This window comes from Aquarana catesbeiana, linkage group LG07 (assembly GCF_042186555.1).
Source record: "Aquarana catesbeiana isolate 2022-GZ linkage group LG07, ASM4218655v1, whole genome shotgun sequence".
In the NCBI taxonomy this organism is placed as follows: domain Eukaryota; kingdom Metazoa; phylum Chordata; class Amphibia; order Anura; family Ranidae; genus Aquarana; species Aquarana catesbeiana.
This window is the reverse complement of record NC_133330.1, coordinates 50,522,281-50,594,369: the sequence shown is the minus strand read 5'-3', so window position 1 is coordinate 50,594,369 and position 72,089 is coordinate 50,522,281.

Here is a 72,089-nt window from a genome sequence, read left to right as displayed (position 1 = left end):
AGGGGGAAGTGGGACTTTAAATGAGGCACCGGAGGTGCCTCCATCCCTGTATTCGAAAAATAATAATAAGAGTTGGGACTTTATATGAGGTCATGGAAGAAATGTAGGTACCAGGGGTAATAATGCAATTTTATTGGTCAAGTGACATGCATAAAAACAATAGAAACCAGGACCACATCATGTAAAGAAAGACATTGTAATAAATATCATTCCAAAATCACAGCACATGTATTTGTGCATAGGCGATCGGCATCAAGGATACACTCAACTTGGCGCCACACAGTGATCTCGTTGAGCGATTAAATACATGTACAGAGATTGCATAAAATATACAAATAACGATACCACAGCACAACAAGAAAGACAATTAAGTAAAAACCATGTAGATTGTTCCTGAGAAGTTGCAATGTAAACATATGTTGGTGTCCCAAATGTCCGACGCGTTTCGTGTGGAGTACACTCATCAGGGGCCAGATGGTCAGGGATTTCTACAAAAATGATGCAACATAAAGTGAGATTAAATGGTAGCGCATACTCACAGCGAAAAAGGGGTTGATTCACCCTAAAACACTTACATGTGAGTATTGCGGTAGGACATGACAAATACAGAGCCAAGACCAACAGGCATCTCTCCCGGGAGCTGAGGTGCAGCGGCATGCGCGCTGGCGAGCCGGATACACAGAGTTCCCCCCGAAGAAACAGCGTGGGACCCCCAGAACCGACATAGATAGGATATCAGAGAGAAGTGCCAATATAGTCTGCCTGGGGAGAAATTGATGGAAACAATGTATCAGATTCAGTGTGGATAAAGGGACCAATACTGTCTCTCTAAGGAGCATGGTGAAATAAGGGAGTCTATGCCAAAAAAGATGAATAAATGTACTAAGGCTGTTACAAGTATCTACATCCAACCATAGTGGACTGTGCTATATGATACAAAAACAGGAAATTAAACAACAAAGGCAAGACCAATTTCAAACAGCCACATGGATGGTAAAAGGTGACAATGTATGAGCTTACATGTATCCCAGGCAGGAGGGAAGGCACTGTGGATGGAAAGTAATGAAGATAAACCATCTCGGAGCAGAGGCACCCACGCTGTGTCGGGGGAGACCAGATATACCCGCCGAACACCACGTGCACGCTGGCCGCGTACACCAGCGTCACCCGAGCACGGCAGAGAAAGGGGAGGGGCTCTGGTCCTGACGATCAATGGCGTCAGTGAACAGCGTCCGCACTCCCCATCTGACTGGCTAACTGGAGGAACTCAAGCACCACGCCGTGACGCCAATAAGGCATCCGACGTGGGGCAGGGGGGGGTGTTTACGCCGATGCGCCGTGGGCGCCCACCCAATCCCCCTAGAGGCAACGAAGTGCACTCCCTCCTGCACACAAAACGGGGCGGGGGGAGGGGGGGCAGGGGGGACACACAGGGCGCATCGCAGCTCCCGAGTATAAGATACAGAGTCAGTAGTGGATGTAATATGGTCACGTCACATCCCAAAGGGAAGACATGTCAAACAGCTGTGCTGCCTGATCTCATGGACACCTGAGGGTGTCAGGGATCAGCAGAACCTGAATATGGAAATCAGCCATTCAGGTGCGAGGATACCAAACATGTGGGCGGCAGGGGAACACTGCCGGAGCCTATCCAAAAACCTCCATCCCTAATTGGAGTCAAGAAAAAAGGGGGAAGGGGGAAGTGGGACTTTAAATGAGGCACCGGAGGTGCCTCCATCCCTGTATTCGAAAAATAATAATAAGAGTTGGGACTTTATATGAGGTCATGGAAGAAATGTAGGTACCAGGGGTAATAATGCAATTTTATTGGTCAAGTGACATGCATAAAAACAATACAAACCAGGACCACATCATGTAAAGAAAGACATTGTAATAAATATCATTCCAAAATCACAGCACATGTATTTGTGCATAGGCGATCGGCATCAAGGATACACTCAACTTGGCGCCACACGGTGATCTCGTTGAGCGATTAAATACATGTACAGAGATTGCATAAAATATACAAATAACGATACCACAGCACAACAAGAAAGACAATTAAGTAAAAACCATGTAGATTGTTCCTGAGAAGTTGCAATGTAAACATATGTTGGTGTCCCAAATGTCCGACGCGTTTCGTGTGGAGTACACTCATCAGGGGCCAGATGGTCAGGGATTTCTACAAAAATGATGCAACATAAAGTGAGATTAAATGGTAGCGCATACTCACAGCGAAAAAGGGGTTGATTCACCCTAAAACACTTACATGTGAGTATTGCGGTAGGACATGACAAATACAGAGCCAAGACCAACAGGCATCTCTCCCGGGAGCTGAGGTGCAGCGGCATGCGCGCTGGCGAGCCGGATACACAGAGTTCCCCCCGAAGAAACAGCGTGGGACCCCCAGAACCGACATAGATAGGATATCAGAGAGAAGTGCCAATATAGTCTGCCTGGGGAGAAATTGATGGAAACAATGTATCAGATTCAGTGTGGATAAAGGGACCAATACTGTCTCTCTAAGGAGCATGGTGAAATAAGGGAGTCTATGCCAAAAGAGATGAATAAATGTACTAAGGCTGTTACAAGTATCTACATCCAGCCATAGTGGACTGTGCTATATGATACAAAAACAGGAAATTAAACAACAAAGGCAAGACCAATTTCAAACAGCCACATGGATGGTAAAAGGTGACAATGTATGAGCTTACATGTATCCCAGGCAGGAGGGAAGGCACTGTGGATGGAAAGTAATGATGATAAACCATCTCGGAGCAGAGGCACCCACGCTGTGTCGGGGGAGACCAGATATACCCGCCGAACACCACGTGCACGCTGGCCGCGTACACCAGCGTCACCCGAGCACGGCAGAGAAAGGGGAGGGGCTCTGGTCCTGACGATCAATGGCGTCAGTGAACAGTGTCCGCACTCCCCATCTGACTGGCTAACTGGAGGAACTCAAGCACCACGCCGTGACGCCAATAAGGCACCATGCTCCTTAGAGAGACAGTATTGGTCCCTTTATCCACACTGAATCTGATACATTGTTTCCATCAATTTCTCCCCAGGCAGACTATATTGGCACTTCTCTCTGATATCCTATCTATGTCGGTTCTGGGGGTCCCACGCTGTTTCTTCGGGGGGAACTCTGTGTATCCAGCTCGCCAGCGCGCATGCCGCTGCACCTCAGCTCCCGGGAGAGATGCCTGTTGGTCTTGGCTCTGTATTTGTCATGTCCTACCGCAATACTCACATGTAAGTGTTTTAGGGTGAATCAACCCCTTTTTCGCTGTGAGTATGCGCTACCATTTAATCTCACTTTATGTTGCATCATTTTTGTAGAAATCCCTTACCATCTGGCCCCTGATGAGTGTACTCCACACGAAACGCGTCGGGAATTTGGGACACCAACATATGTTTACATTGCAACTTCTCAGGAACAATCTACATGGTTTTTACTTAATTGTCTTTCTTGTTGTGCTGTGGTATCGTTATTTGTATATTTTATGCAATCTCTGTACATGTATTTAATCGCTCAACGAGATCACCGTGTGGCGCCAAGTTGAGTGCATCCTTGATGCCGATCGCCTATGCACAAATACATGTGCTGTGATTTTGGAATGATATTTATTACAATGTCTTTCTTTACATGATGTGGTCCTGGTTTGTATTGTTTTTATGCATGTCACTTGACCAATAAAATTGCATTATTACCCCTGGTACCTACATTTCTTCCATGACCTCATATAAAGTCCCAACTCTTATTATTATTTATCTACAAACCCAAGGCACTGCCATGGGGGCATACTTCACCCCAAGCTACGCAAATCTAACGATGGGTTTTTGGGAACTCCACCACATCACACACAACAATCCCTTTGCTGCCAACATAATTTTTTTATGGACGTTACATCGATGATGTAATAATCATCTGGGATGGCACCATGGAGAACCTCACGCAGTTTGTTTCCCATTGTAATCACAACAACTTGGGACTCTCTTTCACCTTTGTAGCGGACCCTGACAAACTGGCCTTCTTGGATCTAGAACTCTACCACAGTGGTACACAAATAGATGTGGCGGCTGGTGCTCAAAATTTTTAGCAAGGCGCAAGCAAACTGAGAAATTTTGAAAAAAAAACATCATTTGCAGCCACTGTGCCCACTAATTGCTGCCACTGTGCCATCAAAAGCCGCCACTGTGCCATCAAATGTCGCCACTGTGCCCACCAAATGCTGCCACTGTGCCTATCAAACTCTGCCGCTGTGCCATCAAATGCCGCCAGTGTGCCCATTAAATGCTGCCACTGTGCCCATCGAAGTCTGCCACCGTGCCATCAGATGCCGCCACTGTGCCATCAAATGCCACCACTGTGCCCATCAAATGCCGCCACTGTGCCCATTAAATGCTGCCAGTGTGCCATCAAATGCTGCAACTGTCCCATCGAATGCTGCCACTGTGAATCCCCCCCACCCGCTCGCTGTCTGCCCAGCACTTACCCTGTCTCAGCAGGTGACGGCCACAAGCGGAGTCCTCCATGCGTCTTCTGCCATTCTCATCTCCCATCCTCTCATCCTGATATGCGTCCAATAGCCGCAGCTATCGTTTCAGCCAATCAGGTGATGGGTAACAGATCCGCACACCTGATTGGTGGAAAGGCAGTTCAGTGTTAGGAAAGTGAATATTAATTCGCTTTTCTAACACACCTGGGAGGACTGTGAGCGCCAAGCATGGTACTTTTGAAGCCTATTAGAGCCTATGGCTCTAATCAGGTGCTTCAAAAACACCCCCCCGCCGCTGTAATTCAGGCGCCCGGTCATAGAGGGAGGGGGTGGCTGGAGAGAGGGGGCGGTGCCTGTGCGCCCTTATGGATGCACTGCCACTGATAAACACATGCACATACATGCACACACACATACATACATGCACACTCACATACATACATGCACACACACACGCATACATACATACATGCACACTCACATACATACATGCACACAAACATACATGCACACTCACATACATACATGCACACACACACACATACATGCACACACACACACACATACATACATGCACACACACACATACATACATGCACACACACATACATGCACACTCACATACATACATACACACACACACACATACATGCACACATATAAGCACACATACAGTAGATAGATAGTCTTATAAAAAAAACGGCAGACCTTCTTTACCTTAGCTCTTCCTGCCGGGTACTGCACTGTAGGGGGAGACAAAGAGCACAGCACGCACTGTGCTTTCACTTTGACAAGCTCCCTGCACAGTCAGTGGCGATCACAGTTTGGCTTACAATCGGGGAGCTCAGTCTCAGCCGCCCCTGCCTTTCCTCCTATCGAAGAGTACAGGGGGCCCTCAAGGGCCCGCTGCAGCAAGGGGCCCGGTGGCCTTGACGATCTCAGCGACCCCTATAATTCCACCACTGCCTTGTATACCAACTAGGGGGAACGCAGCACCAACTTTATCTTTACTGTTCATTATTATTATTAATAATAATTCTTTACACTACAGCCTGTTCCCCCTCCATCACCTCTTCATGATTACATGCATATAACCCCCCTTTTTTTCTATTTTACTTGTTTGGCCCTTCATACATCATCAACCTCTTCAATAGGCTTCTATACATATAGAAGAGAACTATGCTTCAAATATTTCCATGTGTATCCTTTTTTAAAATTGTTTCCTTTTTTTTTTCAATTTTATATAATTCTTTTCTATATACATACATTATTATTATTATTTTTAATTATATATATATATATATATATATATATATATATATATATATATATATATATATATATATATATATATATATATATATATATATATATATATATATATATAATTTATTTTTTGTCAGTCTGAGACTGTTAGCCCCTGCTTCACCTTGCCTCTTGCTATAATTTATTGTTTACTGATTGGTCTGCTGGAAGTTCCAGTTCCACGGCCACACCCACATGCTCTCCATTGTGTATATATAGCTGTCCTCCTCTAGAGGGCAGCAGGCCAATAGAAGGAGCAGTCAGCTCCGAGCGCATAGCCTTTCATCACTGCAGCCCTGATTGACAAGATTCCAGCCCTGCCTAGGTCCAATCAGATGCTGGTGACATCACTTCCCATTCTATGGTCCATGCTGGTCTGTGTGGAGCTGCTTGATTCCTTTGCTCTTGGAGAAACACTGTGATCCATTCCAGCCAGCTTCTCAATCCTTTCCAGCTATCCAGAACAGCAGTGGGAGCCACAGAGCCATGTGGAATGCCAGGACTGCACTTTACTTTGACGAGCATGCATCTTCTATCATCTTGTAAGTCTTTTTAATATTATCCTATTAAAGTCATCATTTTAATACTATACTCAGGTCGGCGCCTCCCCCTCTCTGTTTTTTCCTTACATGTCTTGCAGAGTTCTGGACACACTCTGAAGGATGGCTGCCTTCCTTTTTAACCCTAAATACCCCTGTCTATGGATACATCACCATCCAGCTATTACAGCCACAGACTATACCCCTAAGGATACTCCATCTGGAGCGCCAGATAAACACTGACTATACTGCTATATGGACTAAGACTGGGATGCCGTTAAAATTCATGTGCATGTAAAGCAAGACGTCCCAATACTTTTGACAATTTAGTGTATGTTAAAAAAGTGAAATTGACATCAATATTTACTTTTGGGACAGTTGACTATTACACCTCACTTATTACACCTATAGTGTATAAGCTTGTTGTAGATCCAATTGCAAAACCAGCTATTCATGTGGGGTTGGTCTTCTCTTTATGGCTTTAGGAGCCTACTCTTCTGGGAAGTCTTTCCACAAGATTCTGGAGTGTGTTTGATGGGATTTGTGCCCACTTAGCCATAGAACATTTTGTGGGGCCTACACTCTGACCCTAACTGGAAACAGGTGTATGGGCGCTTCCACCTTCACGCATACCAGTTCTGCCTGTTGCTCAGACTCTGAGGCTGCTGACATCACTATAACACATGGATCACCGGAATGATGATCGGCAGCATTATTAAGGCCTGGTGGCCGAAACGCGTTGGATGCTTTACAGTGATTGTCCATGCATTTTCAATAAAGGAAGATTATTTTTTAGATGCTATAATGAGTGCCGAATTTGGGGGGTGGCAGGGGGTAAGAATTTGTGTGTGTGGGGGGTGCTAGGAGTGAGGATTTAAGGGGATTTGTATTCGGAGAGGGGATGGGAGAAGAGGGTTTGTACTAGAAGAGGTGATCTGAGGGGTATTTGTGCTAGAAGGGGAAATGTGGGGGGAATTTGTGCTAGGAGGGAGGATTGGGGGGTGAATTTGTTGGAGGGGGGATTTGGAGTGGGAGTGGAGAGGATGTGTACTCGGAGGGGACATTTGAGGAGAAGATAATTTGTGCTAGGAGGAGGATTTTTTTGGGGGGGGCATTTGTGCTGGGGATATTTGGGGATTTGGGGGGTGGAGGGGCAAAGATTTGTGCTGGGAGGGGGTTCTCAGCAGGGGATGGATTTGTAGTGGGAGGAGGGGGAACTTATACTTTTTTGGGTGGATTTTTGCTGTCACATAATGCTCATACATCGGGGGGGGGGGCAGTTTGGCATGTTCGCCCTGGGCTTTAGATTACCTTGTCCTGGCATTGGTTGCAGGAAATAAATTTGCTTGTTTCCCCCAACAACATAGACAGTGTTGATGCGGGAATCCCTCCTGCCAAGCCATTGTCTTCTTCCGGTGGGGGAGGGGGGGGTTGAAGACAATGATTATTGCTAGCAATAATCGGAAGAGAATCTGGCAGGCTGGTTCTCTTGGTACATTCAGCTTGCCCATTAACGGTTCGAACCTCGGCTGGTTCCTGCTCAACCAGCGGAGGCCTTATGGCCGGCCTTAGATTCTTACAAATGCGCACTGGTTCTTATTATAGTCAGTGCAGTGAAAGCTGTTGATGTAAAAGCAGAACCAAGCCAATGCAGCAACAGATATATCCTAACCTTTTTTAGCCTTATCCTGATAATTATGTGTGCTGTGTCACAGCAAAAGCCAGCAAAACTTATTTTCAAATGCTTGATTCTTAGTTATTTATATTTGCAATATTTAATTTGATAATTCTATAAAAGGTCCTCAATTTAGCTGATTACACAGCAATTATACCCCCTACTACTTTCAGTACACTGGAGTTTAAACTAAATTACAATCTAATTAAACACTGGGGAACTTTTCGAGTTACTCTTTCTTTCATTTTTTTTTGTGTTAAATTTGGGACACGTTATTTTTGTATATTCTATTTTATCAGAAAGTGCCTGTTACACTGTTTCTGTGTGATAAACTGAACATTGGAGGGTTAATTGCATGACAAGGGTCTAATGACAGTACTTAGCTTATGTTAGCTACCCCTTCATACCCTAAAAAAAGACAATTACTTTGGATCTAATGGCAGCTTCACTAGATAAAACATACAAAATCAAATTTTTAGTGATTAAACATAAAAAAAAAAAAATAAATAAATAAATAAAATGCTGAAAATGTAAAGATAAAACAACACAACTAGAATGTCAACCCATTACCAAAAACTTGTAAACCCATAGGCATGAAGGTATAGAATGCTTAAAGTATTACTAAACCCATCACAGTAAAATCAGTCTGCATATGCAGTAAAGCATGCTTGTTACACTCACGGTGGCACCTAAGAGGTTAATCCTCCCCATTGTGTAAAAACTCAGCTTGATTCTGTCTTCTCTGATCCTCTCCTTCTTTTACTGTCCCCAATGCATTTGCTGATAGTATAGAGCCTTGGGGCCACGCTGCACATGCTCAGTTTGGGAGGGCGCATGTGATCAGCACAGGGCCAATCAGCACTGCCCAGACAGAGGGTCGGGGGTCATGCAGCCTCACAGGATAGACAGAGCAGAATGAAAACCCCTCCTATGGAGTTACTTCCACCACACATACCATCTATGGCCATGGGAGCCATTGAGCACCTATAGTTAGATTGGGAGGGTCCCCACCTGCTTTGCTGGGGTCCTCCTGTTAGGACATAGATAGTCTTTGAGTATGTTTAGTGTAGATGTTTTTTTTTTATGTAGGATTTGTTCATGTGTATTTGCAACAGTATATGTGTAATTTCATTGGGTTTATTTTATATCCCTTGCGACTTACCAGAATTCAGTGGGTACATGTCATTAGATAGTCCCCAGATAGTATTGTAGCACCCATTTTAGGTGCCCTACTTTTCACCATGGCTTTTATTGGTCTATAGACATCTGTTTTAGATTGGAAGACACTCCAGAGATCGCTACTGGGTGGGGTGACCTATTTCGACTCCTCATCACCTATTAGTTGATCTCTGGTTCTCTTTTGTCCCAATTCCCTTAAAATATTTCTTTAACATTTTTTAAATATCCAAAAAATTCTTTTATATGAACACGTAGAATGGGTCGACATGCGTGTGCATATATGTGCACATGTGTTGTGTTCACCTTTCTATTGACAATGATTTTTTATGATATAAATTATTAATGAGAATCACTATGATTTCTATTTTTATTTTTTATTCTATTTTTAATTTCGAATTTCTACATTTTAATTTCATTTTTAATCCTTTGACACTGATATAGATTTTCTATGGTTTTATGCATTTAGCCCTATACCTCCAGATGTATGTACGTGATTTCATGTATATATAGTTTTGTGGACTTAGTTATGTATGTATGTAGATTAGGTTCCCATATGTACATGTCCTTCTGAGAAGGTGTGTATATATATATATATACATATGTACAATTTCCGGATGGGGTTTGTTTAAAGATTCATGATCCACAATGTGGTCCAATACATTTATATGGATTACAATGATTACACCCTTTCCATTATTTTGCACCACCTATTCTATACTGGGGACTTTCTAATGACCAACTTTTATGAGGCTGGTTTCCTCTGTCTGTTGTGTTTTATGGTTTCTGTGTGTCCCTGTCACCTTCCAGTATCAGCCTCCCCACTTTGCCCCCCCCTTCCCTTTAGGTTCCCTCCTTCATTCCATTTTATCTTTTTCTATTACATTTACACTGGGTCAATCCAGGGGACGATTTGCATGTAATATACTTTGTCCTGTACGTGCCCGTCTATTGTGGATGCGTGCGCATCCACACACCCACTGCTCTCAGCGAGCGTTGAAGCTACAGCAGTCGTAGGTAGCGGGTGGAACGCATATCCACCCGCACTTCCGGGCCGTGTCTTTTGCGCACGCGCAAGCGGAGGTGACGTCTGGGCCAGCCGGAATTCGCCAGTGGAGCGCAAATGCTCCCGCACTCCCTGGACAACGAAGCAGCGTGCGTTCCACCGGCGATAGATAGCGGCTGAAGGCCCCCCGATGTCCAAACTGGTATGTACTATCCCCCCCAGCGGCATCTGGAGAGGTGGTACAGATAGTACTCCTGCCTGACTACCTCCGTTTGTCAGCTTATGTAGTTTACACTTGCACACCAGGATATGGCCAGGATAGTACTCCTGCCAGACCACCTCCATTTGTCAGCCTATATAGTCTATACCTGTGCACTAGGATATGGTCATTTATTAACCCTATCCATTTAATTATAGATTTTGGTAGAGTCTAGCCATGGATGTGTGGGGATTCCGGCAGAAAATCACCATGGTGTCACTATGGTGACTGAGTGACACTAGGGAGGGCTTTACCACCTAAGGGGGTTGTGATTCCTGTGTAGGTGGGTGTGGCCTTTGTGGGCTAGTGCTGGTGGTGATTGGGATGCATAGTTACACGCATGCACATATATAGAGGAGCTTTCACTTGTGAGCACTCACTACCCGCTCAGGCTCTGAAGAAAGGGGTTCTCCCCCGAAAAGCATCAGCCATTGCCTCATCCACCTGATGTCTGGTCCCGTTTTTTTTTATGTTTGTTACTGCTCACCTGCAGCTATTGTCCATGCCTGTCATTCATGCTCGTTTGTGAGTATTTATTTGCTGTTTTAACCTTTTTTAATAAATGTTACCAGTGGTAATGCACTAGGTCGGTGCGCCCTCCTTTCTTTGTTTTTTCTGTAGTCCATGAATACCCATTATTTTGAGGAGGGCTGCAAGACGGCGGATACCACTGAAGCATTCGGTCATACCACATATTGAGGAACTAGGTACCCGAGCGCAGGAGAGATTTTTGGTTTTGAAAACCCCTCCTGCAAGCTTTAACCAGTGCTTGGCTGGACACTGATAGAAGTCACAAGACTGCAATATACTGCTGAGGAGAAAAGGTATTTAGCCGTTTATATTTACTAAAATAATTGCGCTTCCAAGTTCTGTGTACTGTGGGAGGCTAGATATAGTGAATGCAGGTTCTGGGTTTAGTAACACTTTAAAGTAGTAGTAAACTGATAACAACCTCCTCCTGATGCTTAATGGAGCAGTGCCCAGTGCTGAAACACTTGTCATTCTGGCACAGGGTGCCCGCTACTACTCTATTGCCCTGGCAACAGGGAGGGGACACCAAAGTTGTCCCCACAAGGCTACCCCCCCACATAAAAACACTGTGTCCTGGACATCTGTCCCACCTTCCCGCCGTTTTGCAAGCTGTGCCTTACTCCATTCTACTCCACTAAGACCCCATCTTTAAGAATCTCATTCCCCATGGTTGAAGGCCAGCAAATCTGGAAAGTAACAAAAAAATGTGGCTGTGCTCCACCCACACGCCAAACCTACTCAGGCCTAAAACATTACCTTTATTTTTTTCCGCAATATACAGCGGGTAAAATAAATATTGAACACGTCACTATTTTTCTAGGTAAATATATTTCTAATGGTGCCATTGACATGAAATTTTCACCATTGGTTAACATTTTCAGCTACAATGATAAATGCTTTGTTAATTGTTAAAGTAAATGTCAAGGCAAAATAAAAAAAATAAACTAAAAACAAATTTAGTACTGACATGGAATTTTATAGATAGGCAACTCATATTCTCATATTGATTAGTATTTCCAAATTAATAAGAACTACTGTAGTAGGGAACAGACACAAAAGATACACTCTGCATCTTTGCAAATAACTGTTCTGCTTTATTATGACGCAATTGAAGGTTTTATGCACGATTACGTAGGTATCACATTAAGATTACAATTGTACGTTTATGGTAGCAAGAGGCGTAACATAGGCAGGCTAATTCTAATCAGGACTCAAAAGAATGCAAACATGTACTGAAAACATTATAAGTGCCGCGTGGACAGTGAGGGCAGTGTGCAATACATACAAAGTAGAATACAATTATATACAGATTTTACAAACTTCCTTTACAATCTGATTCAAAAATAATTGTGATCACATTGTTTACCATTAGATTAATTAACCCGGCACATTTTGTTATTAATGTTTTGTCTAAAAAACAGAAATTGGCACAGTGTCCTTCCAGCTTATCACTGATCTCTTATCCCAGCTACATTCTTTCATGAGACCGCAAAGGAGGGGGTCACATCTGCATACATGACACACACAAGAGATAGAACTAAAGGTTCCAGCATTCACACATACACGAATATCTCTCTAAAATCGCTTACATTTTTCCTATTTGTACACAACACATGCATATCATTCTCTCACTTCCTTTTAACTCTTTAATATTTCCCTACTTAAATTCTGCTTTCCTTATTTTGTTCTGACATCAGGAAAATAGTGTCAGATGGAAACAAAGGACTTGTGTTATCTAGCTAAAACTAGCAACAAGCAATGAGAAATGATAATATTGCCAGGAAAAAGTTGTCTTTTTTGAAACATAAAACTGAAGTTCTTACACAAACAGCATGATAGGAAACAAGCCATTGTAATATATTTATGCAAGCTGGACCCAGTAATGAAGGGTTCACCCCGATATATCAGAGCTGTAGCTTTATGCAAAGGTGCTATTAGACAAAGTTACAGACATTATTTTGGTCAAATATAAAATTTTTAATGGTCCCACATTCTGCGCAGAAAATATACAGCTAACTAAATGTTTGTCTAATGAAAGGTTCAAAATATGAATTAGTTTTGTTTGTTTATGTACAAATCTAACAATGAAAAATGCGTACATCTGAATCCAGCCACCTTATTGCCTCTATTGGAGGAGGCTGGAGACAAAGAAAAAAAAATGTATTCGATTGATGAGGTAGGAATCAGCTGCTGTGAGCCCAGTGCAGGACACACTCTCTGAAGACCTAGATATTTAATTTTTGTGTTGAGTTGATCCCGGTTTTATATTGAGGATGGCAATACCCATAATGAGTATGCAGTTTATCACCCAGAAGGACACTCTGTTTTTCAGAGTCATTGGATCCTTTTGCTCTAGCTCAAGAAGCAGAGCACCATGTTTTAGCAAAGCCTGTGAGCTATAAATAGAGTGTATATATATATATATATATATATATATATATATATATATATATATTTATATTTATATAGATATTAGAGAATTAAAGGGCTTTTGGTTCTATTTCAAGGGTCAGAAGTTTGTTTTTACTTTGGCAGGTAAACCAATCAAGTATGTTAAGTTAATTGATTGGCTGTCTTCAGCCTTCCAGCTTCTTGCTGAGGTAGCCATATTAACTTTAAAACTCACACATGGAAGCAGACCAGGCGACTCTAAGGATGCTGCATTTTCAGCCCCGGACACTTGTTGGGTCTGTGCAATTCACAGATACCACCCTAGTTCTGGCCCAGTATAGCTGGGATTAATAATTCAACTTTAAGCACAGATGATGAGCAGGTGCAAGGAGGGCGGTACCTGATGTGTGAATCAGACATGGGCGGCTGCTGACCCTGAGAGGTCCACATAGCTCCACACTGAATATGGAAATGAGGCTTTGCTCTCACCGTGCCCCGTGACTCCCCTCACCCCGCCGCCAATTGGAAGATCTTCTCTCCTCTCCTCTTTCCAGAGCAAGCTCGCACCAGCACTCCAGCGCTAAGAGGAACCCAGGACCGGACGGCCATACCTGAGGCAGCAGCATGCGCTGCGCAGCGCAGCTCACGCTGCACAGCACCGACAGTGCTGGCCCAGGACTGTCTGTAGGGTGGGAGAAGCGAGAAGTGGCAGCACGACGGATGAAACGAGGGGACGGGCTGTGTACCCCTCCCCACATGCGAAACGGGCTAGCTGAGTCACTCCTGGTACCCCTGGAAACCTGCCAGACAACACAGGCAAAACAATCAGTCTTATAGAGAAACACAGTGAGTATTACATGATGATGATGATTATAGATATAACAAGATGACCTGAAGCTGGAAGACTGAAGTTTGATGACAATAGTGCTGTATTTCACCAGCCAGCTACATGCATGTGGACTGGGTTATACTTGCTATATGGGGCTTCTCCATGTTCCCTGGGTTGTAACGGAAAGAGGTAACGGATAGGACTATACAGTACTGTATGTAACCCGTAGACTCTGTCTGGCTTTGAGTGTCCTGTGTTGCCTTATGAGTTTATGTGAAATCTCCATTAATAGCTGTAAAATATTGTAATTATGAATATATTCAAGGATCTGCATGAAAGGGGGCTGACTTATGGAGTAAGTCCTCCAATCATGATCCAAGCTAGGCCAACCAATGAGACATCAGCCTGGTTTGATATACACAGATTAACAGGGAAGTAAAACTCTCTTTCTGATAGACCAGCAAGCTGAATGGACCTTTGGTAAGGATGGGTAATTATGGGAAAGGAATGCCCTTTTACTTGTAACTAAATATGTGTGTAGATTACGGAATATATTCTGTATTCCTATATGTAAATATTTTATTTCAACCTAATATTTTTCTTCCTTGGTGTAAGGCGATAGATAGATGATTGTGTATTAGCTAGACTTTCAACTGCTTCCTAATAAATGTTATTATATTTGAAGCTTTCACTCTTGGTCGAAAATAACTCTCATTTAAATCACATCATATCTATGAGATATGAAAAATCTTAAATATAGATTTTCTGGGTAACACCTGCCTGTCCCTGCTCCTTTCTCCCATATTGTTTCCCAAGTGAAAAAAAAGACACGCTTATATTGCTCTGAGTTATCAGAGGGAATGTCACGGGCCGGTATCAGGATTCAATAAAAGGTTACACTTTTTGTGCCGCAAAAAAAAAAATAATAATAAACCCTTGGGACTCCCTGACTCAGACTGGGGTATTTATATTAGTAAACGGAGGAAAAAAGCGTAGGTCCCCGGGTAGTGTATTGCTTAAATATAATACAATAAGCGACAAGAATCGCAGGACTGCATGAGTATAAAAACACCGTGAAATATTTTGTTAACCCACCGTTCAGTATGAGGGGTAAACCAGTGAGGGGTGCAGGAGCAAATCCGCCTAAAGTGACCGCTAGCCTGGGAACTATTAAGAAATATATGACACAAGAGGGTACAAAAAACAGCCCAGGAAAACAGTCAGGAGCAAAGAGCAAACTAACAGAGGGCTCTTCAAGAAATGTGTAACGTGGGCAATCCACGCTACCCCCCAGTGAGTACTAATGAAAAAACAAAGTATGAAAATATATATGTAAATATAAATGCAGTAGGTGTTAGTATTAAAGTGACGGTGCTGCAATCTAAAAAAAACTGGAATATTCAGCTTGGAAGTATGGGTAATGTGAGAAAATAGATGCGCAACCCAAACAAAAAAAGTTAATTATGTGCAAAATATAAACACAAAAAGTGCAATGTATGTCCCGTCTGAACAAAACAATCAACTAAGAACATATACCAGCAAACTAAAAAGAATTTTCTGAATTAAACCTATGTTAGGATATGTGTTAAGATAAAAAAGTGAAATAAAAAATAGACTAGTAAAAACAAGGAAATAGGTCCATGGAGTGTTCTATAGTCCAATATAAGGATCAGTAAAAAGAAGATAAGTGGAAAACCCCCCCAATAAGTCCTTTCCAGAATGTAGTCCCACACTATAACAAACAGATGATAAGGAATGCCGGATGGCCGTTTACCAGAACCGTAGGACCTCTGTTACGGAGGTCTAGTGGGCACAGACAAGAGGAAACACTCTGGCGAGGGCGGTAAATTCAAGCGTCTGTCTGGCTCCTCTCCTCCAATGGTGAGACCTGGCTCCGCTATGCTCCGTGGGACCCACATTGGCAAGTAGGAATGGGTGCTTTATCTCTAACAGAGAAGACTTGTTTTCTTCCCAGGCTTCAGATGAAGGCTTCTGTGGGGGTAAAGGGAAACATAAGAAATGTGGAGTGGAGTGGAGTGGACATGGGGGTGCCCCCCATATTGGGGGGGTAGTAGCTTGGTCTGGGGCACAACATAAGATCACCACCTAAGGGGGAGAACCATAGACTTGAAGGAGTAGGAGTGCCTGGAGTTCACTGTTCATGGGGAGACCGATACCCCTGACAAGGGGAATGGGGAAGGAGACGGGTCGGGGGGTGGGGGGTGTGGGGGGAGGTTTAGGGTGAGGGGGACACCTCTCTGATACAACAAAAGCAATGTACTAACCGTGAAGAAACTCAGGGGGATACTAAAATAAGGGGTAGATCGATACCCAGGGTAATTGGCTTTCAATGTCATATACAAACAGGAGAACATTGAATTTTATATTGTACAATGTACGTGAGTTAAACTCTCCTGTAAAGAGACATAACACATTAAGAGAAATTAAAGCATTCTAACGCAGACATAGTCTTTTTACAGGAGACACACATCTCACTGGGCTCAAATTGTAAAATATGGTCAAAAGATTACCCAATATGGTATTATGGAGACTTCTTAATAAATAGAGCAAAGGGAGTTGCCATAGGATTTGCCAGGGATATAAGGTTCGCCTCGTAGGTTAGAGAGGTAGACCCGGAAGGGCGCTACATATTCCCGAGAGGGAAAAGAAATAAAATGGAGTACTCCCTGGCAAATATCTATTGTCCTAATAGAAATTCAATAAAATACTTAATGGGTACTATAGAGAAGTTCTCGGAGTTCAAGAGTGGAAGTGCTATTATGGCGGGGGATTTTAATCCATGCATGGAACCAGGGATAGATAGTACGTCCCATGTACAGTGGACTGGAAATGCACAGACGAAGAGGTTAATCAAGAAATTACATCAATACCAATTAGTGGATGTATGGAGAATACAACACTCTAAAACACGTGATTACACATTCCACTCCACTGTACATGGGACGTACTCAAGAATTGATTTTTGATTGATCGAACACAGGCTGTTGGAATCAATATCTAGTACGAATATTGAAATCCGGTCCTTCTAGGACCATGCCCCAGTGACAATGAGAATAAACAATGAGGTGGTTCAGAGAAGGACTAACATTTGGAGACTAAATGAGGACCTATTACAGGACAAAGCGATAGAAGATAGGATAAAGGAAGAACTAGAGCAGTATTTTAAAAATAATGAAACAGATGATTTACCGGAAGCTACAGTCTGGGAAGCGCATAAAGCTTATATTAGAGGTATCCTGACTGCGATAGGGGCAGAACAGAAAAAAAAGACAAGGGAGAAAATAGCAGAAATAACCAAAAAAATTTCCGAGCTAGAACAACAACACAAAATAATGGGCGAACAAGAAATAAATTTGGCACTTATTAAAAAAGCATGACGCCATCACGCTTCCCATAGCGTTCTTACAGACTTTCAGACCCACCCACCAGCCCTGGAATCCTTGCCTGTAACCCACAAGGCTGTTCGAACTAACCCGGGAACGGAACGAGGGGAGGACTGAACGCACCTGAATGTCCTGCATTACCCACTGCATTCCCTTGGGCCACTCTTGCTGCTTCCCGAACACCATCATTGGGACTGCACTGCTGACTACCCGGAGGAGGATGGAAGACAGCTTAACCAATCAGCTGGAGGTGGCGTGAGCTAGAATCTGGCTTCTCGATGTGAATCGGCCTATCACAGTGCCTACACTGGGTGAGATCTTACCTTTCTGTATCCCAAGTACTGGACTGTTATCTTTATTCGTAAGCTGCATTTCACCCCTCAGCGCCAACGACTCATCAAGCCAGCCACACTGCTCAGCCCGATTCAACCCTCCATGGCTCATCGCCTCTCATACTTAGGAACTCCCCCCTCCCTGCTATCAGCCTCCCTTGGTATTGAATGCTTAGGGTGGACTTCACTGATAAGGACCGTAGTGTCCAGTGCCAAAGCTACAAGGGGGTTTTCATTAGATTCCCTCATCCTCCCCCGCTTCCTCCTGTCCCCACATTCATTAAGGACGTGATTCCCAGGGTGGTCGCACAACCATCCACCCTCCCTCTACCCATTATTAGCTGTTATTCTGTAACTCATCAGGACTATCAGCTCATGACCAGATGAAACATAACAGATATCATCTTGCATTTATTCATAGGAGGTGTGCATGGTACATGTGAGTGGTGGCCATCTGTATCTGTTCATAACAACGTTGTCATTTTAATATTGGTGGTGGTACCTGTTTTAAACAGTATACTTTTCTGATTGGTGTTTATAGTGATTTTTCAATAAATAGTATTTATATATTTTTGACCATTGCTTGTTCCTCATTTATGAATTACCTTTTTCCTTCTTTTTTCTTAAGGGAGGAACTGAAAGACCTATTCGAACAAGAAACCTGATTGGCCTTAAACAGAATCAAGAAAGAGAGGTACCAATGGAGCAATAAGACAGGGAAATATCTGGCCAAAATACTCAAAAAGAAACTATATAAAACTATATAGAAATTCTATAGAGAAAGTACAAACTAGTACTGGAGGAACAGCTTATACAACAACAGAAATTGCAAAGAATTTTCAGGAATACTAGGGTAAATTATACGCGATTAACCAAAAGAACTCACCTGAAAAGGTTAATGAGAGGAAGGAAAAAATGAAAGTATTTTTAGATGAACTAGGATTAAATAAAATCTTGGATGAGAAATTTAAAGCCCTAGAGGACCCTATAACTGAAGATGAGATTAGGAGTAACTTAAAAGATTCACCAGGAGGGAAAAGCCTGAGCCCTGACGGACTGACAACACATTATTAAAAAGAAATTTAAGGATATTTTAATCGCCAAACTGTGCTCCTACATGAATGGAAAAGGGACAAAATGGGAAATGAGAAATGAGGCTCTTGAGGCCACAATTACCATTATTCCTAAAGAAGGGAAAGATGCCTCATTGTGTTCTAGCTATAGACCGATTGCACTGTTAAACGCAGATACAAAGTTATTTGCGAAAGTTCTGGCAGGCAGAATTAAAACTATTATGAACGAATTAGTACATGCAGACCAAGTAGGCTTTATACCCGGAAGGGAATGCCGGGATAACAGAATTAGAACACTTTTGTTGGTGCAGAAAATAAAAGAAAGTGGAACCCCAGCACTGCTTCTGTCAATTAACGCAGAAAAAGCGTTTGACAGAGTAGACTGGTGGTTCATGAGGAGCACAATAGAGGCAATGGGAATAGGTCCAAGAATGATTGACTGGATAAACGCACTATATAAGCACCCAACAGCTAGGGTGAAGGTAAATGGGACAGTTTCAGGACACTTCGAGATGCATAATGATACACGACAGGGGTGTCCCCTTGCTGTTTGTTTTGTTGTTAGAACCGCTGTTGGCGGGGATCAGACGGAATCAAGACATCAAGGGGAATAAGATAGGGGAGGAAGAACATAAGCTTGCGGCTTATGCCGATGATATCCTGTTCTTTCTATCAAACGCTAGGATAGCTCTTCCCAATTTAATGAAATACTTAAACAGTTATGGAGAGATATTACATTTTAAAATGAATACATCCAAGTCAGAGATCCTGAGTATCACCGTACTAAAGCGGGAGGAGCAGGCATATAAAAATGAGTTCCCATTTACTTGGAGGAAAAAAGAGCTAAAATACTTAGGGGTTAAAATAAAAAAATCATCTACAGTGACATTGTACCAATCAAACTTCATCCCGTTACTAAACGACATCAGAATAGAACTTAATAAAATCGCATCAAAACAGGTGTCGTGGATTGGAAGAATTAATGTTTTCAAAATGGTGATCTTACCTAAGATCATGTACAAGATGAAAATGCTTCCAATCTCTCTCCCACGGGCATATTTTAGAACACTACAATCACTACTTCTAAGATTTATTTGGCAGAAGAAGAAACCACGAATCAGCCTGACGGTGCTGACTAGGGATAAGGGACAAGGTGGCCTTGGGGTGCCTGACCTCAAAAACTATTACAACGCTATTTCACTCACACGAGTGTTAGAATGGGTAAAAAACAACATAGAAAAAAAGATGGGTGCAATTAGAAAGTAATATGAGCAAGGTTTCACTAGGGAAAATAATCTGAATACCGGCACAATTTAGAGAATTAAATATGTCCACTCACAGTATAACACAGACAGCACTGGGGATTTGGGAGAGGTTACACAAAACAGAAAAATGGGTATATAATTCACCACTTATTATTTTGCACCTGGGATAGGGATGTTGTTTGGTAACTGGATCAAGAATGAAAATGCACAACGAATAGATGTGATGGCTAAAGGCAAAATATGCACATTACAGGAATTAAAACAAAAAGAGACATTGTGGACATAGATGAGTGGCGGTATTCCCAGCTGAGACATTTTATAGAATCATTACCACAGCCAATTAGACCTAGAGAGAACCTTCTTCCACTAGAGCGACTATGTGTGGCAAGAGGAAAGAGGAGGGGGATCTTGAGGATCTATAAAGTACTGATGGATTTGAAGGGGCTGGAAATGCCGCTATTCATGGGTAAATGGAAAGAAGAATTGGGAATGAGGGTTAATGACACAGAAAAGGGGAAGATATTGAGGAGGGCACACATGACGTCAATAGATTGCAATGCAATGGAAATGAATTACAAATGTTTGGCACAATGGTACATAACCCCAGATAAGGCACATAAAATGCAAAGGGAAAGGTCACAATTTTTTTGGAGGGGATGTAAGGAACTGGGTACCATGACCCACTTATGGTGGACCTGTCCAAAGATAAAAATATATTGGGCGGAGGTACGACAAATAATCGAGGAGATAACTAACATAGAAATACCAGACAACCCGTGGGGGTGTTTGCTCCATCGGGACAAATCCCCAACTAAACAGTACATGAGGTCATTAGTCCCCCAGCTACTAAACGCAGCTAAAAGTTTAATCCCTAAACAGTAGCAAGAAATGGAATGTTCCACCATGAGTAGTTGGGGCAACAAAGTGAATGAAATGTATAAATTAGAATATCTTAGGTATAGTGGTGAGGATGGAATGGAGGGGTTTGACCTGAAATGGAGAGACTGGAAAACATATAAGCAGACAACAAAATATGCAGAAAGTATGGGGGCACAGGAAGGAGAGATAAGAGAGAACAGGAAAAGACAGGAAAAGTAGGTTGTGGGGGGTAGGGGGGGTTGTATTGTTTTTTTTGTTCTTTAATAAAAAAAAAAAAAAAAAACAATTCAACTTTAAGGACCCCAGAACGAGAAGAACAAGTGGCCCACAGGGGGCAACTTCTTTTAAAACAGGACTTTTGAAAAAGGTGATCATTTATGTCCGCCAGCCCCTCTTTTCCCTCCAGCTTGTCATCAGTCACAAGCAGTTATGGCTGCCATAGTAAATGAGCATGGGATAGAGCCAGGGTTCACCGCAGTTGTTTTTTTTATAACATGCCACTTCTTGTTTTACCTATTACCAAAGGTGTTACCAAAAGCTGAACATCCCTTCCAGAGATTACAAAAAGATATATCCAGATGCCCAAATCAGGATCTTACAAGTATGCATTTTGTCTGTATGGACATGTTTTCCTGGATGTCCATCGGCAAGGGCTACTGCAAACGCCACAGTAAAAAGTGTTATCAGATGTAGTTTGTAAGCACAGAGTGCAGAATCTACAGAGAGTAAAAGAGGAAATCATTTTAATAGGAGAGTCCTTACTACAAGTTTTGAAGTTTTATTTTTACACCCCCTACTGTCTACAATGTAGCGGAAAAAGTAAAGTAAGAAACTAGAAAACTATTGCCTGAATGTTTTCTTATATTTTATAAAGCCCCTAAGGGGGTATTAGACTCTCTCCCTATGAGATTTGGTTTGGGAGTGTGTTACTCACTGGCTTATATTTTGCCTCAGCAGCTGAAGTCCTCCATTCAGATCTCACAGAGAATGTTGCTGATCTTTTAAGGTTTTTGAAAAACTCATTCATGTGTTTTTTCCACAATTCCATATCCTAACAGTTTGGAAGGATCTAAAATTAAAGCCAGGTGACTTGTGGATTGTTAAGAGACATATATATAAGGAAATGTTTGGAGACTCAATACAGCATCTATTACATGTACAGTTTTGCAAAACTTGAAGGAAAAATCCCCTGGATCCACACCAGGCACTGCAAAAATGACTAAATTAAAGAAATCTCTGTTTGATTTGTTTCCCTCTTGCGATCGCAGTCTAGGGTACTATTTATTCAACTACTTTAATTGTAAGGGATATATCTATATATAATGTGATTTGAAAAGTAGTTTATCCATGTTGAAGTCATATTTGTCTTTTGTACATCTTCCATTCTATGTAGAATTGTCTGTTTACATATGCTGATAAGTCAGCATGCCAAAAATTAAGCTGGAAGGTCATTCTGGCCACAGGAGTGTACAGCCAATACTCTGTAAATATGTCTTATCAATCATTTGTTTTTCACAATGAAAAGTCATTTTGTAATGAAAAAGCTGCTCAGCTATTATATTCTCCACAATGGAGTTTTTGCCTCTTTGGCCAGGACTACTTCCACCTAAACATGGGGTGGTTCCAGGTTAAAGGTGATAGCAGGTATGGTTAGTGATCAAATATTGATCAAATGAGAGGAGATTGTAAAGGAAATTTGTAAGTTCTGTACATAATTATATTCTATTTTGTATACATTGCACACTGCCCTCACTGTGCACACGGCAGTAATAATGTTTTCATTACATTTTTGCATTCTTTCGAGTCCTGATTAGAATGGGTCTGTCTATGTTACGCCCCTTGTTACTATAAATGTACAATTGTAATATTAATGTGATACCTATGTAATCATGTGTATAAAAACCTTCAATTGCATCATAATAAAGCAGAACAGTTATTTGGAAAGATGCTGAGTGTATCTTTTGTGTCTGTTCCCCACTGCAGTAGTTATTATTAATTTGGAACCACTAATCAATATGAGGATAGGAGTTGCCTATCTATAAAATTCCATGTCAGTACATCTCCAGTTTTAATTCTTTAAACATGCTGCAAAAATAACTGTGCCAGAAACTGAATATGCTCCCACTGTCCTCTTTGACAAATTCCTAAGCACTTGGTGTCAGCCCTGCCACCTTAATTTCTAATAGATGACAAAGAACACAGCCCTCTCCTCATTTCCATAACCCCTCCTTGTGCGTAGGCGGAGAGCCCAGGAAGTCATCAGCTTACAAGATTTCTTGCAAGCCCAACACTTTCACTGCTATATTTAATAGAAATATAGGGAGCAAATAAAACAGCTTCATTGTAAGGGCTCTTTCACATGAGCTGTGTGAAAAATGATCCATGCTGGATTACTTTTTAGAAGGCTGTAAAGCAGCAGCTGGCTGCTTTTTTTTTATCCTAAAGCCCCGTACAAACAATTGGACTTTCTGACGGGAAATGTTGGATGTCAGGCTGTTGGCGGAAAATCCGACTATGTGTATGCTCCATTGGACAATTGTTGTTGGACTGGCACGTCTTCAAATTTTCTGCCAACATATGTGTGTTGTCAGATTTTCCGATCGTGTGTACAGAAATCCGTCGGACAAAAATCCAAAGTACAAACACGCATGCTCGGAAGCAGAATCGGTCGGTCTTGTAAACTAGCGTTTGTAATGGAGAATTAACATTCGTGACGTGGCAAATTATGAAATCTCGAAATGCAGCATACAAGTCTCTTCTTCTTTAATGGGATAATAATGAAGCTGCTTTGCTAGTGATACTGATGGAGTTATTGCAAACTGATTTTCAAAGGCTTTTTTTTGCCTAGTGATATCAAGAATAATATTATTATGCATTTTTTTTTTTATTTGGGCAAGTTACCACAACACCATTATCCTGTCGTTTTTAAGATCAAAGATACATGTTGGTGTACCTTGTCAATTTTACATTGTATTTTTTTAAATGTAACTGCCTACTCTCAAACTGTCATTTGAAGTAAAACACATAGCCAAGTATTATTCTACACAATTTTTTTATTTGAGCATTAAAAAAAGAAAACAAATAAAATTAGACATGTTATCTGCCAATAGAACTTAACCAAAATGTGCATTATATACATCCAAAAATAAAGAAAATATAACAAATCAAATCATTCTGTCAAATTTTCAGATTTACGAATTTTCAAATTTACGAATTACAATCATAACGAATGACCCCAAAAACAAAAAAAACAAAAACAAAAATAACTACGATAAAACAAAAATTAACTCATTTTTCAGCAGTGCACATGTCTATAAAATACCACCCCCACAGCCTTGAGCCAAGCATGTGGCCCACAGTTGTGATGTTCTCCTATTGACCTTGACTCGGTTAAATTGATGATAGGCAACTCCTATCCTCATATTGATTAGTGGTTCCAAATTAATAATAACTACTGCAGTAGGGAACAGACACAAAAGATACACTCAGCATCTTTCCAAATAACTGTTCTGCTTTATTATGACGCAATTGAAGGTTTTTATGCACATGATTACGTAGGTATCACATTAATATTACAATTGTACGTTTATGGTAACAAGGGGCGTTACATAGGCAGGCTAATTCTAATCAGGACTCGAAAGAATGTAAACATTTACTGAAAACATTATTAGTGCCGTGTGCACAGTGAGGGCAATGTGCAATGCATACAAAATACAATACAATTATATACAGAACTTACACATTTCCATTACAGTCTCCCCTCTTTTGATCAATATTTTGATCACTAACCATACCTGCTATCACCTTTAACCTGGAACCTCCACACACTTAGGTAGCGGTAGTCCTGGCCAAAGAAGCAAAAAACTCCATTGTGGAGAAAATAATAGCTGAGCAACTTTTTTTCATTACCAAATGACTTTTCATTGTGAAAAACAGATGATTGATAAGACATATTTACAGAGTACTGGCTGTACACTCCTGTGGCCAGAATGGCGTTCTAGCTGAATTGTGGACATGCTGACTTATTAGCATATGTAAACACAGACAATTCTACATAAAATAGAAGACAAACAAAAGACAAATATGACTTCAACATGGTTGAACTACTTTTCAAATATATATATATATATATATCCCTTACAATTAAAGTAATTGAATCAAAAAGTACCCTAGACTGTGATCACAAGAGGGAAACAAATCAAACACAGAGATTTCTTTAATTTAGTCATTTTTGCAGTGTCTGGTGTGGATCCTGGTGACTTTTTCTTCATGTTTTGCAAAAACTGTACATGAAATAGATGCTGTATTGAGTCTCCAAACATTTCCTTATATATAAATGTCTCTTAACAATCCACAAGTCACCTGGCTTTAGTTTTAGATCCTTCCAAACTTTTAGGATCTGGAATTGGGGAGAAAACACATAAATGAGTTTGTCAAAACCCTTAAAAGATCAGCAACGTTCTCTGTGAGATCCGAATGGAGGACTTCAGCTGCTGAGACAAAATATAAGCCAGTGAGTAACACACTCCCAAACCAAATCCCATAGGGAGAGAGTCCAACATCCCCCTTAGGGGCTTGATAAAATATAAGAAAACGTTCATGCAAAAGTTTTCTAGTTTCTTACTCTACTTTGTCCGCTACATTGTAGACAGTAAGGGGTGTAAAAATAAAACCTCAAAACTTCTATTAAGGACTCTACTATAAAAAATGATTTCCTCTGTTACTCTCTGTACTTTCTGGCACTCTGTACTTACAAACTACTTCTGATAACACTTTTTACTGTGGCCTTTGCAGTAGCATTTGCCACTGGACATCCAAAAAACATGTCCATACAGACAAAATGCATACTCGTAAGATCCTAACTTGGGCATCTGGATATATCTTTTTTGTAATCTCTGGGAGGGATGTTCAGCTTTTGGTAACACCTTTGGTAACAGGTAAAACAAGAAGTGGTATGTTATAAAAACAACTGTGGAGAACCCTGGCTCTATCCCACGCTCATTTACTAAGGCAGCCATAGCTTCTTGTGACTGATGACACGGTCCATGTGTCAAGCTGGAGGGAAAAGAGTAGCTGGCAGACATAAATGATCACCTTTTCCAAAGTCCTGTTTCATAAGAAGTTGCCCCCTGTGGACCACTTGTTCTTCTCATTCTGGGGTCCTTAAAGTTGAATTATTAATCCCAGCTATACTGGGCCAGAACTAGGGTGGAATCTGTGAGTTGCACAGACCCATCAAGTGTCCGGGGCTGTAAATGCAGCATCCTTAGTCACCTGGTCTGCTTCCATGTGTGAAAGTTAATATGGCTACCTCAGCAAGAACCTGGAAGGCTGAAAACAGCCAATCAAATTAACTTGGCATGCTTTATTGGTTTACCTGCCGAAGTAAAAACAAACTTCTGGCCCTTTAAATGGAACCAAAAGCTCTCTATATCTCGACTATCTATATAAATATACACTCTTTTTATAGCTCACAGGCTTTGCTAAAACATGGAGCTCTGCTTCTTGAGCTGGGAAAAAAGGATCCAATGACTTTGAATACAGAGTATCCTTCTGGGTGATAAACTGCATACTCAAATCTACAAAAAATGTAATATCTGGGTCTTCAGGGAGTGTGTCCTGCACTGGGCTCACAGCAGCTGATTCCTACACCATCAATTTAACACACGTGTCTTCCTTTGTCTCCAGCCTCCTCCAATAGAGGCAATAAGGTGGCTGGATTCAAATGTACACATTTTTCATTGTTAGATTTGTACATAAACAAACTCATATTTTAAACCTTTCATTAGACAAACATTTAGTTAGCTGTATATTTGCTGCGCAGAATGTCGGACCATTAAAAATTAAATGTTTGACCAAAACAATATCTAACTTTGTCTAATAGCACCTTTGCATAAAAGCTGCAGCTCTGATATATCGGGGTGAACCCTTCATTACTGGGTCCAGCTTCCATAAATATATTACAATGGCTTGTTTTCTATCATGCTGTTTGTGTAAGAACTCCAGTTTCATGTTTCAAAAGACAACTTTTTCCTGGCAATATTATAACAAATGATAACAATACCCTGCGGTCATGGAGAGATGCCCATAAATCCAAAATATTCTTCTGCTTATACCACTGTACTTACAAGGAAAAGGGGCACATCATTTCACAATCCACACATTCTGCTTTGGATTTCAAAAATAAAAATAAATAAAAACAAAAGGATCAAAAATCTGTATGATGGACCAGAAAGCATCAAAAACTATAAAACAACTGGCTGCAGGTGGCATCTATCCTAGCAGGGTGTGTGGACTTGATGTGATGGGTCTGTTATATTTAAATTTTATTTATTATTACTCTCACATCATGGACCGCACATCAAGTTATTATCAAAAACCTTAAAATTTCATTTTTGTAGAAGAACTTCTTATGTATTCCATCCATCTTGGCTTTGTTAAATATTATGGCAGCTTTATTCAAAATAACAACCTCATCTTAATCTTTTTTTTCTCTCAATAAGGGCTTATTCTATAAATGTAAAATTACAAAATTGTTATCTTAATCTAAACTAATCTCATTCATTACAAATTTCCCCAATAACCTGGACTTCATTTCCAACCAAAGGTTGTCTAAACCAGTTTCAATATATCTATATTATTAATAAAATTGTTAAACTCATATTAGAAATGAATATTCATTATTACTTAATTTCCCTTTTTAAATCCACTATCAAAGGATATATAATGTGTGCAATACATGGTTAAATGTAACCTTCATTTTACTATGTTTGGAAAACAGATTCAAAATAATTGTGATCACATTGTTTACCATTAGATTCGTTAACCCGGCACATTTTGTCTAAAAAACTGGAATTGGCATGGTGTCCTTCCAGCTTATCATTGACCACATTCTTTCAGGAGAGCACAAAGGAGGGGGTCACATCTGCGTACATGACACACACAAGCAATAGAACTAAAGGTCCCAGCATTCGCACACACACCAATATCTCTCTAAAATCGCTTACATTTTTCCTATTTGTGCACAACACATGCATATCATTCTCTCACTTTCTTTTAACTCTATTATTTCCCTGCCTTAAATTCTGCATTCCTTATTTTGTTCAGATATCCTTTATATCTAGCTTCTATGATCAGACGGTCAGCCAGAGTGCTCATCCCATCTTCCCTCTCTGACAACATATAAAGTATTCTGTTTTAATTCTCATTTCTCTGTTTCTGACTTTTACTAGTTGTAGTGCCTGACCCCAAATTCATCCCACAACTTAACATGAAAATCTCCCTATCTGTCTAGTGTTAATGTCACCCTTGATCCATCCTGCTCACATAGATAGCTGTTTCTCTAGCTGTTTACTCTGCATGATTCTTAGTCCCTATGGCCTTTGGTAACCCAGTTACCCATTGTGGATCCATGTCCACTCTAACCATTAATCTAGGGGCTCAGTATAGGCGGAACCGCACCTTTGGTTCATATATAGCGCTCCTCTTGCGCTGGGCATTTTTGAGGGTCTCTTACCCTTCATTCCCTTACTTAATTCAAAGCCCATAATGACTGGCCAGTCTTCTCTCTTCTCTACGTGTGCCTATACCCTCTTGCCTCTAAACTACTTTATCTAGCAGATGTACTACATATACCTGTGAACAGCACTATTCTTCCCTTTCTTATCTATAGCACTCCAATGGACAATAGACAGGGACAACATAACATATAACCACCAATCAATACAGTTCGATTAAGGGGAGAAAAATAGGTACCCTTTGTCCCGAAAATGCCTTACCGATCAAGAAAGTCTGATAACTCAAATGTAAGCAAAAGGCTTACCTCAGCCGGCTGATTATCAGAAATTCCCGGATCGTCTCAAGCTCCTCGTTTCGGATACTCAGGGTCACCTGGAATCCCCTCCTAAGGCAAAGCTCGCCATGCTGACTCGGTTGAATTGATGATAGGCAACTCCTATCCTCATATTGATTAGTGGTTCCAAATTAATAATAACTACTGCAGTAGGGAACAGACACAAAAGATACACTCAGCATCTTTCCAAATAACTGTTCTGCTTTATTATGACGCAATTGAAGGTTTTTATGCACATGATTACGTAGGTATCACATTAATATTACAATTGTACGTTTATGGTAACAAGGGGCGTTACATAGGCAGGCTAATTCTAATCAGGACTCGAAAGAATGTAAACATTTACTGAAAACATTATTAGTGCCGTGTGCACAGTGAGGACAATGTGCAATACATACAAAATACAATACAATTATATACAGAACTTACACATTTCCATTACAACCTCAATGGGTGAGTTTGGCAGGCTGTGCTATCTGTCAAACTCTGCAGAAGTTAAAATTGTCACAGCCATGCGGCAACACACTTTAGGTTATATCATAGAGTCTGAAGCCAGGAGTTTTGGTGGGCTGTAGTAACACCTATAGTTTGCTAAAATAATGATTGACTGTCAGCATGAATTAAAGAGAAATGAAAAAAAAAATCCTAGCCCACCGGTATACAAAGTGCAACTGTGTCCTGATATTAGTGTATGCATATCAACTCTACAGAAGATCGAGACTCTATCCAATTGGTCATCGGCACAAAGCTTACAGTAGAGTTCAAGGGAGAGGGGAGAAGAGCGCTTAAAATTGTTTGGGAATTCCAGGAACGGTGACATCACCCATAGGCCCCCATGTCTCAGCCATTGATGACAATCTCTTATCTCCCCTGCAGCCACTGCTGGCTGACACAGGTAAGCCGAATAACATAACCAGACTGGAACGAACTGAAAAAATGTAAGAATATATATCTTTTTTTTTTTTTTACACAGGTTAGTCAGCATAAGTGTTAAAAGGTTGAGGGAACATTTTTAAGACTAGATAAATTGTCACTAAACCCACATGTGACAGCTGTACAGTATATCACATAGGAAAAAGGTACTTAGATTTTTTTTTTAATTATAATAATTACAGTGCCACCATTCACATACAGAAATAGAAGGTACAATGTAAATTAAACAGTATGTGTTTAGTATCACTTTAATTTTAGGTTGGACATCTACTTTAGATTTAGAGCATAAGAAATTACCGTATTTATCGGCGTATAACACGCACTTTTTTCCCCTTAAAATCAGGGGAAAATCGCAGGTGCGTGTTATACGCCGATCCCCTGTGATCCTGAGCTGTTACAACTTCAAAATCGCCAACCGCGATTTGAAAATGGCGCCGCCGGCGCCGAAATACAAAGAGCCGGTCCTCGGCTCTTCTCGGCGGCTCTCGTTCACTTTTGGCTCCACTCGTAGTCCCGAGCGGAGCTATCCGAACCTACTCGGCTAGGTTTGGATAGCTCCGTCGGGACTACGAGTGGAGCCGAAAGTGGAGGAGAGCCGCCGGAAAGAGCCGAGGACCGGCTCTGTGTATTTCGGCGCCGGCGGCGCCATTTTCAAATCGCGGTCGGCGATTTTGAAGCCCAGGACAGAGGATCGAAGGCTGCACTGGGGAAGGCTGCACTGGGGAAGGCTGCACTGGGGAAGGCTGCACTGACAAGGCTGCATTGGGGAAGGCTGCACTGTGGAAGGCTGCACTGACAAGGCTGCACTGGGGAAGGCTGCACTGACAAGGCTGCACTGACAAGGCTGCACTGACATGGCTGCACTGAGAAGGCTGCACTGACATGGCTGCACTGGGGAAGGCTGTACTGACAAGGCTGCACTGACATGGCTGCACTGGGGCAAGGCTGCACTGAGAAGGCTGCAATGATGGGCATTTAAATGTAAGTTTTTTTCCCTTCAACTTCCCTCCTAAAAGTTTTTTTTTCCTTAAAATTCCCTCCTAAATTGGGGTGCGTGTTATACGCCGGTGCGTGTTATACGCCGATAAATACGGTATATTCTATTATTGTGTACAGGGCCTGTGCTACCACTAGGCAAACTAGGCAGTCGCCTAGGGTGCACTGCTGCCCTGGAGTGCCAGGCCATTGGTGTTCCTACTCTCTTCTCTCTGCAGCAAACAACTAAGTCTCAGCATCAGCAGGCAGCCGCCGCTCCACTCACATATAGTGTCAGAGGCGCAGAGGTGGCGGAGGACTGTGTCTGTGTCCCGACTCCCTAATGAATAGAAGCAAGCAAACATTCATTGATGGGCACTGGTAGGCTGCATTGATGGACGCTAGTGAGGCTGCATTTAATGGGCACTGGTGAGGCTGCATTTAATGCGCACTGGTGAGGCTGCATTGATGGGCGCTGGTGAGGCTGCATTTAATGAACACTGGTGAGGCTGCATTGATGGACGCTAGTGAGGCTGCATTTAATGAGCACTGGTGAGGCTGCATTGATGGGCACTGAAGAGGCTGCATTTAGTGGGCACTGGTGAGGCTGCATTTGATGGGCACTGGTGGGGCTGCATTTGATGGGCGCTGGTGAGGCTGCATTTGATGGGCGCTGGTGGGCTGCATTTGATGGGCACTGGTGGGGCTGCATTTGATGGGCGCTGGTGGGCTGCATTTGATGGGCACTTCATTAAAAAGGTGGGGTATACATGGGCGGGGCAAAGAGGGTGGAGTCAGGGTGGAGCCAATTGGGGGGCTGCAAAATGGGGTTTCGCCTAGGGTGTCAAAAATCCTTGCATCAGCCCTGATTGTGTGCCTGTTACTGGATTCATACATTATAACTAGTCTACTTTATGAAGCTAGATCATAATTTCCCTATGCAGCTTATATTGGAAGATTTTCATATATTGTAAAGGAAGAAAGTCCATCAAACCTTTATGCAAAGTATATCTGCCTTCTTATAATATTGCACATTTGCCAACTGATGGATGGTCCTCCCTTTCTCTTATCATATTTCAGTAAATTGGGCCCCAAAGGCCCCTGACCTATGACATTTGGCAAACCACACACCACAAGCTAATATATAAAGGGTGGTTAGACCACACCAAAGGCTCTGTAACACAAGGAGGGGTTTCCCCAGCATGTAGTAGAATGTTGAAAGAAATAAAGGAAAAGGCTCTTTTTGCCTCTTCTGTGTGTTTCTTTTTTTTAGCAGAATAAGTTATTGAACATATTTTTAAAAACACAGTACGCAATACATAGTTAAACAGTTAAACTTTAGAATGATGGTTGAGTTCCATGTTAAATGTATTAGCAAATTTAGAGCCACTAACAAATTCCATCTCACACTTTACAATCTGTTACAGCAACAGTTTTTTTCCTTAAAGCTGGATACACACTATACAATTTTCTGTAGATTTTTTTCCTTTAGATTTACCAAAACCATATAATATGAGGTCAAACCCTAAGGGATTGATTTATTAAAGGCAAATCCACTTTGCCCTACAAGTGAACTGCAAGCGCACTTGAAAATGCACTTGGAAGTGCAGTCGCTGTAGATCTGAGGGGAAGATCTGAAATCAGGGGAAGCTCTGCTGATTTTATCATCCAATCATGCTTTTTATTTTCCTTGCATTGTCCCCCTCAGATCTACAGCGACTGCACTTCTGAGTGAATTTGCGGTGCATTTGTAGTGCACAGTGGATTTGCCTTTAGTAAATAAACCCCTAAAAGTTTCAATTTGTATGCAGGCAGGCCCTTGCACTACATGGTTTTGGTAAATCTAAAGGAAATCAGACAACAAAAGTTGTATAGTGTGTATGGGGTCTTAGGGAAGGAGAGTTTGAGCTTGTGGAAAAACAACAGAATTACTGGCCAGATCACCAGATGAAAATAGAAGAAAGAAAGCCTAAAAAAGAAACAAATGCAGCCATCACATCTAAGAATTGGTAAGCTGCAGTATAATAATGTTTGCTTTTGGCTTTAATCTTGCTATAATGCATTGTGTGCATTAAGGTAAATAATATTTTATAAATCGCTCTTAGCCAACCCCCCTAAATATTTATCTAATCCCAATCTCAATCCAGCCCTGAGCCCTCTCTGTCTCCTTACAGGACTCAGAGGCAGCCATTAGCTCCTGCTGCTGTCAATCAAATTTAGTGAGAAGGGAGCAAGGGGCCTATAGACACACAGAGTCCAGCTCGGGAATTAGCCCACAATGTCTGCCCCCATAGCAAATGGTTTGCTATAGGGGCAAGCAAGGAAGAGGAGATCACTAGTGAGGAACACCAAAAAAATATGTTCGGGGCTGCTTTGTTCAATACAGAGCAAAAAAGCTGTTTTGTTGTGAGCATCTTCGCAGCCGGTGTAATACGATTTCTCCTAACCCCTTAAGTGCCACTTGAGCTAGACTGCTTGATATCTACAGAAAGTGGAAAACCAATGGATCTACTGGCAGGTGCCAACTGCCAGTTCTGGTATGAGATTTTTTTACAAGTATCCTTAAAGGCTAAGTTTACTTTTTTTTTTTCTTCTAAATTCCAGCTCCCCTATGCACCAATATAACATTCATGTACTTTTTTTGCAAAAAATATCAAAGCTTTCCATAAAATCTACAGACACGTACCTTACTGTTCTCCATCCATGATTCCAAACGTATCTATTGCTTCTGTCTTACGTCCTCACAGACTATAGGTTATGACACAGGAAGGAGTTGACCACCTGACCTCTTTAGCACACACCCTGCATCATCCACCCTCCCATTCCCAGGTGCACGTTTTTTAAATTAAATGCAATCAATCAGTGATCACCCTTCTCACAAAATACACAATATACAATCAGATTGCATAGTGTATGGCCATCTTTCTACAAGTACATAGAAGGGAGTGCACAGAAACACTCAGCTGTCAAGCCCCTTTCACAACTCTGCATAGTGGGAACTCGCAGATGGCTCTGTTGGCTACTTTTTACATGTTTGCTAGTTCCTCCTTACTTTGTGTTGTAAAAAAAAAAAAGGCACACCTGCTGGAAACCAAAAATGCAGTTGGCAGATGTTTTCTTTTAAGACAAAAGTTTGGATGTAACGCTGTGTATGCCAAATGAACCCTTGGATGTATACGTACCTGCCTTGTCAAGTGCTGGAACTACTGAAGCTGAAACATGATAGTATCATTCCAAGGCGGCACTGCGATGACATCTCAGCTGTGGGAGATTCTGATTTGTTGTAGGAACTGCTCTGGGCTCAGATGTATATTTTACAAGTACACTATATTCCAGAAAGAAGCAAATACAATAGTTGCACTGAACAGTAATACAGTTGTGCTCATAAGTTTACCCTGGCAGAATTTATGATTTCTTGGCCATTTTTCTGAGAATATGAATAACACAAAAACATTTCTTTCACTCGTGGTTAGTGTTTGGCCATTTATTATCAATCAACTGAGTTTACTTTTTTAAATCATAATGACAACAAAAACTACCCAAATGACCCTGATCAAAAGTTTACATACCCTGGTGATTTTGGCCTGATAACATGCACACAAGTTGGGGTTTGAATGGCTATTAAAGGTAATAATCCTCACCTGTGATCTGTTTGCTTGTAATTAGTGTGTGTGTATAAAAGGTCTATGAGTTTCTGGACTCCTGACAGACCCTTGCATCTTTCATCCGGTGCTGCACTGATGTTTCTGGATTCTGAGTCATGGGGAAAGCAAAAAAATTGTCAAAGGATCTGAGGGAAAAGGTAGCTGAACTGTATAAAGCAGGAAAGGGATATAAAAAGATATCCAAGGAACTGAGAATGCCAATCAGCAGTGTTCAAACTCTAATCAAGAAGTGGAAAATGAAGGGTTCTGTTGAAACCAAACCACGGTCAGGTAGACCAACTAAAATTTCAGCCACAACTGAAAGGAAAATTGTTTGGGATGCAAAGACAAACCCACATATAACTTCAGGTGAAATACAGGACTCTCTGAAAACATGTGGTGTGGCTGTTTCAAGATGTACAGTAAGGAGGCACTTGAAGAAAGATGGGCTGCATAGTCGAGTCAATAGAAGAAAGCCATTACTACACAAATGACATAAAGTATCCCGCTTACAATACACCAAACAGCACAGGGACAAGCCTCAAACCTTCTGGCACAAAGTCATTTGGAGTGATGAGACCAATATTGAGCTTTTCGGCCACAACCATAAACTCTACTTTTGGAGAGGAGTCAACAAAGCCTATGATGAAAGGTACACCATTCCTACTGCAAAACACGGAGGTGGATCGCTGATGTTTTGGGGATGTGTGAGCTACAGCAGCACAGAAAATTTGGTCAAAATTGATGGCAAGATGAATGCAGTATGTTATCAAAAAATACTGGAGGAACATTTGCATTCATCAGCCAGTAAGCTGCGCATGGGACGTGCTTGGACATTCCGACATGACAATGATCCAAAACACAAGGCCAAGTCGACCTGTCATTGGCTACAGCAGACTAAAGTGAAGGTTCTGGAATGGCCATCTCAGTCTCCTGACCTCAATATCAATGAACCACTCAGGGGAGATCTCAAACGTGCAGTTCATGCAAGACAGCCAAAGAATTTACAGGAACTGGAGACTTTTTGCCAAGAGGAATGGGCAGCTTTACTATCTGAAAAGATAAAGAGCTTCATCCACAAATACCACAAAAGACTTCAAGCTGTCATTGATGTTAAAGGGGGCAATACACAGTATTAAGAACTGGGGTATGTAAACTTTTGATGAGGGTCATTTGGGTAGTTTTTTTTGTCATTATGATTTGAAAAGAGTAAACACAGTTGATTGATAATGGCTTCAGCCAAACACTAACCATGAGTGAAAGAAAAGTTTTTGTGTTTTGTGTTCATATTCTCTGAAAAATGGCCAAGAAATCATACATTCTGCCAGGGTATGTAAACTTATGAGCACAACTGTATATTCCTACAAATTAGCTGATATAAGAAACCATGCAGGAGTTTCCTTTAATAAAAAAAGTTTTGGGCCCCTAAGTGTTAATCACACATTTATTTCAGCAGAAATCTAACATAAAAGTGTTTTATTACATTCATTAGTGTGAGGCCTTCTTGAGCTCCCACTTTGCATATAATCCACCAGGGGAGAATGTGGCTTAGATGGATTAGCATTATTGTTCATGCACTTGCATGGCTGGCTCGTTCCCCTCCCTTATAAAATAGGCAACGATTATAATCAGATTAAACCTTGCTTTTTATTAACGCTGCAAAACTACACATTAAGGAGCAACTCTGGGCAACAAGTTCATTGAAATGCTGTTCAAGGCATGCTGCAACTGTGTTGAAGTCATAATGTACATTTAATTTACCATAAACTAAGTTTAATATTAAGTTTATGTATAATATGTAGAATTATTTATAACATATCCTATGTATTGAAAATGTCCTCAGCAGGGATTTAAAAAGGATCTGTACTGCTGAAGTTGTACCCCAAAAAAGACTAACGGAGAAAGGAACCAATCTCCAGCATTGGCTGCGGTCTCCCTGCAGCTGACTTACTGTGCACTGTTTGCACAGTGTTTCTATGTGGAGGTGGTCATCTTGGTAGAAGCAGGGCTTTGCTTCCTCATGTCAGAGCCTCCAGCAAGGAGAACAGTGAATGGGACATCAGTGACATCCCCAAATCTCACTTCAACATTGTAAGACTAGCAGTCAAAGACATCAGTACCTTGGATGATCTCACGCTGCAGATATACTGCACATTTATGAGGCTGTAGGTGTGTTGCAACGTGGCGCAGAGTGAATAATTCACACAGGCTGGTGCAAAAGGAGACATGTATTGAAGTAATGCAGTAACAGTTCACAAATGACCCTATACCAGGAAGTGTGCATTTACAGTTTCCAGCCATGAGAGGGAATCCAGTTAGACTGACAGTGTCTGTTGAGAGGGGACAGAACGTGGCCTGGCTGTCTAGTGCCCAATCGGGAAGGTGTCCAGGAGAGATGCGACCCTACGCTTTCCGTTCTCATCAGCAACCTCTTCCTAATGCTAATACTGTCCCTAACAGACGGGGTGCCTTTCCCTACTCTGCTAACTCACAAGATGTGCTCCAAGCCTGAGAGCCAGGGCCTTAAATAGGCTCTGCCTGACCTGAGATGGCTGCATGAGTCACATGGGGTGGAAGCATCCAATTGGATCACTTCCCCAGTGGCCAAGGAAACCACAGAGGAACCATGTTCTTCCTGTCTTCCTCTCTGTGGGAACTGCGCCACCTGCAGGGGAGAAAGTACACTGCACCTGCCTACAAGGTTACAGAACAGGAATGCCTAGGAACACTAACATACCAGGAAGTGCACTGATATTTTTCATTGAGGAACTGAAGACAAAACAATTTAATTATACTGCTCAGGCAAAACTGATATGTCAAAATGTTTCCTATAATATAGCAGTCAGTGGACTGATGGAAGAAAACTGAACGGATTCTGTCACACAAACAAGCGAGGTGGATGCAGGAATCCCCATTATATTTTAATAGTGGGGATTCCTCCGCTGTCATAATATATTGATCAGTGCTGCAGCCAATTGGCTGCAGCTGCTGATCACATGGAAATTTTCCAACAGTCCTGTTCATCAGAAGTTGATCAGGAACATCCATAGATGGATCGAAATTTGACCAGCCCCTACTGAACTAAATAGATGGCCAGCTTTAGGGTGCTTCTGGTGGGGACTGCAGTCTCTTGCTAATCATAGAGATGTGCCCCTTCCCTTCTTCAGATCTACATCTCTTTATCTTACCGTAGAAATCAGAGAATAGTTGGCGGTGAAAAAAGAAGATGTCATTAGGTCCTTTTAGACTTAACAAAAGCTCAAGTGCCCCAGCTGCTAAAAAGCAATTCCATGCAATAGCTACTAATGTCATCCACTGAAGAGGAAAATATCTCAGGAGGAAGAAGTGGGCTAATTATGATCAATATTACAAGTACCGTTAATTTCTTGCAGGGCAAAGTTAAAGGGTCACTTAACCCCCTGTTCAGTAATTGGGTCTGGATAATGAAAGCTCTGTGTAAGCTTCAGGACCAACCTGTGGGACCTTTTCAAAAAAGACTGGAGTAGCATTGTGATTTGAATCCTTTCTGCGTCTCACGTTACTTTCAGTGGCTGAATGGAGCTTCACGGGTGCAAGGAGAGGTGAGTGGGTGCTTCTAGGGAGGTTGGGATTTAGAGTGGAACTTTAATCATAAAATAAAAATTTAAAAAAATGGCAAACTTGTAGGTTTCTACAGCAGAAGAGACATCAGATCAGTTATCAATTTCGGCAATGCTGAGATAAATAAACTCCGGCACAAGGACGGAAGTGACATCATATTGGCCAGGCCCCCATGAAAATGGCCAAAGATCAGTACCTGGAAGCCAATCTGGCTGAAGATGATAATGGCTGGTGGAGAGCTCAGGGGTACCACAGCATTGGAGAGAAGGTGAGTATAGTTTTCCTTTATTGAATCCTTTGCCCTAAAAGAAACATACTATGCAAATAATATGTAGGCTGCCAATCCTGACATCCTTCTAAAAATGCTAACTGCCTGGCTGTCCTTGGCTTTAATACTTTATGAACTACAGACCCATCCTTGCAGACCCATCCTTGGCTTTAATACTTTATGAACCACAGACCAAGAGAAAACAGAACTGATCTGCATATATGTTCAATGTCACAAACATGAATGGTACTAAAGCCAAAGACAACCATGAAGCTTGTATTTTCAGGAGATCAGCAATGTCTGCTGCTGTTTATTAACACTTTTAGCACTTGCCTCCACCCTGTGACTGGTCAATGAAAGGAGAAGTAGCAGACTAATGGGATCAATTCTCCACCACTCTGCTCTCTCATCCTACGAGCATGCTTCTTGCACTGTGGCACAACCGATTGACTACTTGTCTTGCTTTTCCCTCTTCCCATCGAAGCTCTTCTTTACAAGGGGTTGCAAGAAGGTATTTGACACTACATTAAAATACATAAAAAATACATTTAAGAATATATTCATTTGTGTTGTTTTTATCTGCTTGGAGTTCCACTTTAAGTATTAACATTTAACGTTAAACCCCGTTTGTGACTCGTTGTCTTTAAGTACATTAAAGCAATGCCAGGGGTGTGCAATCCTGAACAGTGTGCTGCATTTCTTCTCTATAGGACATTCACATAATGCTGAAGTTAATTAGCATTCTTGTGCACCGGGACATTGCAGACTTTCGACAGAGTTCACATCTTTGGTGCAGACGGATTGAAGCTTGATTTGAATATTTAATGGAAAATGGTTCTTGCAGGTTACCCACTGACATCTGGGGTGAAGCAGAGGCCATGGGGCAACCGAATCAAACACAGGAACCCTAATGAACATCCCCAGTTGGATCGTTTTTCCTTAATTAGTGGCCCATCAATTATTCTTTTCATGACCTGCACTGCAGCTTTATTGATGTGGCAGAGTTTTACTAAGGTATCACAAATCATTAATGTGTGTATAAAGTGAGGCAGGCCAACAATGTTTTTTATTATCAATAATTAACATTTACCTTTTCGTTGTTGATGGGTCATCTAACGGAAAATTGGTGGGTTAAAGTAGCCATTGAAGCCAGATTAACCACTTCATGACTGCTCACATCAAGTCTACATCATAAAAAATCGCGATTGTATCTGGCTGGGTGTGTATTCGTCATTTATTGTTAGGTGTGTACTTCTCAGTGTACGACTCTGGATTACAGCCACTATTTTTGTCAAAGTTGGCAAGATTCTGTGGGACAATTTTGGGATTTTGGACACTGTCCTTCAGTGTTTGCATCTGTGAGGCTATCCTACAGCATTGTTTCTCAACTCCAGTCCTCAAGGCGCCCCAACAGTTCATGTTTTCAGGATTTCCCTAAGATGAAACGGCTGTGGTAATTACTAAGGCAGTGCAACTGACCAAATCACCTATGCAAAATAATGGAAATCCTGAAAACATGACCTGTTGGGGTGCCTTGAGGACTGGAGTTGAGAAACACTGTCCTACAGGATCCAGGACATGGTGCAGAGTGATAGCAAGGTGCCACATGCTGGAACACGCACCGCAAATATAGTAGTTATAGTGCTTCTCCTGCCCAAAAGTGACAGAATAGTTTGAGTATGATAAAGAGGAGAGGAGCAGCATGTAAGCAGGTAATCAAGTACAGTGAGTAACCACTGAACAGCAATGAAAACATAGGAATTGGTAAGGAAATACCGCTGCTCTACCCAAACGCTAAAGTAAAAAACAAAACTATAGTGTTCAAAGTAAATCAATAAATAGCTGTGCTAATATTTGAAGACGAGCTGCTGCAGCCACCCACTGTGTTCCCACAAGTATGAGCAGTATATTGTGTAAAGGCTGGTGTTGCACAAGCTCTACCATGTATAAGTGTATCAACAAATTATAATGTAATTATAATTATAACGTATGATGTCCTGTGATATACTGTATACAATTGAAAACATATATAGTACATATATATTAACATAAACATATAAAGTGCATCACACAGTTCAGTCCATTGCAGAAGTGTATAAAGATATTAAAGTATAAAACAGTTCATTCTCCAGCGGTGATGTGACAACTAAAATCACTCATTTCCAAATACGGTGCTTCTTGTGTGCATATATAAAAAAAAATCTGTGTGCTTTCACCATCTTGTGTCACCTCTATGCTCCCAGAACTCTCACCTTAAAAGGCAATCAAATAAGCCTTATAGTTGTAATATTTGGGCTGATGCTCCATCAATGCTAGCCTGGTTCCAGGTGTTTCAGAAGTATCCAGGTAAGCCTTAGTGGTGGTCCCTTTAAAACTCCATCTCCCACACTCAATCGACATATTAAGGTAAAAGAAAGTAATCACCCATGGGGTAGTATTTAAAAGCAATACGTTTATTAAAAAATAGTACCTCTTACATTAAAAAATGCTCGGTTGTGTTTAAGTATACACTGACTTGCCAGTCTCCTACATCACTTCCGGTCCATGATGCCCAAAGGGTATTGGCAGGTTGGAAGTAATCATAAATATTTTTTAGCTCTAGTACATTTTCATGCATTCCCCTTCTTTATAGCCAGGCTCCACTGGATGCAGTTCAATACAGTTGCCAACATTATTGTAAAAATTTGGAGAACACATTACAGTGATAGAACAGTTTGTCATTGTACTTCATGTCCTACCTGATGCAACAACTTGCACTGCCCCCTTCATGGTAGAACATTTTGTTAGATATCAGCTGTGAGGGGGTCATGGGCTAAATTGTTGAACAGGAGAACTGTCTTGCAGAAGGAGGCATCTAAGGTGTTGGTGGATTGGACATCCTGTCATTTTTAAAGTGGAACTTGAGTCAAGGTATAAACATTTTTAGCAGAATTAACCATGGTTCTCAGAGACCAAGATGGTTCCCGGACCACACCTAACCATAACCCCCTATATGTCCCTTAATTGGCCCACATTGTGTAGTGATATGTTGCTTTATCTTGCTTTGCTGTTACTTTCTGTATGTTTTGTTGCTCAGGGCTGCGTCCCTACTTCATCGTTGAGTTACTACCCTACCATTACCTCCCCTCATCCAGGGGGAAGATGTATTTCAGGTGTATTCTGTTTAAACTTCTTGTTTTTACCTTCAATAAAAAATTTGAACAAGAAAAAACATTTTTAGCAGTCGGAGTAAAATGGGAGAAAAAACTGTCTCTTCTGCCATTTTCCCTTCCTGTTAACATTTTTTAATTTATTGAAAGCTGACTGCCAGACAAGTGCTGCACACAATCCTGGTATTTGTAAGAATGGGGTGGACAATGTAGCTCCCATTCATGACTGTCCAATGGCTGAATACAGAAGACTTTAGACCAGGAAGAAGAAAGGAAGAGGATGGTAGTGGTGGCAATGGAGTAACGAGGAAGAGGACAAACCTCACATTTTGCTTCCTCGTGTTAGAGCCTCCAGCAAGCAGAGCTGTGAGCAGCACAGTAGCGACATCTCTGAATCTCACTCCAAAACTCACCAAACTTTCTAAAGAAAGGGCCAGTTTACTTCGAATTTTAGGGGGGCTGGACTGTGCCTATTCGGAGTAAACAATACCCGATCTTTGGTATTAGGGGGTGAAATAGTTGGTGCCAGTGGGAGCAACAGTGCCCTATTTTTATTGTCAGTGGAAGGAATTATGCCTCATTGTATTTGTCAGTGGAAGGAATGGTGTTCCATTGTTAGTGTCAGGGAAAGGAATTATGCCCCTTTGTTAGTGTCAGGGTAAGGAATTATGTCTTAAGGGCCAGATATAGGCAAGCAAAGGGCTGTAGTTTGGAGACCACTGCTGTAGACAAAGGAGTGTCTAGTCACACTCACATTCCAGGAAGAACACTACTCATTTTCAGGAAGAATTCCAGACAAAAGGTACATTTACAAGGTACTGCTTAGGCACAATGAACTTATCTAGATGTTCCCTATAGCAAACCTTCACTTTTTGAGTTCAGTTCCACTTTAATAACAAAGGTGGCTCCAAAAAATGTTGAAATGGCATTACACAAATAGGAAAAGTTAAGACTACATTGCCATATGTAAAACAGATAAAATGCTGTTCTCCACCATTTTTACTTTTAAAAATGAGATAAAACAAACATAAAAAGAGTAAATATAAAGCGGTATTAGGGCAGTGTTCCTAAAATGTCTAACTTGTTTCCACTTCAAAAGATTTAATTAACAAAAGCACACAGCAAAATTCAAAAGCAGCACAAAAATATTCTGCGGCTACCAAACACATAGAATGAAAGTGCTGAGTCGGAATGCTGTAATAACATTTGAACACAGGAACTCCTGGTAGTAGTGCTAGCCTAGGGTTATCCTCCGTTAGTTGATAGCATGAAAAATTGGATGCATTTTGAACCTTGATAGAAGCTTTCTGGTCCAATTCTGTAACTTTTTCATTGTGTACAGAAACAGCTGAAAGTTACAGGCGTTGTTGAAAACGTAAGTTGAACACATTAGTGCAGAAGGAGAACAGCTGACACCTGCTTATTTTATTAAATGAAAAATACTTTCAGCCCTATTAAGTGTAAGCATCCATTTCAAAAGAAATATAACACGGGTTATCCATCAAACATGGAAAAGTAACTGACTTTGGTGACCCTCTTTTTATCACTAATAGAGATGGATGGATATTAGTTATTCAAGTGTGGAAAGAAAATATTCCATCACCACCTAGCTAGAACTTCATTATGTGTAATTATAGATATTATTTTTAAATACTTTTAAAGAGATATTTTTACAATTACACTATATGGTTATAAGTATGTGGACACCACTCTAAATGATTGAGGTCAGCTCTTTCCGGCTAAGATTACTATTAATGCTACAGCAACAGTCTTAGGAAGATCCTTTTCTGTTCCAACGTGACTGTGCCCCTGTGCACAAAACCATGGCCCTAAAGACATGGATTCATGAGTTTGGTGTAGAGGAACTTAGGTGACCTGTACAGAGCCCTGACCTCAACCCTATTAAACGCCTGAGGGATGAACTGGAACACTGATTGCCAGCCAGGTCTACTCATCCAACATGAGACCTCTAGAATGAGTTGACTGAATAGGCAAAAATTCCTACAAACACGCTCTAAAAATTTGTGGAAACACTTTTGGAGGCTATGATAGCGGCAAAAGAAGGGCGCAATTCAATGTTGATGGTCATGGTTTAAAAATATGATGCCCAAGCTCATATAGGATCGATGATCAGGTTTTTTGGTTAGTGTTCAAATAACTAAACGTGTATATGAATTCATGCCTAGCTTTGCAACCCCCCCCACCAGGCAACATAGACTTGGCAACAGGTTAGGTGACCACCCGGGACTCTATACAAATACATACATACATAAGGGACAGCTGGTGGTCAGGTTCACTGCCTAGCAACTAGATATTGTTCTTTGAGAAATCTTGCATGATACATAGATTTTTTTAGCAATAATGATACATTTATTATTTTTCTCAGTGGGAGATGCTGAGAACATTAATTGCATTTAATTAGGATTTTCAATGAATTTTAAATTACAATTGTGAACTTAAGCCATAGTTCAGCATGTTGGCCTGGTGGTTAGCACTACTGTCTTGCAGCACAAGGGTCCTTGATACAAAAAATAAAAAATGTTGACGCGCTAAACATAGATATTGAATAAACAAGTGTCCATAAAGTGTGAACAACTGGTGTTGTTCTAAATAGGGAAGATGAATTCCTTGATGAACACTTAGTACAACAATGAATATAATTGATGTGCGTTTTGATCACCCAAGTGCACCTCCACCGATATTGATATAAAATGCCTCCTTACCAGAGGTCTAGACTCAAAATTATAAGAGTCTAGACAAGCGTGATATGCAAGTATAGAAGATCTAATCAGCTTCCTCTATTATATTGCAGGTGGTGGTACTGTCATGGCTGATGGTAAAGTTTGCTACATAGTAGGGCCCATGAAGGAAAGATAAAACAGCCACATAGTGTAACAGTTTATTAAAATGAATCAGTGCTAAACCATTACAGAAATCCGGTATAAAACAAGAATTAATAGATCCAAGACATCCTAGAAGTTGATCGACCAGTATACAGGATAGACTTGCGTGGTACCTCACGGACATGGACTCCACCTGACATGTTTCATTAGAATTAACGTCATCTGGGGCATGCACAATAATTATTATTATTTTTTCCTTGATACAAATCCCAGCCAGGGCCCTATCTGCATTGAGTTTGCATGTTCTCCCTGTGCTTGTGTGGGCTTCTTCCTGATACTTCTTCCTCCTACACACTAAACAGGCTGGCAGGTTAATTGGCTCCTGTCTAAAACTGGCCCAGGTAAGATATTTTACTGACCAAGCCCAAGATGCCATCTTACTATCTACCCCAATAGCAGATAAAGGTCTTTGAGCCCCCAGGGAGAAAAGTGCTACATAGGTTAATAATACATTATAGTTCTTGGCTGGAGTAAAAACAGATGTTCATCTGATATCAGTTTGTCTTCCAGTAGGGAGAATGAATGTTCTATGTAATTGGAGACACAGATGTGCAGACATGGGATCTCCAGTCCAGAGATCTCCTCAGGAGTCCCCAATACAGACTGTTTACAGTCATTTTCTATCTGTTCTAACCAGTTTTCCATCACAAATATGATTTTTATGATGAGTCTCCAAACAAGATTTTATCTGGCTCACTGCAAGGGTCAGTGTAGTATCCTCAGGGCCTACTGTGCTCTCACACAGGCCTACTGTATTGTGCTCCCACTTCCGGTGTGTTTCTATCCCCCCCAGTTTCCAACGTAGGTTCCTCCTACTGCCTTTTCATCCTCCCTGTCATTGGTTGCTGGGACTGCCAGTGTGCAGCAGCCAATTTTGTGCTTGACCCAGTATTCACAGAAGGACGGAACTCTGATGTTGAATCTGATATTAGGAGGACTCTGAAGTAAATGTGGAATCTGATATAAGGGAGACTCTGATAGGGACCCTGATGTAAGGGGAACTCTGATGGGACCCTGATGTATGGGGGGACGCCAATGTGGTCTCTAATGTAAGAGGGACTCTGATAGGGACCCTGATTTATAGAGGAATTCTCATGGGGACTCTGATGTACAGTAAGACCTGTTTCACACAGACTTTGCTTGTATAGGAGCAGTGTGAAAAGCAAGCTTTGACAAAGCATTTGCAGAGCTTTCAGTAAGTTTTGCTGGACCTTTTAAAGTGGTTGTACATCCTGTACAACCACTTTTACCTACAGGTAAGTCTATATTAAGGCTAGGTGCTGTAGGTGCTTGAAATATCTCCTAAACCTCCACGGTTTAGGAGATATTTACTAAAAACGCAATGTCATCGGCGCCTGAGCCTTTTAGAAAGGGCACATCGTGCCCTTTCTAATAGGGGTCATGCCATGACTGGCGGCTCCCGCGCACATGTGTGGGAGTGACATTACGCGACTCCGGCCAGTCGCAGAGCCAGAGTTCGCAGCCCCGGAAGGAAGAGGGGCGAAGATGGACACTCCCTGCTAGTGGGGACAATGGTTTCAAGTAAGTGACACATAATGGGCTACTATGCGATGCATAGTAGCCCATTATGCTTTACCTTTGCAGGGAAATAAAGAGAAAGTAAAACCCACCAGGGTTTACGTCCTCTTTAAAGTACCATTCAGCTCCAGTTTAAAAATGCTGAACACAGATATTAATGGGAGTGTTGATTGGCACTTTAACCACTTCAATACCAGGCACTTAGACACCTTCCCGCCCAGCCCAATTTTCACCTTTCAGCGCTGTTGCAATTTGAATGACAATTGCGCGGTCATGCTACACTGTACCCAAACAAATTTTTTATCATTTTGTTCCCACAAATAGAGCTTTCTTTTGGTGGTATTTGATCACCTCTGCGGTTTTTATTTTTTGCGCAACAAATAAAAAAAGACCGAAAATTTCGAAAAAAAACGAGTTTTTCTTTGTTTCTGTTAAATTTTTTTGTAAATAACTACGCTTTCTCCTTCAATAATAGGCACTGATACGGCGGCACAGATGGGCACTGATACGGCGGCACTGATGGGCACCGATGAGGTGGCACCAATGAGGTGGCACTGATGAGGTGGCACTAACGGGCACTGATGATGGGCACTGATAGGCGGCACTGATGGGCACTGATAGGTGGCACTGATGGGCACTGATAGGTGGCACTGGTATGCGGCACTGATGGGCACTCATAGGTGGCACCGATGGGCACACATAGGCGGCACTGATGGGCACTCGTAGGTGGCATTGATTGGTATATATGGGTGGTACTGATGGGTACGTATGTGTGGCACTGATGGGCACTGATAGGTGGGCACTGATGGGCACAGATGGGCACTGATGGGCACTGACAGGTGGCACTGATGGGCAATGACAGGTGGCACAGATGGGCAATGACAGGTGGCACAGATGGGCAATGACAGGTGGCACTGATAGAGCATTGCTGGGCAGATCTGGGCATATCATGGACATAATAGTGCCAATCAGTGCCCATTTGTGGGCACTGATTGGCACAGATTGGGCACATGTGGATGGCCATGAGGTACATACCTGGCCATCCACGTTGCCCCTTCCCTGGTGGTCCTAGTGGCATCCCTGGTAGTCCAGTGGGGTGATCTGAGGGGGGGCTGCGCTGATAAACAATCAGCGCAGACCCCCCCTGCCAGGAGAGCCGCCGATCGGCTCTCCTCTACTTGCGTCTGTCAGACGCGAGTGAGGAAGAGCCGATCAATGGCTCTTCCTATTGACAGCGTGATCAGCCGTGATTGGACACGGCTGATCACGTGGTAAAGAGCCTCCGCCGGAGGCTTTTTACCAAGATCAGTGTAGCGGTGTGTCAGACTGACACACCGCTCCACCGATCGCCGCGATGCGCGCCCCCGGGGGCGCGCTGTGGCATGTTATCCTGCTGGACGTCATATGACGTCCAGTCAGGATAACGCAACCACTTCCCGGACGTCAATCCGCTATAGGGCGGGCGGGAAGTGGTTAAACAAGCTGCTATCAGGCATCAGCACTTCTTGAAGCTTGTCGAAAGCCTGCTAAAGCCTGCTTGCAACTTGCTTGAAATGGCAATTAGTACACCCCTACTAGGTTTTGTGTTCAACTTTACAAACTGGAGTTGAATGGTACTTTAAAAGCTTCAACAAAGCTTGCTAAAAGCTCTGTGAATGCTTTGTCAAAGCTTTCTGTTCTCACTGCTCTTATACAAGCTGAAGCCCATGTGAAACAGGCCTAAGAGGGGGATTCTGATGGGGACTCTGATATAAGGGGGGATTATGATGTAAAGGGGACTTGAGAATGGTGCAATAGCCCACAATCAGCCAACTCTAGGTCAAAGGAGGGCAAAACTAAGCACACTCCTGTGACCCACCATCGAAAAATGGCTGAAATCTTCGGCCTAACTTTTATTTTGAAGATTTCATAAAGGAAACAAGCTTAAAAAATGAGTTTTATCCACAGCTCTGTTCCCTAGTAGTGTACTGACTATGCTGACAGCATTCCCGCTATCTGCCTCCAATATAGACATACTTTATTTTTAAATCAAGGGCATGTATTACCCCAGATGATACTGCCAGGCACCACAAAGAGAGGTTGCTCAGGGGGCCCCATCAATCCACAGAGGCCAAGCACCACCATGGGCTGCTATTAACACATCCACGTTGTGCTGGAATCCTCGTGAGCACTGTGAAGAGGAGGATTTACAGAGCACAGTTCGGTCTTTACAAGGCAAATGTGACGGTAACTTAGAGCAATGCATTAACATCTAAGTAGCAGTGTAACCTTGTATAAGAGCTTGATTGCTAACTCCTACAGAAAATGTATTTTTAAAACAAGACCGAGGATACTTTTTTTTTTTTTTTTTTAATTACATGCATGAATGATTGAAGTCGCAACTTAAAATGAAGCTCCTTTTGCTTTCTCTGTGCCATTTGCATGAGCAGACTTTATGTGGGAACAGAGGTTTGCTAAGTTAAAGGAAATACACAAATGCCAAGTGACTGGAGCAAGAAGGATGCATTGTAGAAAATAATGCAAAATTACCTCACCACAGGAAAAAAAGAGTGTAAGTTTAACGAAAGAAATTACTTTACCTTCATGCTGATAAATTTAAATAAGTTAACAGACTGAAATAATTGAAAATTGTAATTTAATTACAACAGAGCTTAGAAAGGTCTTCTTAAACGGTAGCAATAACTGCGCAGATATGATTCCCATTGATATTGTAACATTACCTTAAATTAAAATGGCCAGTTAAGTGAAACAGCTGTGAGTAAGCACATAAATAATGGTATTTTTCACATTTCAGACCCGGTGAAATCTAAGACATATGGGGGCAGAAATATCATAATTAGTATGGAAGATATAAACAATACGCCCAGTGGTCTCTTTAGGAGATAATTGGGCTACTCTAAGTGGTTATGACCACAGGAAGTCTTGTTGGCTCGCCTGTAACTGGCTTTGAAGGACGTCTATCAAATTAAGTTGTTTTATGTAGTATTCATTATAGGGTCATATCTTGGAAATTGTTGTAAAATGTCTAAAAAAACGAAATGCAGCCTACTTGCTTTATGAAGTTTTGGTGAAATTCACAGCAATGGTGTCATCCTGTCCACCTTTAAACTATCTAAATACCTTCCTCTTCTTCTCATCAGTTTACAGAGCAAGCTCTCATACCGTAAGCCCAATTTTAGCTTTCAGCAGATTAATCTAAAGACAAATTTCAGAAAATATTTAAAGCCCACCTTCATCTTTAACCACTTGCGGACCACCCCCCCGCCTGCAATGAACTGCGAACGGGTGGCCCGTGCAGGCAAAGTGAAGTACCCGAACGTTGCTGCCTGCTTCCGGGTTTAGGGCGTAATTATGTGCGCCCCCCATGACATCCGCTGTGATCGTACACAGTTGGATTCTGTCAGCAAGTCCCAGCCAATGATTCATGTCTGGGACCTGCTGATCAGCTGTGTCCAATCACAGCCCAGAGCCCTATGCAGACAATCAACACAGGGCTCTGTACAGAGGGATCACTCTCTCTGTTTCTTATTCCCGCAAAACAGGAATAAGAAACAAAGAGACATTTAGAAAAAATCTGCACATATTACACATTGTTAGGCACACCTTTAACCCCTTGATCACCCTAGATGTTAACCCCTTCCCAGCCAGTGTTAATAGTACAGTGTCAATGTATAGTATTATCACTGATCACCGTATTAGTGTCACTGGTTTACCACCACACTATCACAGTCCCATTATAAGTGGCTGATCACTGCCCTTAGTAGTATAAAAAAAAAATTTCAATATATAACATCGTTTTTAGACGCTATAACTTTCACGAAAACCAAGCAATATACACTTATTGGGAATTTGTTTACCGAAGACATGTAGAAGAATATATTTTGGGCAAAATTTAAGAAGAAGTTTTATTTTTTTATTGGATATGTTTTATAGCAGAAAGTAAAAAGTACTCATTTTTTTTTCAAAATTTTTGGTGTTTTCTTATTTATATCACAAAAAAGTAAAAAACCCAGTGGTGATCAAATACCTGCAAAAGCAATCTCTAATTGTGTTAAAAAAATTATATAAATTTTGTTTGGGTACAATGTTGCATGACCACGCAATTACCAGTTAAAATAGCGCAATGCTAAATAGCAAAAAATGGCCTAGTTGTAAAAGGGGTAAAACCGTCCAGAACTGAAGTGGTTAAAGCTGAAGGCTGAAGGTTCTTTTCAGAAGAACTGATTGTCTTCTTGTGATGCTTCTGCATCTCACACTGCAGTTCTGCTGTCAAAAGACTTCAAGAAATCTCGAAATACAGAACACAATTCTCTTCTTCTTTAATGGGATAATAATGAAGCTGCTTTGCTGGTGATACTGATGGAGTTATTGCAAACAAATTTTCAAAGGCGTTTTTTTTCTAGTGATATCAAGAATAATATTATTATGCTTTTTTTAAATTTCTTTGGGCAAGTTACCACAATACCATTATCCCGTAGTTTTTAGGATCAACGATACAACTATGTTGGTGTCCCTTGTCAATTTTACATTGTATTTTTTTAAATGTAACTGCCTACTCCCAAACTGTCAACCGTGTGTATGCAAGACAAGTTTAGGCCAGCGCCCTTGGGACAAAGTTCCACGGTTTTGTTGGCCAACAATCTGATCGTGTGTACGAGGCTTTACTCTCTTAATTACCCTCCTGGTAGAACAATTTCTACAGCATTTTCAACTCTAGGCTGCAGCAGTCTAAGGCAGTGTTTCTCAACTCCAGTCCTCAAGGCGCCCCAACAGGTCATGTTTTCTGGCTTTCCATTATTTTGCACAGGTGATTTGATCAGTTTCACTGCCTTAGTAATTACCACAGCCTTTTCATCTGAGTGAAATCCTGAAAACATGACCTGTTGGGGCGCCTTGAGTGAGAAATGTCGATGCAGGAATCCCTCCTGCCAGGCCATTGTCTTCTCCCGGCGGGGGGCTGGGGAAGCCGTCCCCGCTGGTAGAAAGCAGTAATTATAATGGCAAGTGAATATGGCAGGCTGGTTGTACCCAAGTTGATCAGCTTGGCACATTCAGCCTGCCCATTAACAGTTCGAATCTCGGTCGGTTCCTGCTGAAGCGGTGAATTTGGAGAGATTTCCTCTAATTTCCTGTTGAGTCTCTGGGACAGGAAGAAATTTCTCTAACAGACACAACCAGAAATAACCTGATGTGGGGTTTCCTCTCCTTCCTACTCTATCTAAAAAAAAAAAAAAAAAAAAAAAAGCTATACATACTAAGCTATACATACTAAGTGTATACTCTCTCCCACTCTATCCAAAACAAAAAACGGGCTGAAATTAGGCTGTAAAAATCAAAAAGGAATGCATCTGGGACATTGGATTTGACTGCAGCAGAATTGTTCAAAGGACAAAACAATTAATGTATAATCCATAGTTTAAATAAAATATATAATTGTACATGATTTCATCAGGCAAAGTATGTTCTTTCTTCCAGCATGCCAGTCTTAACGCTGTGAGGCATATTTTCAGAACACAGCATCTCTGCAAACTGCTCAGGATTTTTATTTTTTACAGATGTCATATTTCAACTGCTACATTGGTGTTGGGCAAATCTGGCGCTGAAATTAGGGAATCCGACTGTGATCGGATGAACATTATTGGAAGACATTAGCTTGACAACCCAAACACTCAGCAGTCATAACCAACCTTGAAACAGGGGGGGATTTTCTACCAGCCAAGGCAAACAGGTGCACCATGTCTTCACCAACGCGTGATTCCTGCTGGTGCAGGTGCTCTCTTCTCTTTGGCAACCACCCAAATATTGGCCAGGTTTGTAGCAATTTCAGCCACTCACAGCCTGCTTGTAAAGAAGGATGATTAAACCAATTGAGCCAACAACAACAGTTTACATTGTTTTAGAAAAACTGGTATTAGTGGGCTGCCTTAATCTATTTAGTTGTTTTTGTGTTCATAGGCTGGTTGAATTTGCTTGAGAAATGCCATATGTAGACCACCCTAAATGGCCGGCCTAAATAAATACATCACCCATCATCACTCAATCTTTTTATTCTGGGCTTGGGAAGATCTGCTTAATAGCTGCACAACTTGTATCATTAGAGAGAACCCCAACTTGCCCCTGTAAAATTGGGCATTTTGATTGCTTTGATTGCTTGTAGGCAGGTGCAGTCTGTACTCCCCACTGTAGGTGGTGCTCAACCTAATTGGCAATGCAGTAGGGGAATGAAGTCATAAGGAACTTGGTTCCTCTATGACAGGGGTCTCCAAACTTTCTAGAAGAAAGGGCCTGCTTACTGTCCTTCAGACTTTAGGGGGGTTGGACTGTGCCCAGCGGGAGTAAACAAAGCCCAGTCTTTAGTATTAGGGGGAGAAATAGTTGGTGTCAGTGGGAGGAATAGTGCCCCATATTTGTTGTCATTGGAAGGAATTATGCTTCATCATTGGAGTCAGTGGAAGGACTAGTGCCCCATTGTTGGTGTCAGTGGCCCCAGTTTGCAGACCACTGCTCAATGATTTCTAGCAGTCACTTGGGAGATAGTTGTCCAATTGGATGCTGGCACCTCACGTGACCTCAGCGTCCAACCTGGGTCAGGACAGAGTCTATTGAAGACTCTGGCTCTCGGGTTTGCCACGCTTTTAAGTGGTTAGTGAAGGGACAGGTTCTCTGCCTGGGAGGGACAGTGCATAGCCACAGGGAAAGGTTCCTGAGGAGTAAGGAAAGTTCAGGGACTATGCTATCTCCACTTAGGAAGCCTCCCGTTTGAGTGTGGACCAGCCAGGCCGCATTCCTGCTCCTTGCTGCAGAAGCCATCGGCATAATTTCAAGATCACGATCCTTTGCTACTGGTTGTAAGAGGCTTCTGTGGGCTGTGTCCACTCGCTGGACCTGATTGTACACTGATGTAATTCTCTTAAAGTGGAAGTAAACCCTCCTATCATTTTCATCCAAGGAAGCTGCCATCTTGGCCTCTGTTTAATCTTTAACTGCCATGATGCTGCACATGTGATCAGTCATGACACCAGCCATTGGATGGTTTGACAGTTTGGTTGAGAGAACAAGCAATGTGACAGTTACATTCCCAGCACGTGCCGGAAATTAGACTATTTTTTAAAACTGTTAAATAGATGGGTTTACTTCCGCTTTAATGTACTGTTCTCGTCCATCTTGGCCTCTGAGTGTTATCTTTGCTGCTGGTGCACCACATCTGCACCCTTCCTACATGCTAGCTTTGCATAGCTTATGTTGATGACCAAATGCAGATTGCCTTCAGGTATATTCTGCTTGCATTTGAGATCAGTTTGAGATCCTTCTGAGATCCTTTTTAGGTTCATTGACAGGTGCATTTGACCCGTGGTTGACCTCCTCTCGACCTACATTTGACTTGCTTTCTGACGCTTTTGCATTCCCATTGACTTGTATTGGCAGATCAATAGTTCTTCTGCAAGCTGAGTTCACAGGCCCTTATTGAAACAAACTCATCCTAGCCTGAACAGTACGATGGCAAACACAAATGTGAATCAGTGGTAAATATCATATCGTATAGAGATACGAACCCTTTGCACATTACAGTAATGCCTCTGTTGCTGTGACGCACAGAACATTTGGCATGATGTTAGCTTCAGGGCATGTTATGAGCCTCGTATTCAAAAACCTATGACTGTACTCCTGTCTTTGGTAGATAAAAAAATGAATTCATTGTAACATGCTTTCCTAGCAACAAAATTGAAAGAATATTAATATATAGGACAGGTCCATAGCCACCAAGACATGAACGATGAAAATGAGAAGGCCGATAGTGTTTGAGTTATACTGTGGTGATATTGGAACTCAATGCATTTTAAGCCGGCAGACAACACTCCAAGTACACCGCGATTTTTTCTCCTCCATAAATGATTTTTTTGTGTTATATATTTCGAATACATCTCTGTTTAGAAACATTTCATCATGTAAATGAGTATTTGAATAGCATTCATTGTGTCAAAGTTGAAACTTCTCTTCATTGAAAGGAAGCTGAATGGGAACTCATCATGTTTACTTGTGTTACATTCAATCCGTGGCCTCTCTGGGGACCTCGCAGCAAATTGAATAACCTTTCCTGTGACATTCACAATGGGAGAGGTAAGAGTGAGAATTTTAGATCATGAACTTATGGAGAAAAGAGATCTGGGTGCACAGTGGTGATGATAATGATGCTACTCTGTTGGATGACCAGGGCCCCGAGTTCTACAATCACACATGCCAAACTGTAAGAATGAAAAATGTGGCTGTATTTTCAAAGCAACTTCATTGCTTCGAAACCCATACAGCAAAAAGTAACTATTTTGTAAGCTTCACTGGCTTTCTTAAACAAAATTGCAGACTGTATGTTATGATGAATATTTTAGGATTATATACGTAAATGGGAACAACCATTCAGGCTCGATATGTATACAGTCTATGTCCAAAAATTAGGAACTAAAAAATTCCATTAGTTGAAATCAAGGCACCGTACAGTTATAGACAGCAAAGACACAATTAAGAAGATTAAAAATCAACAACATTTATTAGTCACAATTTATAAATGACATCATTAAAACCATACAAAATTAGTTTCCATATGCTCCAACTGATAGCAATTTACAATAGTAAATTCAACACTTTGACACTCAGCAAAGTCCATACACAGTCTATAATGTAAACTTATATTGTTGCAATACTTGGAAAATCCTTTCTCGACGCATTTCGCAGTCAAGACCACTGCTTCTTCGGTGGAAATAGCAGAAGTGTCACAAACATAAGAACAAAGAAAAACATTAGGCATGTTCAGGGCACCAAGTCACCACCTAGGTGTCTGTGGCAGGGGCAGCTCCAAAACACTGGACCATACAGGGAGGAGACCGAAAATAATAACAATTTTTTTTTCCCAAATAGTCAAAAATGAAAAACGCCTGTAAACGAAATGCAGCTAAATATGAGTTACCGCGTTTAGCTGCGTTTAGAAGCGTTTGGAGCATGAAATGCCTCTAAACTCAGCTTCTGAACCCTTTTTTTGCATTTCAAAAAAAGCCTCTAAACTCAACTGCCTAGAAACAACTATAAACGACCCTGTGTACATGTACTGATAAGATAACACAGAGGAGAGTACCTGGGTGAGTGGGAACGTTCACTTTTACTTTGTGATGATCTGATCCCATTCACCACACATGTGGTGTCATGGTTCAGATACATCAATGACATTTTGATGATATGAGATGGTACACCCGAGACTTTGCACACTTTTGTTTGTATCATGAATGACAATACTTCCAACTTACATTTTACCAGGAATTTTAGTGACAAATTTGTCAACTTTCTAGATATTACCATTTCCAAACTGCAGGATGGGTCTCTTTCCACCGGCTTGTATTGCAAGCCGACTGCTGGAAACACCGTCCTGCATGCGTCCAGCTCAAATCCGCAGTCACTGATAATGTCAATTCCTTACAGCCAATATTTGCGGCTAAGAAGGAATTGCTCCACTGATGAGGAATTCTGCCGTGAGGCAAACTCACTTAGAAACAGATTATTGGAGCGAAGGCTGCTCTCCAACATGTCTGAAAAAGGCTTTTCGCCGTGCTCGTGGCCATTCACGGCAGGATCTGCTGTTTTCCCATAAAAAACTTAACACAGTTACACCAATTATTCGCCTAATTACTACAGATAACAAACAAAATAAGGCCTTCAGAAAAATAATTGAGAAGCATTGGCATCTGTTACAGATTGACCCCTCTCTGAAGCTACATATACCTAATAGTCCAGCTATTACATATAGAAGAACTCGTTCCTTGAAAGACCAACTTGTTAAAAGTGAATACGTAGGTACCTTCAGATCTGATCCATGCAAAAGACTGGGCACCTTCACTTGTGGAGGTTACTCATTCTGTAGATATATGAATACACAACCCAATGTAACCTTACCTAATGGAAAATTTCATAAACCTAAGCATTATGCAAATTGTAAAACCACAGGGGTTATTTATTTGTTAACATGTCAATGCCAAAGTTTTTACATAGGGAAAACCAAACTTGAATTTTGGAGAAGGGCTGCTAGACATATAAGTAGTATGTCTGGTGCCAACCCTGACCTCCCTTTAGGAAGTCATGTTAGAGACTGCCATCAAGGCCAACCTCCCCCTGTACTTTTCACTATCCTAGATCGGGTACATCCTGATAATAGAGGTGGCGATTGGAACAAGCCCCTACTCCAACGCGAAGTTCGTTGGATTTTTGAGCTAAATGCCACCTCCCCTCCAGGCCTCAACACTCAATTGAGCTATCGCCCTTTTCTAGAAGGCTTTGCCTCAGGGGGTTGTGAGAAAGAATAAATTAATTCAGTGACATATTCTCTCTTAAACCTGGAACTCAACAAAGTCCTTCTTCCTTCTTTGCCATATGGTATGCTTTGTTATTCGCACCTGATACTTGTAATTACAAATCCTCTTTTAAATGTTGTTCTTTATCTTGGATTCTTTGTATCAGCATACCAGCTAGTATTTAATATTGTATTTTTTGCATTTATAGTCTGCCTGCCTGATTTGATCATCACATGTAAATCGAACATGTATACATCTTGGTGTTTTTTTTGTGCAACCCTAAGACTTTATTTTTGGTAACTATTTTGGCAATCCAGGTTTTTCTCTTTTTTCTAGAGGTAGGACAAAAAATCTTTTCGATCCTTCCTTTTCCTCGACTCGTCAGCTCCCCACCCGGCACACGAAAGCCCCTCCCTCCTTTTTTTCTGGGTTGGGCTTCTGATTTGTGGGGTACTGCGGGTGATTTGGGGTCGGTCCCAGTATTGATTGGTACTGTCCTCTGCGTTTTTTAACCTCCCTTTTTTAAATTTTTTTTTGCGCCTGTGAGCCCGATTTGCATGACGCTCCCCCAGCCCCCCGTCTTTCAGTCGGGTGTTCTGGGGTCAACGCCATGTAGACTCCGCTCTGAGATTCCCCCTGTTTGTCCTCTGCAAACTTCTTATAACAACTTTTTGGTAATTGTCGTCTCTTCTAACTCTTCACCCCTGCTTTCTTTTCCTTCTAAATAATATGACCAATATGTTTACGGATAGGGTTAATGTGGTGGCTTTGTCAACTTAATTGCATCACCCTTTCCTTCCAATCCGGTACATAGTGCCGTTAAGCTTTTTCGTATTAACATCTAGACGTCTCTGTCATGTTATTGACGCACGTCACGTTTTTGGCGCGATGACGCGGTATGTCATTGCTTCCTGTACTGCGCATGCGTCGGTGTCCCTATATAGTCCCAGATGGCACATCTGCTCCATGCAGATGCTGCCTACTGGGGTTCTGTGTGAGACAAACGCCGCCATTTCTCCACTAAGGCGTTTACCAGCAGCAGTGTACATGAGGCCTAAGGGGATTATTTATGACAGAAAGCAGATATTTCTGTCGGCTCTCTATTATACACAGCAGAGCTATAAGTACATTACAGCCTGCATTTTACTGCTAATTTATAAAATGTAGGCCATGGTTTGGAGCCAACAAAGCAGAGTTACTTCTGCTTAGTGCAACAGAGAGAGCTACTGTATGTGATTAGCAGAGAGCAGGTCATTTGGCTTGAGCAGGCCACGTGAACAGAACTTTCCTGCTAGATTTTCTTTTTCTTCCATGAAATTCCAATAATTTTAGATTGAGCTCTGCTAGCTTTAGCAATGTGCTTTATAAATGTGTTGCCCTGGTTTTTTTTTGTTTTTTTTAAGCATGGTAATATGACTATATTAACATGGGGCCACTAGGTGAAGCACTTTAAAGGAAAACCTTAGGGACTGATTTAAAAACAATTACGGTATATACATTGTACAGCAAGGGTGGACAGGCCAAGGGAAGATGAGAAGCAAGTGAAATTCTTCATGATGCCCCGGCCATGTTCCTGGTTTTCTGGCCCAAAAATATTTCTTGCACAAGGGCCCATTTGTGACCTTGACCACCACTGTTAACAGTGAAGGTGAAGTTATACGACTTTATGAGGGAGTAGAAGATGGAGTAGAATGAGCAGGAAGTAATAAAAGTTTGCTAAAAAAAGAAGAATAAAGTCAGTTTTATAATATATATATTTTCAGAAATTAATGCCCATCTTGCTTTGTAGTTTTATAGCATAACTTCCATTCATATTTGTTTTTCAATTCTAAATCAAGTCCCATTCTGCAGAAATCATATGTTGCCACAAATAGAGCTTTCTTTTGGTGGTATTTGATCATCTCTGAGGTTTTTATTTTTTGCGCTATAAACAAAAAAGAGCGACAATTTTGAAAAAAAAAAAATATTTTTTGCTTATCCCCAAAAATTAAAAAAAAATTCTTCATCAGTTTAGGCCAATATATATTCTTCTACATATTTTTGGTAAAAAAAATCGCAATAAGCGTGTATTGATTGGTTTGCGCAAAAGTTATAGCGTCTGCGAATTATGGGAACGATTTATGGCATTTTTATTTATGTTTTTACTACTAATGGCGGTGATCTGCATTTTTTAGCGGTACTGCAACATTGCGACGGACAGATCACATGCCCTCTGGTGGCTGGAAAAGGGTAGGAGACTTGGTGGTACTATAGTGTGATCAGGGCTCCCAAAACATTACTGACATATGATTTGCACAAGTTATGTGGTTGATAAAATGTATATAGGTTTTTACTTTTTATATTTACTTTTTTTTTTCTTTGTTATCAAGACCAAGAATAATTTTTAGAAAATGATGTAAAAATATATATTTTGGTATCTAAATAAATACTGCATATTTTATATTTTTTTCCAGACAACGTGTGGAGTTTAAGGCAATTTTAACTATGTTTGTTAAACTAGTCTTACCTGCTTGGCTGAAAAATGCTTGTTATTTACAAAGCTTGTTAACTCATGCCCAGGTTACATACAACTGAGTTAGGGTGCCCCCTTCCCCTCTTCTTTGCTTCTTTCTTTGCTATTCTTTTCAGATTATTTCACAGAGAGATAGCCTGAAGGAAAACAGCTTCTGATCACTTTAGAAAGCTCAAATTTCTCTTTCAAGGGTGCAACCTGCAATAAATAATCTGGTCATGCAGTGATTGAAATAGCTCAATGGGTGGCCCTCTAGGCACTCCCTCCCAACATTCTTTTATTAAAACAGAAGCAGCCAGGTGGAAAATTGTCAGCTAAACAGCGACTGCATATGAAGCTGTTTGGGTATTCGTCTATCTGTGCTGTAGTGTATAGCATGGATGGTGGAGTATGTTAGATTTTTTTTTTTTCGTTCAGCCTGAAATTAATCTATAAGTATATGGCTAGCCATATTTATTTGTAAAACAAAAGTTTTAAATAAAACCCAGAAAAATAGTTAAAAGCATTAGCTTATAAGCATATAAAATATGACTGACTAAAAACCATAGGCTAGTAGAAAAGGCCCCAGCATCAATCGTTAGTGTGAGTAAACAATGGTCAATGGAAATAACAAAATGTCAGTGCCGGTGCGGGAACACAGAGTGTGTTGAAGCACCCATCACCATTCTGCCACTCTGAAAAGTACCCACAGATGCCCAACAAGTGGTGGACGCCACCCAGGATACAGAGGGCCACAGACAGAAAGCAAAAAAGCCACATGGGACCAATGGCTGCTTGTTTGGCCCCAGAGGTTTAGATACACAGGCATCAAAAATCCTGATAGACCACGTGAAAATTATGGACTTTGGCCCTGCATCCCTTATGACTTTTGTGTTGAACACTGGCCTGTAAGACTAATCTATATCAGTTCATTTTTTCATCTCTTTTAAAAATATACCAACTCTTTCTGGCTTATTTGGTAATTCAACGATCAGTATGCAAAATTCACTCAGAAAATGTTTCACTATTATTACTCCAGTACACTAAAATGTGATCAGTTGCATTGGATTGCTGCACATTGCACATCATTACTGCTCATTGTATCACTTTAGTAAGTAGGTCCTCCTGACTTGCATTCATATTATTACATTAAATTCAAATGAAGTATTGTCACTGCTAATTTTGGCTGTAATGTAAGAATGATTGACCTATTCTGTCTCTCATCTTCCAGATCATGAAATGAGGATTATTTAGCCCCTGCAGACCAATTGTCTTTGGGAATTATTCTGTACTTGATGGTTAATGGAGGTTTATCATTCCAGACAGTAAACAGACATTGCCATGTGGAGAATACGAGGAATGTCACATTATCAGGGGCAGATTGGCCTGGGGGGTATGTTGGCCCTGAATGGATATACTTTGCTATTCAGACACTGATAAGAGTGGAACCTGCAGTCACTGACACATGGTATTATATAGTTACCTGCTCCATGTGCAGACCTGCGATTACAGCACCTGGCAGAGAGAGGTCTTCTGGCACTGGCTTCCTTTAACATATGCCAAGTATATGGGAAGTGTCAAGCGCTACGAATAAAGCTGATGCTGGAAGATGTATAAGTGTGTGTTACAATAAACCACATCTTTTAGAATCACCCAACTTTCACCATGACCATATCTGCAGCACCATGGCAAGCTTTACATGATACACTTTTGTTAGCCTACAGAAATCAATTATGAGAGGGCCACTTGGTTGAAGTTGTCCCAAAGAATTTGTTGGCACACGGAAATCTACTATGAGAGGGCCACTGGGTTAAAGTTGTCCCAAATAATTTGTTGCCTCACAGAAATCTATGATGAAAAGGCCACTTGGTTGAAGTTGTCCCAAAGAATTTGTTGCCCCACAGAAATCTATGATGAAAGGGCAACTAAGTTGAAGTTATCCCACAGAAATCTATGATGAGAGAGACACTTCTTTAAAGTTGTTCCAAATAATTTGTTGTCCCACAGAAATCTATGATGAGAGGGCCACTTGGTTGAAGTTGTCTCAAAGAATTTGTTGGTGCACAGAAATCTACAATGAGAGGGCCACTTGGTTGAAGTTGTCCCAATGAATTTGTTGGTGCACAGAAATCTACAATGAGAGGGCCACTTGGTTGAAGTTGTCCCAAAGAATTTGTTGGTGCACAGAAATCTACAATGAGAGGGCCACTTGGTTGAAGTTGTCCCAAAGAATTTGTTGGTGCACAGAAATCTACAATGAGAGGGCTACTTGGTTGAACTTGTCCCAAAGAATTTGCTGGCCCAAACAAATCTACTATGAGAGGGTCACTTGTTCGAAATTGTCCCAAAGAATCATAGTTTTCCCCTGCACGTGCTCTTACTTTTCATTATAGTATAAGGAGCCTGAATATTATTACTGATGTGGGTGTATGAAATGAAAAGAAATCTGCACAGTATGGAATATCTATCAAACATCTTTCATCCAACACACATTGAGATGGAACATAATACAGGGACTGTTTTTACGGCTCTTTTCTTTAAGTACCTACTGTATGCCTTGGAATGATAGGCGACACAAGAAGTTTTGTTTTTTTTCAGGAGCTTGACTGGACAGAGCTAGTGAAATTGTAAATGTGGCATGGCGATCCTGCTACCTCTTGAATGCCTGTTTTTATGTTTGTTTCTTGTTGAACGGGAATTTACAATGGGACTAATGAGTTACAAGCATTTGGCTTGCTGTTAAAACACGAACCTATTGCTTTGAATGGCCAAGTGTGACAGGCAGTGCTGCCTGTCAACTTGACACACTGCTTTAAATTTACTGCAGCCTATGAAAAAGCCCATCCAACTGTATTTTAGACTTTAGGCGGGCAGTCAGGGGGAAGGAGTTGGAGGGAAACTGCGGCTTAACCGCCTGATTGGAAGAGGGAGCAGGAGGGAGTGAAGTAAATGAGCTCATTAGTCAACTTCTTTTATTTTTGCTGTTCAGTCTAACAGTGGGGGTGGGGAGGAGACCTGTACGTGTTATTGAACTGCAGCAGAAAAGTGTTGCAGAGCTGCATGAAGCTCAGAACTGAATTGACAAAAAAACTCTTACAGTATATGTATTTCATCTGTGTATTTAGTTGTTTACATGGTGTTCAGCTTTAAAATAAAATACTTGTTTTCCACCTTTGTTACATCATGGTGCTGCTAATCTTCTGCATTATCTGCACAGCCATTCCAGCAATGATTGTATGGAATGTCCCAGGAAGGGTCTACTGATGGTGATATCAGTGGGTCATGCCTGTGTAATGTATGTAGAAATAGCCCTTTTACTCGCCATCAGAAATACATATAACAAAGGCATATACTGTATATGGACTAAGCGGATGTTTCTATCTACTTGGGGCACTCTTTTACTAAAACTACAAAATGTTTGCTTCAGCATTCGTTAGAAAATGAATTCTAAAGAGAACACATTGGGCCAATTGATTGGGCTTGAACCTATTCACCTTAAAACTCTGAAATGATTTGTGACACAAAAACGTATTTTTTTTATAATTATAAGGCCACTGTGCGTCCTTAATCCTCAGTCTGTCACCTCGGCTTCAACAAGGGAACAAAGTGACAGCATGTACCTCTGCCAGCCTTTCCACTGTTTTTTTTATGTCCCCACTGTCAAATTACTATTATCAGCAGGTCATACTTTCATTTCTCCACGCGGACGCGAACATCACAGTCCATTAATTCATGAAAGGGTACACAACTCTGGTCGTCCTGATCATACATTGTGGTCGAGGACCTGTCATTGCAACAAAGAAATGACATCCTAATGCTTTTGCAATAGAGAAGACGCATTTTGCTCTCATTAGCCTGGTTTGCAGGTTCGAACATTTTATGGATCCAAAAACTATTACAATACTAGATGATGTGATTGCTAAATAGATTAGGCTGAAAACTAAAGTTATAATATTAACAGCTCTGGAGAAAATGTATTCTGTAGAGGTTAAATTGCTGCCTTTAAAGCTCAAATGAAGTCTCATAAATTTTACATTTCTTTACCACTCAGTACCCCGACCTTGTAACAGATTTTTGCCATGAAATGCCTTAAATTACCTTTTTCTATAAGTAAAAATACAGCTTCCTGCTCCCACACTTCAGTGCCCTGTGCTGGCATAGCTGATTGACAGCCACACCCCTTATTACAATTATCCTCTCCCAGACTTGGGGAAAGAGATGGGAGTGTCTGGGGGAGAGGGTGTGTCTGATCAGTTCTGTTACTGAGTGCTGAATACTGAAAGCACTAGGTCTAACCCTGGTACCTACTGAACTCTATGGTTTTATTTAGACACCCTGTGCAATTGCAGGTAAGTGGAGATATGAAAATTAAGGTTACTGCAATATTTATTTGTTTACCCTCATTTGCATCATACACACAATTGTCAACAATTACATAAGTGAACTTTTTGGGGATTTTTTTTACTTCCAGACAGACTCACTGGTAGTCATTAAAGGGGTTGTAAAGGTAAATTTTTTTTTTTTTTAAAATAACAAACATGTTATACTTACCTTCACTGTGCAGCTTGTTCTGCACAGAGTGGCCCCGAACCTGGTCTTCTGGGGTCCCTCGGCGGCTGTTTCAGCTCCTCCCCGCAAGCATTAACCACCTTAATGCGAGCTCCCTCGCATGGTGGTTAGTGCTTGCGGGCGCGCTCCCGTGATACAGGCGGCGGCTATAGCCGCTCACTGTATCACTCGGCCCCGCCCCCCAGCGCGCCGCGTCATTGGATGTGATTGACAGCAGCACGAGCCAATGGCTGCGCTGCTTCCAATCCATCCACTGTAGCCAATCAGCGGCCAGGGTGAGCGGAGGAATAGATGTCGGGAACGAGAAGCTGACTTTCGAGGCGTCAGGTAAGTAAAACGGGGGAGCTGGGGGCGGCGGTATTGTCAGAAGTTTTTTCACCTTAATGCATAGAATGCATTAAGGTGAAAAAAATTTTACCTTTACAACCCCTTTAACTGACAAAATATACTTAATTTATGGTTTGAAGAGCCACCTAAAATCTAACACAATGCTGAAGCAATTCTATAGACCTTAACGTATAAACCGATTGCTTATGCACATCTAATAAATATGGTTAAACAGAGGTGCCCATATAAAACAATTAAAAAAAATATGGAGCACAGAGGGTCATATCTGGGGGAGATGTGATTGTACACGATCTCCTTGTAAAACAGCCCATTCAGTTTAAAATAGAAATGAAAGGCAAAACATTTTTATACAGATATAAAAAAACATTATAAATACATTTGTTTCCCTTTTTATAAGTGATCAAATTCCCTCTGTGCTCAGCTGCATAAGAGCTTGGGGGAGGAGGAGAAGCAGCAGCACACTGAGCTTTCCAGTGAATGGCTGTGCAGTAGGGGTGTGTCAGGACAGGTCTGATCATTGCAATACAAAGAGAATGGATCTGTATACAGGTATACAGCGCATATAGGCACAAGAAGGGGAAAACAAACTTTCCTGGAGCCCGAATGTGGAGCTTTGGAGGGGATAAAGTATCCATTCTTTGGTCCACATCTTACCTGTTAGTCAGACTTCATTATTAGTTTTAGCCATCCACAGGACTATATGTGAGCTGATGCTCATCGCTGTCTCTTGCTCTCTTTGCTGTGAGAAATTGTTGCTGAGTGAAAAGGGTGAGTGCAGACTGAACACTAAAAAAGTTCTAGAGCTGCCTGCTTGTTTTAAGCAACCCGTTAGGTGGCCTGCAGTTTGACCAAAAAATTCTATACATGTATGACCAGCTTTGCTGCCAAAATAATTCAATTGCTACCAATGGTGAGGTTTTGAAACTTGTGGCATTCATTCCCTTTAGCATTGTTATGTGCAACAAGATCACTGTAATCCCATTATTGGGTAGATTTCATCTCCCAATCCTTTGGGGGGATAAGCAGAGCAAGATAATCTATAAGGAAATCCAAGCAGTAGCCTAGGACCTGATGAATTTCTGTAGGGATCAACTACAACCTTCATTCTACTGCAGTAATCCAATGGAGTAATCCAATTAGTCAACGCTTAGTACCTGGTTGTCTCTTCACATGGGAGGATGGACTTACAGGAAGTTGTATGAAGCCATATAAGTAATGCATGCCCATTGCTGCCAATAACCCATTAATGGCCATAATGCATGCTCATTAAAAAGATGAGGGTGATCCATAATAATCCATAATAATCCATAATAAGTCTCTGGCAGGATGAACTTGGTAAATCTCCCCAGTGGGGGCCCATTCTACAACAAAATATGCTTTTAAGTAAAAGAGGAAGGGTTAGAGCAGGTTATTAATAACCACTGGGTCTTACCATCCCACTGTCACCAGCTTCTCTCCTTTTATACTCTTCTGTCAGAAGGACAGAAAATGAGGTTGAGTCTACCCAATGGGGTCATAGACAAAAAGACAAAACAAAAAAAAGGTTTTGGGCTATGTTGGGCTTCAAAGAAACCCCATGCGGAGGGAAACACATAGATGGTCCCATTAGACCTTCTCTTAAAAATGTTTTCTCTCTAGATTCAATATTTTTTTAAAGCACCCTCCAGGAACAAGCATACAACTAACAAACTCAGATCTCTGTATCCGCATACTTGTTCTCGATGAGTGACTTGAATGAAAATTGAACTTTCTACTGAAACTACGGAATCACCTGGGTTGCCTGACAGCCAAGAATTAACCGTTTCCCATGGGAAAGATTAGCTATTTTAAGTCTAGGTATTTCCTTTTGTACAGATTAAAGTGATTCTAAAGTCATACTGTTTTTTACCTCATGCATCAGCATAAAAAAAACCTTTCAGTGCCTGAGTCCTGTATCTATCCAGTGTGTGCTTGTCTGCAGGTCTTCTCTCCTCTCTCATAGGCCTGGCTGAGAGCAGCAGGAGCCATTGGCGTCCGCCTTTGTCAGTTAAATCCAGTGAGCAGAGAGCGGGGGGCAAACCAAGCTGTCTGTGTCAATGGATGTGCACAGCCTGGCTTGAGATCAAGCCTGCATGTGTGCTTCCATTGGGAGCAGCTTCCTAAGGTGGCACGTGCAAAAAAGATAGAGCGCCCATAGGCGGGACTAGTTGATAGGTACCTGAGATGGTGTAAAGCAGGGATATGCAATTAGCGGACCTCCAGCTGTTGCAAAACTACAAGTCCCATCATGCCTCTGCCTCTGGGTGTCTTGCTTGTGGCTGTCAGAGTCTTGCTATGTCTCATGGGACTTGTAGTTCTGCAACAGCTGGGGGTCTGCTAATTGCATATCCCTGGTGTAAAGGTACACAGAGACCAGGAAAGAAGGAACAGTTCAGAAGTAGGAGTAAGAAATGAACACATCGAAGATAGTGACAAAGAGCTCACTTACAATTCCAAACACTATGGCAATGGAGCCTCAATATTATTGGCAACTCAGTATATCAGCTCTTAACAACACTTGCGGTACTTTGAAAGACACGTTGGTAGGTTACTTTACTGGAACAGCATCTGATGAAGGGGGTGGCTGACAGGCAGTACAGTGCAGGTGCCTTAAATACCCAGGTCGGCAGGTCCTCGTCACAACTCTCTAGGGTTTCCAGATGGGCGAGCCAGGCATAGTGTCCCTACACTTTCCCTCTTTGTGCCCTGTCCCTAGCCAGCAGGGATCCTGTTCCTACACAATCCCCTTCATAAATGCATGCCAACTGCAGTGGGACAGTGCTATTTGTTTAGCAGAGGCCTCACTAAAGATGGGTGCAGAGACTGCTGCTCCCCTGTTGACACCTACAGAGCCTTCAGAGGAACAAGGCTCCTTTCAACCTTCATTCCCCTCTGCACAGCGGCCAGTTGAATAGCGCCTCCTTCAACGCGAAGGATAAACTGCATCAGCCTACACGCCGGCGGGGGATCTCATTAGAAAAGGTTCCGGCTGCTGCTCTGTGCAATATCATTGCACAGAGCGGGTAAGTATAATATGTTTTTTTTTAGAAAACAAAATAACTTTAAAACCACTTTAACTATCTTTAATTATGTTGCAATTAAAATTGAATTAATAAATCACCATTACAGCACCATTTAGTATATTCAGTAACCCGAATCTTTACTGGTTAGCAACATTCAATCATAGTGAATAATAATACCATTATTTATGGTACCTCTGTTGATGAGATTTAATAACGTAGCTCATTTATGGGCACCAGGCAATTTTACCTCTTAAAACGCTCTTATTCAATTGTTCTAATGTAGGTCTGATTAATGGAGCATGATCATTTCCCTTTCATCATGCTAAACAGCGGGACACATGAAAAGGAAGGTAAAAAAAATAGGAAAGCCTATTAAAAAATTGCTGTATGGCTCTAATCTTAAAAGGTACAACTTATACTTAAATGGTTAACCTTCTTTATTAATTGTTTTTTCTTTTTCATCAAGCTTTTTTTTATTTAGAGGTCTTTACTTAATTATCTCAGCAATACATTTTAAAGGAATACTATTATTGGTGCACCGGTGTACTGTATATGAAGAGATTTATAAAGTGAAATTATATGTTTTCTAACAGTGAACATGCTGACAGTGACAAGAGGAGAGAGTTGACTGAGCGGAAGGATGGCCTTATCAGTATGAAGCTGCTTATTCACTACCCATTCAGGAGGTTGGGGTGTGTTTTGAGCATTGTTCTTGACCAAGCTGTGCTGGTGCTGCAGTGGATGTCAGGCATCTTGCTTGCTTAAAACAGCTCCCGGACATGTATTTCATCTGTATATTTTGCTGATTGCATGAGGTTTATCTTTAAAAGGGCATTCAATGACAAATTGTCTTAAAGCAGAGCTCCAAAAGTGGAAGATCAACCAGGAAGTTCGACCCCCCTCCTCCTTCCCTCGCCACCAGGCCATTCACAAATCGAAGCGCGCTTCAAGCATGCGCAGTAGGGAACCGGCTGTGAAGCCGCAAGGATTCACTGCCAGTTTCCCTCACAAGCAATGGCGGCAGCAGCACCCGAGAGCTGATGGAAAAATCGGCTGGGGTGAAGACATAGCAGGATCCCTAGACAGGTAAGTATCCTAATAAAAGTCATCAGCTACAGTATTTGTAGCTGCTGACTTTTATTTTCTTCTGAAGGAGGCTGGACCTCCTCTTTAAGTAGTAATTATAAGGCCCCTTTCACACTGATGCGCTTTTCAGGCTTGTTAGCCAATTTCCATTACAATCAATGAATACTTTCACACTGCGGTGGTGCAATGGCGGAGCGGTGAAAAAACTCCTTGGAGCATGTTTGCAGCGCTAAAAAAAAAGCCTCAAAAGCGCCCCTCTCCATTGAAATGAATGGGAAGTGCCTCAAAAGCGCATGAAAAGCGCCTCAAACTGGTTCTTTTGAGTCATGCGACCTTCAAAAAAGCGTACCGCGAATGATTCATAAGCCCCTCCAAAGCGCCCGGTTTTTAGGGGCAGTTTTCAAGCACCTCAGATTCAGAAAAATGCACCGTGCATTACTGCATGTAAGTAAATGTGTTGCATTGCAGTGGTATTTATTTTGACTGCATATCAACCCACCTCGCTAGCACACATTCCATCTGTGTTTTAGCATACCAGAATGCACAAATGTGTGTGGGGTACTGCGCTGACAAAAATTCTGAAGGTCCAGGAAGATCTGGTTTATGGTGCATTGGCAGCCCATTTCAAATCAGTTGGTTGCCTTACCACATTGTACATTAATACATGAAATAGTGCATCTTTAATGCTCTATGTTATATGTACGTTTTATCTTTTGATAACAAAATTGCATTTTGCTTTTAAGTAACACTTTGATATAAATGAGTAGAAATTTCAGAAGATTATCAGAACGAAGTTGTTTTATAGTTGACCTCAAATTCAGTGATCTCTGAAAATAAAACCACCAGCTGTCACTTTGTTCATTCCTTTTGTATAGTTGGGCAGATACCAGGGAACAATAGGCTAAACAACACAGCTGCATAAATGTTAACTATCTTGCTTATCTACAGGATTAGATATTTTATAGAATTGTAAATGTTACCAGTATCTCTTTTTACAAATTGAGTTTCTTTAGTTTAAAGCCAGCCATGGATGGTGTGATTTTCTTTCCTGCATCCACGGGTTGCAGGGAAGAAAGTTGCTCAATTCTCCCATTAACACAGTCGAGGTTGATGGGGGAATCCCATCCACAGAGCCATTGTGTTCTCCAGGCGGGGGGGGGGACGGTAGGAGCCGTCCTCGCCGGGAGAACACAGTGATTACTGGTAGCGGCTGTAACAGCCACTAGCAATAATCACATGTAAAATCCGACAGGCTGGTTGTACCCAAGTTGATTGATCAATCAACTTCAGTACATTCAGCCTGCCCATACATAGTTCGAATCTTGGCTGGTCTATGCTGAACTGGTCGAGATTTGAAGTGTCTATGGCCGGCTTAATTCTTGTCTTTTAAAGAATGATAATGTATGGCTTTTTTTTACTATATTTACAATCTTTCTTTAGTCTTGGTATAGACACAGCATTGCAGAAGCTGTTACTTTTCAGACACTATCTCTGACTGTATCTCTTAATGGAGCCCGATGGAGGAAGACAGGGGGGTGGGGGATTTGCTACTCCTTTGAGTTAATCACTTGTTTGTGTTATTTTCAGCTTGAGCTATTGAACTCCCTAAACAGGCTTTTTATTCTAGAAAAGGAGACCTGGCAAAACATGTGAAATAGAGCTCCACCTACTGGCTGGTTATAATTGTAAAAATATTACAATGCAATATTTCATACTTACCTAATAAAAATAATATTTTATTTTTAGTCATTACCATAATAAATAAGAAATATATGAAAAACATTGTCATTTCTCTCTAAAATTAACGCAATCATCCATTAACCACTTTACTTTAAGGGATTTACCCCCTTCCTTACCAGAGCACTCTTTGCAATTCGGCACTGCGTCGCTTTAACTGACAATTGCGCAGTTGTGCGACGTGGCTCCCAAATTGACGTCCTTTCTTCCCCACAAATAGAGCTTTCTTTTGGTGGTATTTGATCACCTCTGCGGTTTTTATGTTTTGCGCTATAAGCAAAAAAAGAGCAACAATTTTGAAAAAAAAGCAATATTTTTTACTTTTTGCTATAATAAATATCCCCCAAATATATATAAGAAAACTATGTTTTTCCTCAGTTTAGGGCGATATGTATTCTTCTACATATTTTTGGTAAAAAAAAATCGCAATAAGCGTATTTTGATTGCTTTGCGCAAAAGATATATCGTCTAAAAAATAAGGGATAGTTTTATGGTATTTTTATTATTAATTTTTTTTATTAGTAATGGTGGGGAGCTGCAATTTTTATCATGACTGCGACATTATGGCGGACACATCGGACACTTTTGACACTATTTTGGGACCATTGTCATTTATACAGCGATCAGTGCTATGATTGCACTGATTACTGTATAAATGACCCTGGCAGGGAAGGGGGTTAAACACTAGGAGGCGATCAAGGGGTTAAGTGTGTCCTAGGGAGTCATTCTAACTGTGGGGGGATGGGCTACTACTCACATGACAGCAATCACTGCTCCCGATGACAGGGAGCAGTGACCTCTTTCATGTCACAAGGCAGAACGGGGAAATGCCTTGTTTACATAGGGATCTCCGCATTCTTCCGCTCCGGGACACAATCACGAGCACCCGGCGGACATCGAGTCTGAGGAACCCGTGGTCAGGGTCATGGAGCACGCGGCGCGCGCACACCGCCGGCGCCGCGTGCGCGCCCACAATGCCACATCTTAAAGGGGACGTACCTGTACGCCCATTTGCCCAGCTGTGCTATTGTGCCAACGTATATCATCGTCCGCTGGTCGGTTAGGGGTTAAAGAAAATATAGATGTTAATATTTGTAGATACATTTTTACCATACAATATTTATAAATATAGTACACTATATTTTCATATTTATTTCAGTAAAAATTTGGGCTTACCTAAATTATTAACACATAGTTTTTAAAAGATATCTAAACCTAACAACAAACAACAAAAATGTAATATGCTGCTTACCAGTCCTTAGATGTGGTGGCTACATTAGTTTTCATTTTTAGTGAGTTCAGAAATTACTTGTTGATCTTTCAAGAAATGCAGCATCCTTGTCACTTTCTGTGAGCAGAACTAAAAACGCCAACAATGTTATCTTCCAAGGGTGGAAGGAACGAAAATCGCTTGATTCCCTCATCAACACGGTCAGTTCTGATGGGAGAATCCCTTCTGTAGTGCTATTGTTTTCTGGGAGCCTTCCCTGCTGGCAGAGCACAATGATTAGTGTTGACGACCATAGCACTAATTGTTCAGGAAAAAAACTGACAGGCTGGTTGTGTACAACCAGGGTGCCCATACATGGATCGAAATTCAACTGATCCCTGTTGAACTGTCCGAATTTCAATCCATGTATGGCTAGCTTAATCAAAGCCAGCCAGGGACAGGAAGTGTATTATTCACATGATCACCAGGTTAACCCCTTTAAGACAACTATACACATGTACAGTATATGGAGGTCCTGATTCCTCTATAGAGATCTTTAGTGAGACCTCATTTAGAATAAAGTGTCCAGTTCTGAAGACCTCACTTACAGAAAGATATTAATAAGATAGAATAAATCCAGAGATGGGCAACAAAAATGGTGATAAGTCTGAGGGACAAAACACATAGGGAGATACTTCAAGAACTTAATATTTACAGTCTGGAAACATGACATGGTTCTTCAGCAAACTCTTTGTGGGCTTTCTTGCGCATCGTCTTTAGAAGAGGCTTCCTCCTGGGACGACAGCCATGCAGACCAATTTGATGCAGTGTTCAACCTTTGCAGCAATGCTGGCAGCACTCATACGTCTATTTCCCAAAGACAACCTCTGGATATGATGCTAAACATGTGCATTCAACTTCTTTGGTCGACCATGGCGAGGCCTGTTCTGAGTGGAATCTGTCCTGTATGGTCTTGGCCACCGTGCTGCAGTTCAGTTTCAGGGTCTTGGCAATCTTCTTATAGCCTAGGCCATCTTTAGGTAGAGCAACAATTCTTTTTTTTCAGATCCTCAGAGAGTTCTTTGCCATGAACTGCCATGTTAAAGTTACAGTGACCAGTATGAGAGAGTGAGAGCAATAACACCAAATTTACCACACCTGCTTCCCATTGACACCTAAGACTTTGTAACACTAACAAGACACATAATACCGGGGAGAGAAAATGGCTAATTGGACCCAATTTG